Genomic DNA, 72089 nt, shown 5'->3' with positions numbered 1-72089 from the left:
TTTTTTTCCTTTAAAATTCTGAAGCATTATCAGTTAATGGGTCAGAGAGTTCTTTAACAGTTGCCTTTCCGTCAGAACCTGGGTATGAACTGTAGTCTTCTTTTGAACTTGAAAGCTTATTTTCAAGAGGTAGTGGTGTAAGTCTTTTCAAGGTTTGCTGTAAAGGCATGCCATAAAGGAGGGAGCTTCAATAAATGTTTTCTCATACTTCCAGGGACCTAGCCAGTAATAAAAGGGTTACCAGATTTGCTTTCTTCTGAGGCCTCTTTTGGATGGTGGCACATCATCACACGGCTTTGTCTTCCCATATAAATGTCTCTGTTTTTTTGTGTGTGTCTGCTCTCCTTTCCTTATAAAAACCCAGTTCTGTGTATCAAAATATCTACCTAAAAACCCTATGGCAAAAAGGTTCGGAAAGAAATTATACATTGCTCACAATTTTGACTCTGTACAAAGTAAAGTAAGTTCAGTTCAGTAGCTCAGTCATGTCCGACTCTCTGTGACCCCATGAATCACAGCATGCCAGGCCTCCCTGTCCATCACCAACTCCCGGAATTCACTCAAACTCATGTCCATCGAGTCGGTGATGCCATTGGCTTCAAAATATACATTTTGAGAGGACAAAATTATTCTACAATATTGATTTTCCTCTTTTGACTTGTGACTGTTGTATACTAATCTGTCTCTGAGTGTTCACCCCACTAATCAGATCTACCCAATTCAGAATGAAGATTGTTAAGAAAAATGGGTTGTTTGGGACTCATACAACTGTAAACAAGATTCAGAGTTTCTTGCCAACCTCGATGTCCTATACATAAAGACATTAGGGAAAGAAGAATATTTATTTTGTATAAGTATTAAACCAAACTGTGATGCACATATACAAACGACAAAAAGTTTGTAAAGTCAAAATACATATGTATACTAGCAAATATATATGTATACTAGCAAAGTATTGAAGTTTCAGCTTTAGCATCAGTCCCTCCAATGAACATCCAGGATTGATCTCCTTTAGAATGGACTGGTTGGATCTCCTTGCAGTATAAGGGACTCTCAAGAGTCTTCTCCAACACCACAGTTCAAAAGCATCGATTCTTCGGCGATCAGCCTTCTTCACAGTCCAACTCTCACATCCATACATGACCACGGGAAAAAACATTGCCTTGACTAGACGGACCTTGGTTGGCTAAGTAATGTCTCTGCTTTTTAATATACTATCAAGGTTGGAAAGGTTGGGGGCGGGAGGAGAAGGGGACGACGGAGAATGAGATGGCTGGATGGCATCACCGACTCTGTGGACATGAGTTTGAGTGTACTCCAGGAGTTGGTGATGGTCAGGGAGGCCTGGCGTGCTGTGATTCATGGGGTCGCGGAGAGTCGGACATGACTGAGCGACTGAACTGAACTGAACTGAACTGATACTAGCAAATCAGTTCATTACAATGTTTTCAAAGTTATAAGTATTCTTCAAATAGACCTGATGACATCTGTCACAGTAATTTGGTCCTTAATTAACTTGATAATCGGGATAGCCATAAGTGTTTGCTAATTTGATTTTATTATTATTATTGTAAATGTATTTATTTTAATTGAAGGCTGATTACTTTACAATATTGTATTTGTTTTGCCATACATTGACATGAATCCGCCCCGGTCCCCATCTTGACCGCCCTCCCACCTCCCTCCCCATCCCATCCCTCTGGTTCATCCCAGTGCACCAGCTAATTTGCTTTATACTGGAAAAGGGTAATCTTTTCATGTACACCTGAGAGAATGTGGTTTTGAAATGAGGCACTCTCTGATCCACATAACTGAGAAATAGGATGCTACTGCTAAAAATACCCAGTATTATTAGGGTAAGTTATTTCCAAAGATTGGCATTTAAATACTAGAGGTTTTCATTGCAGAACAATGCAAGACGTGTGGCTTATGCCTTTACTTACACCAAACTCCTCAAAGTTTTCAACACAGCGCTCTTAGAGGAAACGTAAGTGAGAGTTGTGATTAGGTGTTGAAACTATCTTGTTGTCAGATCCTCTGTTATTGAGGTAAAGTCACGGTCAGGTAATACTGTTTCCTTAAACCTGTACTGAAGCAAATATCAATCCGTATCCTGAAAAGAAGTACGCTAAAATGACTTTCATCATCCAACATCCTGGTTAAGAGGAGGGTTTCTTTCTGAAGGCTGCTTATCCTGTCTGGGTTCAGGCTAGATCTCAATGTCTGGTCTTGGGTCTCCCATCAGTGCCCAGTCCCAGCTGAAGGGAAAGCTGTCTCTTCTCTGTGTCCTTCTCTTTCCAAGGTTCTCATACATTGGCCAGTCATTTTTATGAGGGAGTCAGGTGCCCAAAGGACAGCTTGGCCTCTGTCTTCACATACTATCCAGAAGAGGGCTGGGTGTCGTAGACTGTTACCCCTACAGTTTGCCACAACCATTAGATCATGGAAGTAAGCATCGGACATGTTGGCTACTTTTTCGAACCGTGGTAAAGGCGTCAGTGAATGGCTCCATCAAGGGAACTGTGTCTCTGCAATACACAGACTTTTGCCTATCCCAAAGTTCTGCCTTTCACTACCTGGCCCTAGGGTAGGAGGCTTAGAATGCCCTAATTAATGGGAGCAACATATATTCTAGTACATGCCATTGAACGTGTGACTGTGATAGGAGTTGTATTTCCAACTTCATTAACAATCTTGAGCTAAGATCTGCAGATCTATGTCCGTCATGTCTCTATTAGAACACCTTTCTTGAATAAATATTTGGCCGACGATACAAGTTGGTAACTTGAGCAATCATGGTCCATTATGAATAGGCTCAGATAACGACTTTCAACTCACATTTTCCTTTTTTTTTATTTTATTTTTTAATTTTTATTGGAAGTTAATTATTTTACTCACAGTCTACTAAAGTTACGCTCAAAATTCTCCAAACCAGGCTTCAGCAATATGTGAACCGTGGACTCACAGATGTTCAAGCAGATTTTAGAAAAGGCAGAGGAACGAGATGTTAAATTGCAAACATCGGCTAGATCATGGAGAAAGCAAGAGAGTTCCATAAAAGCATCTATTTCTGATTCATTGACTATGCCAAAGCCATTGACTGTGTGGATCACAATAGACTGTGGAACATTCCGAAAGAGATGGGAATACCAGACCACCTGAACTGTCTCTTGAGAAACCTGTATGCAGGTAAGGAAGCAACAGGTAGAACTGGTCATGGAACAACAGACTGGTTCCAAATAGGAAAAAGAGTACATCAAGTTTGTATATTGTCACCCTGCTTATTTAACTTCTATGCAGAGTACATCATGAGGAATGCTGGGCTGGAAGAAGCACGAGCTGGAATCAAGATTGCCAAGAGAAATATCAATAATCTCAGATATGCAGATGACACCACCCTTATGGCAGAAAGTGAAGAGGAACTCAAAAGCCTCTTGATGAAAGTGAAAGAGGAGAGTGAAAAGGTTGGCTTGAAGCTCAACATTCAGAAAACGAAGGTCATGGCACCTGGTCCCATCACTTCATGGGAAATAAATGGAAAAACAGTGGAAGCAGTGTCAGACTTTATTTTTTACGGCTCAAAAATCATTGCAGATGCTGATTGCAGGCAGGAAATTAGAAGACGCTTACTCCTTGAAAGGAAAGTTATGACCAACGCAGATAGCATATTAAAAAGCAGAGACATTACTTTGCCAACCAAGGTCCGTGTAGTCAAGGCTATGGTTTTTCCCGTTGTCATGCATGGACGTGAAAGTTGGACTGTGAAGAAAGCTGATCGCCAAAGAATTAATGCTTTTGAAATGTGGAGCTGGAGAAGACTCTTGAGAGTCATTTGGACTGCAAGGAGATCCAACCAGTCCATTCTAAAGGAGATCAGTCCTGGGTGTTCACTGAAAGGACTGATGCTAAAGCTGAAACTGTAATACTTTGGCCACCTCATGCGATGAGCTGACTCACTGGGGAAGAGTCTGACACTGGGAGGGATTGGGGATGTGATGAGATGGGGACGACAGAGAATGAGATTGCTGGATGGCATCACCGACTGGATGGACATGAGTTTGAGTGAACTCCAGGGGTTGGTGATGGACAGGGAGGCCTGGCATGCTGTGATTCATGGGGTCGCGGAGAGTCGGACACGACTGAGCTACTGAACCGTACTGACCTGAACTGGATTATTTTACAATATTATATTGGTTGGTTTTGCCATACATTGACATGAGTCCACCCCTGGTGTACATGAGTTCCCCTTCCTGAAACCACCTCCCACCTCCCTCTGCCCCTTATGATCCTTCTGGTTCATCCCGGCACAGCAGACTCAAGCATTCTGTAGCATGCATTGACCCTGAACTGGCGATTCGTTTCACGTATGAAAATATACATATTTCAATGCCATTCTTCCAAATCATCCCACCTTCACCGTCTCCCACAGAGTCCCAAAGACTGTTTTATCCATCTGTGTCTCTTTTGCAGTCTCGTGTACAGGTTTATCATTTATATCTTTCTAAATTTCATATATATGCGTTACTATACTGCATTGGTGTTTTTCTTTCTGGTGTTTTCACTCTGTATAACAGGCTCTAGTTTCATCCACCTCACTAGAACTGATTCCAATGCATTCTTTTTAATGTCTCAGTAATACTCCATTGTGTATATCTACCAAAGCTTTCTTATCCTTTCATCTGCAGATAGACATCTAGGTTGCTTCCGTGTCCTGGCTATTATAAGCAGTGCTGCGATGAACATTGAAGTACATGTGTCTCTTTCAATTCTGGTTTCCTCGGTGTGTATGCCCAGGAGTGCGACTGCTGGATCATATGGCGGTTCTATTTCCAGTTTTTTAAGGAACCTTACACTGTTGGTGAGAATGCAAACTAGTTCAACTCACTTTTTCTAAATTCACATATTATTACTTTTATCATCACCTGATTAAAGTTTCTGTCACCTCGTAACTGAAATATTTTACTTCTCATCACGTTCTCAAGGACCCAAATATTGCAAATGGTGGAACCATTTATTTGTTCACTGCTTGAGGTACAGCTGACTTGTAATATTGCTTTAAGCAATTTTATTTTATAAAAATTATACAACCTTCTCTTACTTTTTTGTAATATATCAAAATGAATGACACTTATGTGTACATAAATCCCTGCATTTTTAGACTTCCTTCAGATTTAGGTCAACAGAGACCACCAAGTAGAATTATTTTATCTTCTTCATTCCTTTTTCATAAATTAATTTAAAAAAAATTAAGTGGACGATAAGCATAATCCAATATTGGGATGGGTTTTGTAACATACACATATTAGTGACCCATAATTATGCAAGGAGAAGTTCAGTTTTAGTTCAACCTTAAAGAAAGCCAGTGCCAAAGAATGTTCACACTATCACACAATTGCAATCATCTTACTACTACTACTACTAAATCACTTCAGTTTTGTCCGACTCTGTGCAACCCCATAGACGGCAGCCCACCAGGCTCCCCTGTCCCCGGGATTCTCCAGGCAAAAACACTGGAGTAGGTTGCCATTTCCTTTTCCAATGCATAAAAGTGAAAAGTGAAAGTAAAATTGCTCAGCCGTATCCAACTCTTAGCGACCCCATGGACTGCAGCCTACCAGGCTTCTTTGTCAATGGGATTTTCCAGGCAAGAGAACTAGGGTGATTGCCATTGCCTTCTTACACACTAGCAAAATAATGATCGAAATTCTCCAAAATAGGCTTCAACAGTTCATAAACCATGAACTTCCAGGTGTTCAGGTTTGATTTTTAAAAGGCAGAGGAACCAGAGATCAAATTGTCAATAACTTTTGGATCAACAACACAGGAAGAGAGTACCAGAAGAAAAAAGTCTACTTCTGCATCAATGACTACACCAAACCCATTGACTCTGAATCACAACAAACTATGGAAAATTCCTCAAGAGATGATAATACCAGACCACCTGACCTGCCTCCTGAAAAAATCTGTATGCAGGTCAAGATGCCACAGTTAGAACTGAAAATGGAACAACAGTCTGAATCCAATGGGAAAGGAGTACGTCAAGGCTGTATACTGACATGCTGATGATGTAAATTATATGCAGATTACATCATGCGAAATGCCTGGTTGCATAAACACATGCTGGAATCAAGATGGCCAGGTGAAATATCAATAATCTCTTATCTGGAGATGGCACCATGTATATGGCAGAAAGGGAAGACGAACTACATAGCCCTTTGATGAATCTGAAAGGGGAGAGTGAAATAGATGACATAAAACTCAAAACTCAGAAAACAGTGATGATGTCAACCGGTCTCATCACTTCATGGCAAATAGAAGGGGAAGCAATGGAAAGAATGAGAGACCTTTTTTTTTCTTTTTTCTGGCCAGGAGTAGGTTTTGGTGTGTGGGGATGTATTCAAAATCACAGCAGATTGGAAATGCACCCATAAAATTAAAATATGCTTTCTCTTTGGTAGAAAAATATAACCAAACTAGATAGCATATCAAACATCAGAGAGATTACTTTCCAAAATATTTCTGTCTAGTCAAAGTTATAATTTTACCGGTAGTCATGTATGGACGGGAGATTTGGACTATAAAGAAAGCTGAGCTATTTGGACTATAAAGAAAGCCAAAGAATTGATGCTTTTGAAGTGTGATGTTGGAGAAGAGGCTTGAGAGTCTTTTGGATGGCAAGGAGATCCAAGCAGTCCACCCTAAAGGAAATCAGTCCGGAATATTCAATGGAAGGAATGATGCTGAAGCTGAAACTCCAAAACTTTGGCCATGTGGTATGAAGAACTGACTTATTGGAAAAGACCCTGACGCTGGGAAAGGTTCAGAGTGGGAGGATAACAGTAGACAGAAGATGAGATGATTGGAGAGCATCACCGACTTAATGAACATGAGTTTGAGTAAACTCGATGAGTTGGTGATGGACGGGGAGGAGTGGCATGCTACAGTGCATACGGTCACAAAGATTTGTCAATGACTGAGCCACTGAACTGCGCTGAACTGAGCATGGTTCTACCCATCAGAACAAGAACCAGTTTCCCTTAGTCAGTCGTTCCCATCAGAAAGCTTCCACGACCTCTTGACCTTATCCATCAGAAGTCAGATCGAATGAAAACCATAATCTCAGAAAACTAACCAAACTGATCACATGGGACAGAACCTTGTCTAACTCACTCAATGAAACGATGTGCCATGCTTGTAGGGCCACCCAAGATGGACGGATCATGGTAATGGGTTCTGACAAATCGTCGTCCTTGGAGAAGGGAATGCAAAACCTCATCAGTATTCCTGCCTGAAGAAATCCATGGGCAGCATGTAAAGGCAAAATATAGCATACTGAAAGACAACCTCCAGGGTTGGTAGCTGCCCGATATCATATGGGAGATCAGTGCAGAAGAAACTCCAAAAAGAATGAAGTGATGGAGCCAAATGTGACTAGTGATGGAAGAACACCCCAATGCTCTAAAGAGCAAGATTGCATAGGAACTTTAAAGGTTAGGTCCATGAATCAAGGTATTTAAAAAGGAAGGGGTCAAAACGGCGATGCCAAGAGTGAACATTGACATTTTAGGCATCAGTGAACTAAAATGGAAGGGAATGGATGAATTTATCTCAGATGACCATTATGTCTACTACAGTGGGAAAGAATCTCTCAGAAGAATTGGAGTAGCCATCATAGTCAACAAGAGTCTGGACTGTAGTTTTTGGTGGCAATCTGAAAAACGACAGAATGATCTCTGTTTCTTTCCAAGGGAACCCATTCAATAACACAGTAATCCAAGTCTGTGCCCTGATGAGACATGCTGAAGTAGCTGAATTAGAACAATTCTATGAAGACCTACAAGACTTACTAGAACTAACAGACAAGAACGATGAACTTTCCATCATAGGGGAATGGAATGCAAAAGTAGGAAGTCAAGAGATACCCGGGGTAACAGGCAAATTTGGCCTTAGAGTACAAAATGAAGTCTTCCAAAGGCTAACAGAGGTTTGCCAAGAGAACACACTGCTCATAGCAAGCACCCTCTTCTGGGAACATGAGAGAATACTACAAATGTACGTCATCATATGGTTAATACTGAAATAAGATTGATTTCAAAAAATCTATTTGGAAGTCAGTAGAAGTTTGCAAACCATTCTCAAATTGAGATTTACTAATAGGTACTACAATTTAAGGATTGGGCGCAGGAGGAGAAGGGGACGACAGAGAATGAGATGGCTGGATGGCATCACTGCCTTGATTGACATGAGTTTGAGTGAACTCCGGGAGTTGGTGATGGACAGGGAGGCCTGGAAGCTGTGATTCATGGGGTCGCGGAGAGTTGGACACGACTGAGCGACTGAATTGAATTGACTGAAATCTCACATATAAAATCAAGGCACATACTCTCCTACATGAAATATGATATTCTTTCCATTTCATATTTCACCATTTAGGTGCAACTCTATCTAGCTGATATATGGAATTCTCTGTATCTGACTATTTAGATCTGCAAGCAGATTTACCTGCGTGCAATATGGAATTCTCTATATTTCAAATATAAAAACCTGTTGAGCAAGTTTTGACACAGAAATATGGATTTTTGTTCATTTCACATAAAAAATCAGGGTGCAGATTTTCTGACAAGGCACATAGGCTGTGTATCATACAGATATGAAAACTTGAGTGCAGCTTTTGTACATGATATGGAATTTTCTATTTATCAAATATGGAAATATCTCAGATACAATGACATGAAATATAAAATCTTTATAATTTCACTTATGAAATCTGGACACTGATTTTTCTCCACAATTTGCTACATGTTACATATGAAACGATGGGTGTGAACTTCCCTGTATGAAATAAGGAATTCTCTGTATGACACTTATCAAAATATGAGCACAGGTTTACTTTCTGAAATATGTGGTTCTTTACAGTTCACACTCTAAAATATGGCTGATGTTACTTTGAGGAAAATAGATAATGAGATGGAATTCTCTAAATATCTCTTGAAAATCCAGGCACAGATTTTCCTGCATAAAATATGGAGTTATGGTATGGTATATAGTGGATATATTGTATAGAGGAATTAAACACTGAATTCTTTAAAATACATTTATGAATATCTGTGGGCATATTTCCCTACATGATATGTGTAATTCTTTGTGTTACCATTGGAAATATGGGTATTCATATTTCTTGCATTGAATATTGAATTCTCTAAACTTCACACAATTAAATATTAGCAAACTTTTTCGAGGCATTCAATTTCAAGTGTGAAATATGGAATTCGATATGTTTCACATGTGAAAATCAAAGTATAGATTTTCCCAAAAGAAACATGGGATGAGGTCTATTTTACAGATGACAGAATATATATATACATATATATATTTCCTTGCCATATGAAATTCTGATATTTCAGAATAAAAAATCTGTATTATTATTTTCTGACATAAATATGTAATTTTCTATAATTCTCATATAGAAATCTGGAGATAGCCCTTCATAATGAAATATGAAAAGTCTCTATGTAGCCTATGGAAATGTGTGAACTGATTATCAGGCAAGAAATATGAATTTTTTCATGCATGACATATGGAATCATGGTCCAGGTATTACCGCAAAAACCATGGAAAACATTCTCTATATTTCCGATAGGAAAATGCCCTAAAATGTGGAATTCTCTATATCTCACATTTGAAATCTGACCACATACTATTTACATGAGATATAAATACACTCTACATCACATACAAAAATATCTGCTTAAATTTTCATAGATGAAGACTGAAATTTATGTACATCACATATGAAAAATCATTTCCACACGAAATCTAGGATTCTGTACATTTCAGACACCAAAATCGGTGCAGTCATAGTACTACATAAAATATGGAATTCTGTATATTTCACATCTGAAAAAATCATTGTGACAATTTTACTCAATTAAATATCAAACTCTGTGTATGTTACATGTGAAAATCTTGATGCTGATTTTAGTCCATAATACATTGAATTTCCTGGCATTTCACGTTATAAGCATCTGGATGCTATTTTTTGTACCCAAAATGTGGATTTCTCTGTATGTCATATAAGAAAATCTGGGTGGTGATATTCTTAAATGAAATATGGAATCTTTTATATTTCACATATGAAAACCTTGGCATTGGTTTTCTTCCTTTTTTAATCTTGTTTTATCATATTCTTTTTTAATTTTCTTAAATTTTAATTGGAGGCTAATTACTTTACATTATTTTATTGGTTTTGCCATACATTGACATGAATCTGCCCCGGGTCTAAATGTGTTCCCTATCTTGAATCCCCCTCCTACCTCCCTCCCCATGTCTTCCCATGTGTCACCCCAGTGCACCAGCCCAAGCATCCTGTATCATGATATTTTCTTACCCCAAATGTGGAGTTCTCCATATATCATATACGAAAATCTGGGTGGTGATTTTCTTAAATATGGAATTATCTATATTTAACATATGAAAACATTGGCATTGGTTTTCTTAAGATACAGAGAATCGTTATGGAATTGAAATCATCTCTATTTTGCAAATGAAAATCTGCCCACCACTCTTTCTTCAAGAGATATGGAATTCTTGGTATAGCTCAAACATATATCAAGAGAATCAATTTTCACCCTGAAATACAGAATTCTCTGTATTTCCTGTATAAAAATCTCAGTTAATCCTCCTTCATGGAAGTAGGGCTTCTCTATATTTCACATTTGAAGATCAGAAATGAGATTTTCCTGTAAGAAATATGGAAAGCTCTATATTTCATAAGAATCACTGGGTCTTCAGCTACTGAAACACCTGTCTCCCCTATTTGCACTTTGAAAATCTTGCTCATGAAAATAGCTTCCATTTAGGGCATGCTTGTGTTGATCAGGTCTTGTAGGTCTTCATAGAACCATTCAACTTCGGCTTCTTTAGAGTTACTGGTTGGGGCATAGGCCTGGATTACTGTAATATTGAATGGTTTGCCATGGAAAAGAGCAGAAATCATTCTGTCGTTTTTAAGATTGCATCCAAATACTGCATTTCGGACTCTTTTGTTGACTATGATGGCTACTCCATTTCTTCTAAGGGATTCCTGCCCACAGTAGTAGATATAATGGTCATCTGAGTTAAATTCACCCATTGCAGTCCATTTTCATTCACTGATTCCTAGAATGTCTATGTTCACTCTTGCCATCTCCTGTTTGACCACTTCTAATTTGCCTTGATTCATGGACCTAACATTCCATGTTCCTATGCGATATTTCTCTTTACAGCACCGGACCTTGCTTCTATCACCAGACACATCCACAACTGGGTATTGGTTTTGCTTTTGCTCCATCCCTTCATTCCATCTAGAGTTATATCTCCACGGATATACAGTAACAAGCTGGGCACCTACCGACCTGGGGAATTCCTCATTCAGTATCCTATCATTTTGCCCTTTGATGCTGTTCCTGGGGTCCCCAAGGCAAGTACACTGAAGTGGTTTGCAATTCCCTTCTCCAGGGGACCACATTCGGCTGTGGTCCATGTGATCAGATCGACTAGTTTCCTGTGATCATAATTTCAGTGTGTCTACCCTCTGATGTCCCCTCAAAATACCTACCGTTTTATTTGGATTTCTCTTACCTTGGCCATGGGATATCTCTTCACAACTGCTCCGATGATGCTGTGAAAGTGCTGCACTCAATATGCCAGCAAATTTGGAAAACTCAGCAGTGGCCACAGGACTGGAAAAGGTCAGTCTTCATTCCAATCCCAAAGAAAGTCAATAACAAAGAATGCTCAAACTACAGCACAATTTCACTCATCTCACACGCTAGTAAAGTCATGCTCAAAATCCTCGAAACCAGGCTTCAGAAATATGTGAACCATGAAATCCCAGATGTTCAATCAGGTTTTACAAAAGGCACAGGCACCAGATATTAAATTGCCAACATATGCTTGATCATGGAGAAAGCAAGAGAGTTCCAGAAAAACAGCTATTTCTGCTTCATTGACTATGCCAAAGCCTTTGACCCTGTGGATCACAATAAATTGTGGAAAATTCTGAAACAGATGGGAATATCAGGCCACCTGACCTACCTCTTGAGAAACCTGTATGCAGGTCAGGAAGCAACAGTCAGAACTGGACATGGAACAACAGACTGGTTCCAAATAGGAAAAGGAGTATGTCAAGGCTGTATATTGTCACCTTGCTTATTTAACTTACATGCAGAGTACATCATGAGGAACGCTGAACTGGAAGAAGCACAAGTTGGAATCAAGATTGCTGGAAGAAATATCAATAACTTCAGATATGCAGATGACACAACCCTTATGGCAGAAAGTGAAGAGGAACTCAAAAGCCTCTTCATGAAAGCGAATGAGGAGAGTGAAAAGGTTGGTTTGAAGCTCAACATTCAGAAAACAAAGATCTTGGCATCTGGTCCCATCACTTCATGGGAAATAGATGGAAAAACAATGGAAACAGTGTCAGATTTTATATTTTTGGGCTCTAAAATCACTTCAGATGCTGATTGTAACCAGGAAATTAAAAGACACTTACTCCTTGGAAGGAAAGTAATGACCAACCTAGATAGTATGTTAAAAAGCAGAGACATTGCTTTACCAACAAAACTCATCTAGTCAAGGCTATGGTTTTTCCCGTGGTCATGTATGGATGAGAGATTTGGACTGGGAAGAAAGCTGATCACCGAAGAATTGATGCTTTTGAACTGTGGTGTTGGAGACAACTCTTGAGAGTCCCTTGGACTGCAAGGAGATCCAACCAGTCCATTCTAAAGGAGATCAATCCTGGGTGTTCATTGGTAGGACTGATGCTAAAGCTGAAACTGCAATACTTTGGCCACCTCATGCGACGTGTTGAATCACTGGAAAAGACGCTGATGCTGGGAAAGTTTTCAGGCGGGAGGAGAAGGGGACGACAGAGAATGAGATGGCTGGATGGCTTCACCGACTCTGTGGACATAAGTTTAAGTGAACTCCGGGAGTTCGTGATGGACAGGGAGGTCTGGCGTGCTGTGATTCATGGGGTCACGGAGAATTGTACACAACTGAGCAACTGAAGTGAACTTAAATGTGTTGCTCAGAGATGGGCACAGGCTTATTGCAGCCAGAGTGCCCCTGAGGAAATGCCTCTAAATTCCATTTGATTGGCTCTTGAAGTGTTTGGAAGGTCAGCGTGTAGAAGCCAGGCCCATCCCACCAACATACTATGCATGGGTGATGACATAATGATCTTTCTGTGTGTCTCACCTTCCCTTCTGGTAGTGTCCACAAGTAGTCAGTTGGTGGGGAGTGATTGAAGCCTGTGGGCCCGCTGTGTCAGCCAGTTGCTGTGCTTCCAGGCCCACATCCTTCACAAACCTGGAACATGGTAAGGGCAACAAGGAAAGGAAGACCAGTGGAAGGCTGGAGTGTTTTTTGGAACATGAATTTTCTTACTTGTGAGACTGGTTTTCAGGCCACATGGCCCCTGCGACCTGCCGGCTCGGTGGGGCCATCAGGGATATTACAGAGAGTGGGGGTCAGGGTGCACCAGTCAAGGTGAGCACCCTCTTCAGGATGGAGGCTGTGAAGGAAGGAGAAACTTTGCAGGAAGGAGAAATGGTGGGGCTCCGGCAAGACCTCCAGCCACTGGTGGAAGACATCATGGAGGAGGTGAAGCTGGTGCCGGTTGGCGAGGAGCAGGAGCTGCTGTCCTTTCAAGAGCGTGAGGAGAACCCAGAGGAGCAGGACCAGGTACACCCAAGCCGTGGAGCCCCGAGGGATTGGCTCCCACTGCCCCCACTTCATGCAGTGGAGGCATTGGCTTTCCCGCAGGTAGAGCTGTGTTGTGGGAGTGAAAATTACCGCAGGGCCTACTTTCTGCTGAGGTGGAAGAACCATCAGAGGAAAAGTGTCGCTTCTGGAATCATCCAGGCATTCGTGGCTCCTGGGGCAAAGTCATATCCTTACTACCGCTTCTTAGGGTTGGTTGTTCAGGAGGATAGAAGGAGCAGGAGCAGGAGGAGGAATATGGGTGAAAGCACAGGCAAACCCATGGGGTGGAGGGACGTGTGGGCTGGAAGGAGTGGCGTGCTCCAAAGTCACAGTGCCAGAAAAGCCAGGGCATGTATCCACTTGTGTGTGTCTGAGCCATGACTCTGGGTGACTCCTCTTGGCCTGCCTCTGAAAGGAAGTGGTACCCTGGGGCTGGAACTCTGTGTGACCCGAGACAGTATGCCAGAACAGCATTCTCTAAGACTTATTACTGTAATTGTAGGTTATCTGGGAAAGCAGCAGAGACATTCAGAAATGGTAGGGACCTAACAGAAGCAGAAGAGATTAAGAAGAGATGGCAAGAATACACAGAAGGACTGTACCAACAAAAAAAAAACAAAAAACAGTTCATGACCCAGATAATCACGAAATTACTCACCTAGAGTCAGACATCCTGGAAAGTGAAGTCTAGTGGGCCTTAGGAAGCATCATTATGAGCAAAGATACTGGAGATAATGGAATTCCATTTGAACTATTTCAAATCCTGAAAAACGATGCTGTGAAAGTGATGCATGCAATATGCTGGCAAACTTTCAACACTCAGCAGTGGACACAGGGATGGAAAATATCAGATTTCACTCCAATCTCAAAGAAAAGCAATGGCAAAAAATGCTGAACTACAATACAATTGCACTCATCTCACACTCTACTAAAGTGTTCCTTAAAATTTTCCAAGCCATGAATCAGTAACAGGGAACCATGAATTTCCAGATATTCAAGGTGGATTTAGAAAAGGCAGAGGAACTAGAGATAAAATGGCCAACATCCACTCGGTTTTCGGAAAAACAAGAGAAATCCAGGAAATTATATGTTTCTGCTTTATTGACTATGCCAAAGCCTTTGAATTGTGGATCAAAATGAACTGTGTAAATTTTTTTTTTTTTAAATATGGGAATACGAGACCACCTGACTTGCATATGGAGAAACTTGTATGAAGGTCAGGAAGCAATATATAGAACTCTACATGGAACAACAGATTGGTTCCAAATAGGAAAAGGAGTACATCAAAGCTGTATATTTCACCCTGCTTATTTAACTTATATGCAAATTACATCATGAGAAACACTGGTCTGTAGGAAACACAAGCTGGAATCAAGATTGCCGGGAGAAATATCAATAACCTCAGATATGCAGATGACACCACCCTTATGGCAGAAAGTGAAGAATTAATAACCTCTTAATGAACGTGAAAGAAGAGAATAAAAAGTTGGCTTAAAGAACAACATTCAGATACTGGTCCCATCACTTCATGGCAAATAGATGGGGAAACAGTGGAAACAGAGGCTGACTTTAGTTTTCTGGGCTCCAAAATCACTGCAGAAGGTGATTGCAGCCATGAAATTAAAAGGCGCTTACTCTTTGGAAGGAAAGTTATGACCAACCTAGACACGATATTAAAAAGCAGAGAATGACTTTGCCAACAAAAGTCTGTCTAGTCAAGGCTATGGTTTTTGCAGTAGTCGTGCATGGATCTGAGAGTTGGACTATAAAGAAAGCCGAGTGCAGAATGATTCTTTTGAACTGTGTTGTTGGAGAAGTTTATTGAGAGTCCCTTGGAGTTTCAGGAAATCCAACCAGTCCATTCTAAAGGAGATCTGTCCTGGTTGTGCATTTTAAGGACTGATGTTAAAGCTGAAACTGCAGTACTTTGGCCTTCAGATGCGAAGAGCTGACTCATTTGAAAAGACCCTGATGCTGGGGAAGATTGAGAGCAGGAAGAGAAGGGGACGACAGAGCATTAGATGGTGGATTAGATGGTTGGAGGGGATCATCGACTCGGTGGACTGCAGGTGTTGGTGATTGACAGGGAGGCCAGGCATCCTGCCATTCATGGGGTCGCAAAGAGTCGGACACCACTAAGCAAATGAACTGAACTCAAGTGATAGTTGATTGGAGAAAGATACCTTTAAACTGGATGTCTTAATAAATTTCAGATTTTCTTGTACCTACAGCCATCATGGGAATGTAATTCAACATATCAATATAACCATTTAAAGATTTTGTAAAGCTTAAATTCCTGTGAATGAAGAACTATTATTTTTAAAATAAATAAGTAAAGGAGATTTAAAAGAGCACGCATATTGTCATTCATCCATTACACATGCTAACATGTAAAAGACGTTGTGTGACAAATACAATGAATATTTTAAAGAACAATACAATAGAATTAAATAAAAAAATTAAAACATTATAATATATAAAATGCACAAGTACATATCATGGGTCAACTAGACAGAGTTGATTGTTCATGGTTCTGTCCCAACTCTTTTAAGGTAATTTTTCTTTTGGGGAAAATTTTTCAATCTTTAGACATGCACATGTGCAGCAAAATATAATGTACAGTCACTTTTATTTTTTATTGCTGTCTTCTAAATAAGTGTGTTATGAATTTGGATGTAGTATTCCGATATTGGCATTACATTTGTCATTAAGGTGTACACATTTACAGTTCTACTTTTCACTTCCAAGATAATGTGAGATTCATTAAGAATAATGATGTTTCTAAAAAAGCTAATATGCTTTTAAAACTTAATTTTTTGGAGTATACTTGTTTTCCATTATTTTGTTAGTTTATCCCCTAAAGCAAAATTAGAGAACGCTGCAGTCCTTCACGTCATAAAGTCTAGTAAACGAGATAGTGACTAAACAGCAACCATACATCTATCTCCATGTTTTTTACTTCTTTCTAAATCTGGTCACCACTGGGCATTAAGACTTCCCTGTGCTGTGCATACAGATCAGAAGTATATGTGTGTCTGTTGTAATCTCCTGATTCCTGCTACCACCAGGCATTGCATCCTTGATAACCGTATATTTCTTCTCCATTGCTGTGTCCCTATCTATGCTTCTCATAGAGAATCATCTATTCCAGTTTTACCTATATCCCACATATTTGTGTTAATATGTGATATTTCTTTTCCTTTTTTGTCTTAGCTTTATTGTATCTGACACTGTCTCTGTCCTTCTGCATCTATGAAATTTACCTGATTTCATTCCATCTCAAGACTATGGTATGTATGTCCCAACTCATTTTATCCATTCCTCTCTAGATGAATGGATATTTCTGTTGCTTCCATATCGTGCTTTGCAAATAATGCTGCCATCAATATTGAGGTTGTGCATCTTTTGGAATTATGATTTTCCTCATGAAAATTATTGACAATTATTGGATTTCTTGAACATATGGTAGCTTCATTCTTATTTTTAAACGATCCCCTATATTCTTCTCCATCGTAATCTATCAATGTGCATTCCTAACAACAGTACAGGATTGCTCTGTTTACTTTGAACCCTCTCTTAGCACTTTTTGTGTGGATATTTTTTATTTTGATAATGGTTATTCAGACATATGTGAGTTGATACCACTATTGAAGAATTTATTTCCCTTTTTCTCACAGTTAGTGATGCTGAACATTTTTGCAAATATTATTGGACATCTGTATATCTTCTTATGAGAAGTGTCTTTTTCATCACCTATTCATTTGTTTCAGTTGGGTTGTCCATTTGGCTGTTATTGAGCCACATGAGCTGCTTCCATATTTTGGAGATTCTTCTGTTGTCATTATCTTCAGTTGCAAATGTTTTTCCCATAATGAGACTTAATTTCTGTCTTGCTTATTGGTTTCCTTTGCAACATATTTAAGTTTAATTAAGTCTCTTTATATATTTTTGGTTTTATTTTCATTTCCCAAGGAGGTAGTTAAAAAAAAAAAGTTGATGCTGCATTCCATGTCACAATGTATTCTACCTATGCTTTCCTCAAATATTATTGATTTACAGTTTCTGGCCTTATAAGTAGGTCTTTAATCCATCTTGAATTTGTCTTATTCTATGGTGCTAAGGAGTGACTAAATGTGATCCACTGGAGCAGGGAATGGCACACCACCCCATTATACTTGCTATGGCACCTCTATAAGCTGTATAAAAAGGCAAGAAGGTGTGATACCAAAAAAAGTGTCTCCCAGGATGGTAGATGCCTAATATGCTACTTGAGAGAAGCAGAGGTTAATAACTAACGTTTCCAGAAAGCAGTAAGTGGTTGCCCCCAAATGGAAATAAGCCTCACTCTTTATATGTCTGGAGATGAAAGTAAAATGGAATGCTGTGAAGAACAGTATTGCAGGGCAACCTAGAATGTTAGATCTATGAACAATTTAAATTGAATGAGGTATAACAGGAGATGGCAACAGCCAACTCGTTGAAAAAGACACTGGTTCTGGGAAAGATTGAAGGCAGCAGGAGAAGGGGGAAACAAAAATGAGATGATTGAATGGCATCACTTATCCAAGAGGTGGACAGGAAAGACTGGCAGACTGCAGTTCATGGCATCCTAAAATGTCAGACACGATTCGGCCACAGAAGCATAACCAGGTCGTGTTCTAACTGTATTCTAATACTTTTAGCTGTCCAGATTTTCCAGGTTAACTTGTCAAATGTACTATCTTCTTGCCATTGAATATTGTTGCCTCCTTTGTCAAAAATTAGGTGATCATTGGAAGAGATTATGTTAGGGTTTTCTATCTGTTCCACTGGCTTTAATCCCAATATTGTGCTAATTGCATGGCATTTTCAAAACTACATGTTTTTTGTATAGACTGAAGTGAGGAAACCTGTAGCTCAGTTTCTCTTTCCCAAGTTTGCATGGTTATTCAAATCTTTGTGTTTCCATCAAGTTGTAAAGATTTTTTTTTTTTTTTGGTTCTATTCTGTGAAAAATTTCATTGGTAATTTAATAGGGATGATACTGAATTTGCAAACTCCTTTTCATAGTGTAGCCATTTTCACATATTGATTTTTAAAGCCCCCAAAATAGTATATCTCTTATTTCATTTCTGTCACCTTTCTTTAAAAAAAAATACCTATTTTAATTGAAGACTGATTACTTGACAATATTGTAGTGGTTTTTGCCATACATTGACATGAATCAACCATGGGTGTACATGTGTTCCCCATCCTGAACTCCCTCCCTCTTCCCTCTCCATCCCATCCCTCAGGGTCATTCCAGTACACCAGCCCTGAGCACCCTGTCTCATGCATCAAACCTGGACTTGTGATCAATTTCACGTATGGTAATATACATATTTCAATGCTATTCTCTCAAATCATCCCACCCTTGCCTGCTCCCACAGAGTCCAAAAGTCTGTTTTTTACATCTGTGTCTATTTTGCAGTCTCAAATACAGGCTCATTGTTACCATTTTTCTAAATTCTGTTTGTGTTAATATTCTCTATCGCTGTTTTCCTCTCCGACTTAATTCACTCTGTATAATAGGCTCTAGTTTCATTCACCTCATAGAACTGATTCAAATGCATTGTTTTTAATAGCTAAGTAATATTCCATTTTTTTTTTCCAGTGAGTCAACTCGTCGCATAAGGTGGCAAAGTATTGCAGTTTCAGCTTTAACATCAGTCCTTCCAATGTACACCCAGGATTGATCTTCTTTAGAATGGACTGGTTGAATCTCCTTTCAGTACAAGGGACTCTCAAGAGTCTTCTCCAACACCACAGTTCAAAAGCATCATTTCTTCGGCAATCAGTTTTCTTCACAGTCCAACTCTCACATCCATACATGACCACAGGAAAAACCATAGCCTTGACTAGATGGACCTTGAGTGAATTCCGGGAGTTGGTGATGGTCAGGGAGTGCTGGCGTGCTGTGATTCATGGGGTTGCGGAGAGTCGGACACAACTGAGTGACTGAACTGAACTGAACTGAGTATTCCATTGTGTATATGTACCAGAGCTTTCTTATCCATTTGTCTGCAGATGGCTATCTCAGTTGCTTCCATGTCCTGGTGGTTGTAAGCAGTGCTGCAATGAACAGTGGGGTTCAAATCTCTTTCTTAATTCTGGTTTCCTCGGTGTGTATCCCCAGCAGTGGGATTGATCTGCCATATGGCAGTCCTATTTTCCAGTTTTTTTAAAGAATCTCCACCCTGTTCTCCACAGTGGCTGTACAAGTTTGCATTCCCACCAACAATGTAAGAGGGTTCCCTTTTCTCTGCACCCTCTCCAAAGGGCTTATCATCTTTTATTTGTCTCACCCATACCTTATTATTTCTGTCACAAAAGTCCTTTTTCAGTTTAGGCAGGATTATGCCCAATATTTCATTTTTCCTGTTACAATGGAGAATCAGATTATTTCCGTAATTTTTGTTTTTGGTTTTCTCTTGTTGTTTATAGGAATGCAGGAGATATCTTCCTGTTTATTTTTTTAATCCAACAACTTTCCTAAAGTCACTGTTGTTAATTTTCTGGTGCCATCTTAGGATTCTGTGGCATAATAAATTGTGTCGAAAAACAGTGACATTTTTACCTCTTATTTTTCTGTTTGCTGGTAAATTTTTTTTTTTTCTTCTTCTTCTTCACTGATTGCTGTAGCTAACAGACCCAAGATTATTTTGAATAACAGTGGTGAGAGCGGCAAACTTTAACTTTCTCATGATCTTAGGCAAAATATTTTCAGTTTTCACCTATGTGAAGCATTTTAGTGGTTGGTTTATCCATACGTGGCCTTTATTAAGATGAAGATGATCCTCTCTGTTCCCACTTCCTGCACAGGGTTTTTCTTAAATAAGTGTTTAATTTTGTCCAAGGTGCTTTCTGCATCTGTGTCTTAGATGTGTTCAACACCTCTTCTTGGAAACATTTATTATCATTCATTGTTCTTTTCTCATCTGGCCACTTGATGCAAAGTGCTGTCTCAGTAACGAGTGCTCTGATACTGGGAATCAGTTCAGTTCAGTTCAGTTCAGTCGCTCAGTCGTGGCCTACACTCTGCGACCCCATGAATCACAGCACTCCAGGCCTCCCTGTCCATCATGAACTCCCGGAGTTCACTCAAACGCATGTCCACAGAGTCGGTGATGCCATCCAGCCATCTCATTCTCATTCGTCCCCTTCTCCTCCCACCCCCAACCTTTCCCAACATCAGAGTCTTTTCCAGTGAGTCAACTTGTTGCATGAGGTGACCAAAGTATTGCAATTTCAGCTTCAGCATCAGTACTTCCAATGAACACCCAGGATTGATCTCCTTTACAATGGACTGGTTGGATCTCCTTGCAGTTCAAGGGACTCTCAAGAATCTTCTCCAGCACCATAGTTCAAAAATATCAATTCTTCGGCGATCAGCTTTCTTCACAGTCCAAATCTCACATCCATACATGAACATGGGATAAACCATAGCATTGACTAGACGGACCTTTGTTGGCAAAGTAATGTCGGTGCTTTGTAATATACTATCTAAGTTGGTCATAACTTTCCTTCCAAGGAGTAAGCGTCTTTTAATTTCATGGCTGCAATCAGCATCTGCAGTTTCCATCTATTTCCCATGAAGTGATGAAATTGAAGGTAAAAAGAGAAGTGGGTAGCAGATGATGAGAGAATTAGATAACATCACAAACCCTATGGACATGAATCTGAACAAATTCTGGGAGATAGGGAAGGTCAGCTTGATGGGACACAGTCCATGGGGTGGCAAAGGGATGGGCATGAATAACTGACTGAACAACAATAGCAAAACATTCTTTCCTGTTATTGACAGTAGTAGATATCCGTGACTACTTCATTTTCTATCTTGCCATACCCTATCTATATCTCAGTTGCACTACTTCCACCACCATGCAAAGATTCAGGCATGTCTGTTGCTATTGCTGTCCCCCAAATGGACCAAAATATATGTGATTTCTCAACTACACATGATCCAGTAGTCTTCTAACCATTCTCCAGCATCCATTTATGTTCCTCAGAAACTCTCTACCTTGCTATAGACAGAGAAAATTGTCTCTAACTAGCGAAACCATGCGATAGAAAGCAAGTTCTTGAGAACAAATACCCTTTCAGGATTCTATATTCTAACTTTGTCTCAGTCTTCACATTGTTCTTTTAAGTCTCATTTCTTCAGTCACACTGAAGTTTCAGTCTGTGTTCTCTTCTTCTCAGTCTCACTGTTTGTGCAGACCCTGTTCTTCTGTTTTCCTTGATTTTCCATTTTTATTGATGTCTATGAGATGTTATTTTAAATTCCTCTGGAAACTTTTTTTCACTTTACAGATCATTTTGTGATTTTAATTTTAGATTAACCTAATTGATGTGCTTTGATAGACTGTCCTCTCCCAAAGGAATAAATTATGACAACTCACAGCTATTTCAGCTTGTGATTTACTCACCTGTATTCAGGAATAAAGGACTGTATTTGAATAATACAACCTGAATGGATGTGCAACTTAGTCACTGAGTCATGCCCAACTCTGCAACCTCATGGACTGCAGCCCAACAGGATCATCAATCCCTGGGCTTTTCCAGCAAAGATACTGGAGTGGGTTGCATTTCCTTCTCCAGCACAACATGAACAATGGAAATAAGAGATGAAAATTTTAACGTATAAAATGTAATAAATTCTGAACTTGAAGAGTTAATTCCCTAAAATGAATAAAATAACTTGATAGCAAGTTAAAATCACCAATTTTTGTTGTCTATCCCACAATCAGGTATAGAAAAAATCATCAGCTTCTCTGAAAAGCATAATTTTCAATTATTAATGTGGCTAATTAATATTTAAAAAAGGCAAAAAGAAATCTCAGAGATATATATCATAGATGGAAAATAGAGGCAAATAATGGCATTTTTCTTCAAGAGAAAGTGAGGCTAGATTATTAATCTTTCTCTCATTCTTTTTCTTGGTGAATGTTATTTGGCATTCCTAGTGATAAATTTTCATCAAGATCCCTTAAATCAGGGTCCATACTTGCTTTTCAAGTGAATTACTGGTGAGGATTTTTGGAAGAAATGGAATGAGGGAAGCAAGACACAGCAGAGTGAAAATAAATCTAATATCAAGTGGAGGCAAAATTGCACTGTGTGTAGAATTTCTACATCAAATGTGTCAGTTCAGTTCAGGTCAGTACAGTTGCTCAGTCATGTCCGACTCTTTGTGACCCCATGAATCACAACTCGACAGGCCTCCCGGTCCATTACCAACTCATGTGTAATTGTGTGTATTTTACATATGAGCATACTAGTGAAGATTTTCATCTTCATTATGAAATTCTTGATACATCAAATATGAAAATCTGAATGAATATTTTCTGATAACACATGAAACTTTGCATATTTGGAATAAGAAAGGCTGGTGATTTTTTTTATCTGACATATGAAATGTGAATTTCACATGTAGCATTATAGGTTCATTGTTGAGACCTGAAAAACATTTTTGTGTTTGTTTGTTTGTTTTTAATAGGAGAAAATGTGGATACATTTTCAAACATGTAATTAGAAAGTCTGAATGCTTATAAACAAGACTGCACAAAGATATTCATATGTATGTTATGGACCTTTGATATTTTGTATATGAAAATATCACTTCATATTTTCAAGCTTGAAGTGTGACTTTCCTATATTTTTAATTTGGTAATCTGAGTGTTGAGGGCATGTTATTCTAATAAATTACGGAATAAACACTATTTCACATTTGAAAAACTGCACACAAAATTTAATTATAGAAATTTGGAATTTTCTGTGCTTGATATGTGAACAACTGAGCTGCAATTTTAATACAGAATATTGAATTCTATACATTTTAAATGTGAAAAACTGGGTATCAGACATACTAATGAGACATAGAATACTGTATATTTCACATATGAAATTTTGAACACATTTTATCTTACATGAAATATGCAAGCTCTTCAACATGACACATGAAAAGCTGCACTCTGATTTTCCTACATGAAATATAGAAATCTCTGTGTTCAGTATGAGAAAACCTGGACACATATTACCTTATAAAAAATAAAGACTTCTCTATGTTTTGCATGAGAAAATCTGGGGACAGATTCTCTACTGAAACATGACATTTTATAAATTCAATATATTAAATTCTGGGCATAGTACTTTTGTTGAACAAGAAACATAACATCCTTGTGTGTAACTAACATGTGAGAATCTGGACATACCTTATCCTTCATGAAAAATGGAGTACTCTTTCACATTTAAAAACTGTGTTAGATTTTCTTTTCCTCCATGACCTATAACATTCTTGGTATTTCACACATGAAAATTTAGGCAAAAAATAAAAATTTAGGCAAAAATTAAAAATTTAGATGAAATTTGGAAATGTTTATATTTCATAGGCAAAACTCTAAAATCAGTCATCCCAAATGCAACTCTGTGTATTTTACATATAGCATGACATTTTTTCTATATGTTTACATACAAAATTTTATGTTGATATTCACATAAGAAAAACAACTAACTGGTTCTCCTGTATGATGAATGTTGTTTAAAAAGGTTCTATCATGAAATGTAGAATTTTTTACAGTCAACATAAGAAAATTTTGGTGCTGATTTTCCAACATGAAAAGTAGAATCCTTATATTTCACATTTGGAAACCTGGGAGTGACTAGTGGTCCCTGGATCATGGAATTTTCTATGTTCATGTATGTCATCTAAATTTAATAATTTCTATATGAAATATGATATTCTCTCTGCTACATAGATGAAAATCCTGGTGCAGAATGTTATGAAAAATGGCTTTCTCTGAATATTACATATGGCAATGCAATCACAGATTTTCTTAAGTGAAATTGGGAAGCATCTGCACTTCACGTTGAAAATGGAGTCTTATAATTTCCATAATGAATTAAAGAAGAGTCTGTATTTCACATCTGAACATCTGCTCGCAGATAGACCAACATGTTATGTGGAATTTTGTATATTTCATAAGCCAACATCTTGGCACTAAGTTTCTAATGAGAAATATGGATTTTTCATTATTGCACATGTGAAAATCTGACTATCTGGAATACACTACATTTCTTTTATTTATGTATTTATTATTATAATTTTTTTTTTACTTTTTATTATTGTATTAGTTTTGCCATATATTGCCTTGAATCTGCCCCTGGTGTGCCTGTGTTCCCCATCTTGAACCTTCCTCCCTCATCCCTTCCCGTCCCATCCCTCTGGTTGATCCCAGTGCACCAGCCCTGAGCATTCTGTATTATGCATCAAACCTGGATTTGAGATTCGTTTCACATATGATAATATATATGTTTTAATGTCATTCCCCCAAATCATCCCACCATTGCCCTCTCCCACAGAGTCCAAAAGACTGTTCTATATATCTGTGTCTCTTTTGCTGTCTCGTGTACAGGGTTATCATTATCATTTTTCTGGATTCCATGTATATGCATTAGTATACTGTAATGATGTTTTACATTCTGGTTTACTTCGCTCTGTATAATAGGCTCCAGTTTCATGCACCTCATTAGAACTCATTCAAATGCATTCTTTTTAATGGCTGAGTAATATTTCCTAGTGTATATGTACCACAGCTTCCTTATCCATTCGTCTGCAGATGGACATCCAGGTTGCCTCCACATTCTGGCTTTAATAAACAGTGCTGCGATCAACATTGGAGTGCATGAGTCTCTTTCAATTCATGTTTCCTCGGTGTATATGCCCAGCAGTGGGATTGCTGCGTCGTATGGGAGTTCTATTTCCAGTTTTTAAGGAATCTCCACACTGTTCTCCATAGTGGTTGTACTTGTTTGCATTCCCACCAACAGTGTAAGAGGGTTCCCTTTTCTCCACACCCTCTACAGCATTTTTTACTTGTAGAATTTTGGACAGCGACCATTCTGACTGGCATGAAATGGTGCATCATTGTGGTTTTGTATTGCATTTCTCTGAGTGATGTTGAGCAGTTTTTCATGTGCTTGTTAGACATCTGTAGATCTTCTTTGTAGAAATCTCTGTTTAGTTCTCTGGCCCATGCTTTGATTGGGCCATTTATTTTTCTGAAATTGAGTTCAGGAGCTGCTTCTATATGTTTCAGATTAATTCTTTGTCAGTTGCTTCATTTGCTATTATTTTCTTCCATTCTGAAGGCTGTCTTTTCACCTTGCTTATAGTTTTCTTTGGTGTGCAGAAGCTTTTAATTTTAATTAGGTCCCGTTTGTTTATTTTTGATTTTATTTCCAATATTCTGGGAGGTGGATCATGGAGGATCCTGCTGTGATTTATGTCGGAGAGGGTTTTGCCTATGTTCTCCTCTAGGAGTGTTACAGTTTCTGGTCTTACATTTATGTCTTTAATTCATTTTGAGTTTATTTTTGTCTATGGTGTTAGGGAGTGTTCTAGTTTCGTTCTTTTACAAGTGGATGACCAGTATTCCAAGTGTCACTTGTTAAGGAGATTGTCTTTTCTCCTTTGAATATTCTTGCCTCCTTTATCAAAGATAGGTGTCACAGGTGCATAGATTTATCTCTGGGCTTTCTATTTTGTTCCATTGATCTATATTTCTGTCTTTACACCAGTACCAAACTGTCTTGATGACTGTGGCTTTCTAGTAGAGCCTGAAGTCCAGCTTGTTGATTCCCCCAGTTTCAGTCATCTTTCTCAAGATTGCTTTGGCTATTAGAGGTTTTTTGTTTTTCCATACTAATTGTGAAATTATTTTTTCTAGCTCTGTGAAAAATACTGCTGGTAGTTTGATAAGGATTGCATTGAAACTATAAATTACTTTGGGTAATATATTCATTTTCACAATATTTATTCCTCCAATCCATGAACAGGAAATATTTCTCCATCTATTAGTGTCCTGTCTGATTTCTTTCACCAGTGTTTTATAGTTTTCTATATATAGTTTATTTTTGGTTTGTTTCTTTAGGTAGATACATTCCTAAGTGTTTTATTCTTTCCATTACAATGGTGAAAGGAATTATCTCCTTAACTTCTCTATTTTCTCATTATTAGTGTATAGGAATGCAAGAGATTTCTGTGTGTTGATTTTATATCCTCAACTTTACTATATTCATTGATTACTTCTAGTGATTTTCTGGTAAAGTCTTTAGGGTTTTCTGTGTAGAGGATCATGTCATCTGCAGACAGTGACAGTTTTATTTCTTTTCCAATTTGTATTCCTTTTATGTCTTTTTCTGCGCTGATTGCTGTGATCAAAACTTCCAAAAGTATGTGGAATAGCAGTGGTGAGAGTGGGCACCCTTGTCGTATTCCTGACTTTAGGGGGAACACTTTCAATTTTTCACCATTGAGGATAATGTTTGCTGTGGGTTTGTCATATGTAGCTTTTATTATGTTGAGGAATGTTCCTTCTATTCCCACCTTCTGGAGGGTTTTTATCATAAATGGATGTTGAATTTTGTCAAAGGCTTTCTCTGCATCTATTGAGATAATCATATGGTTTTTATTTTTCATTTTTTTAATGTGGGTATTACATTGATTTATTTGCGAATATTGAAGAAAACTTAATTCCAAATATGCAAATTTTCATTTGTTGTCAGAAGACTTTCACTCAGATTTTCATACCTGATATATTGAGAATTCCACATATGAAGATGAAAATCTGCACTAGGACGTTCATATGTAAAATATACACAATTACACATTTGATGTAGAAAATTCTGCACCCAGTGAGATTTCGCCACTACTTGAGATTGCATTTAGTTTCACTCTGCTGTATCTTGCTTCCCTCATTTCATTTTTCCTGAAAGCAATCACCAATAATTCACTAGAAAAACAAGTATGGACCCTGATTGAAGGGATCCTGATGAAAAACTATGACTGGGAATGCGAAATAACATTTACCAAGAAAAAGAAAGTGAGAAAGATTCATATTCTAGTCTCAATTTCTCTTGAAGAGAAATGGCATTATATGCCTCTCTTTACTAACCATGACATAGATCTCTGAGATTTCTTTTTTGCTTTTTTTTTTTAATATTCCTTAGTCATATTAATAATCAAAAAATATGCTTTTCAGATATGCTAATGCTTTTTTTAAACCTGATTGTGGGATAGACAGCAAAAGTTGGTGATTTTAACTTGCAATCAAGATACTCTTTTTCTTTGGTGTGAATTCTCTCTGTAAATTCAGAATTTATTAAGATTTATAAGCTGAAAAAATATATTTCTTAATAGTTCCAGTATTCTTGTTGCCCTGGAGAAGGAAACGGCGATCCACTCCAATATATTTGCCTGGAATGTCCATGGGCAATCAAGTTTGTTGGGCTGCAGTCCTTGAGTTTGCAGAGTTGGGTATAACTCAATGACTATGATGCACACCCATTCAGGTTGTATTACTCAAATACAATCCTTTAATCCTGAATAGAGGCGAGTAGAATCACAAGCTAAAATAGATGTGGGTTGTCATAATTTATTCCTTTTGGAGAGGACAGTCTATCAAAGCTCATCAAAAAGGTCAATCTAAAATTAAAATCTCAAAATGATTTGTAAAGTTAAAAATAGCTTCCTGAGGAATTTAAAATATGATCTCATAGACATTAATTAAAAAGGAAAATCAAGGAAAACTGTCTGCACAGTGAGACTGAGAAGAACAGAACACAATGAAACTTCAGTGTGATTTAAGAAATGAGACTTAAGCGAAAAAAGTGAAGATTGAGACAAAGTTGGAATACAGAATCCGGAAAGGGTATTTATTCTCAAGAACTTGCTTTCTATCGCATGGCTTCGCTAATGAGTGACCATTTTCTCTGTCTATAGCAAGGTAGAGAGTTTCTGAGGAACATAAATGGATGCTGGAGAATGGTTAGGAGACCATTGGATCATGTGTAGTTGAGAAATCACATATACTTTGGTCCATTTGGGGGACAGCAATAGCAACAGACATGCCTGAATCTTTGCATGGTACGTGGTGAAAGTAGTGCAACTGAGATATAGATAGGGTATGGCGAGATAGAAAATGAAGTAGTCACGGATATCTACTACTGTCAATAACAGGAAAGAATGTTTTGCTATTGTTGTTCAGTCAGTTATTCATGCCCATCCCTTTGCCACTTCATGGACTGTGTCCCATCAGGCTGACCTTCCTTATCTCCCAGAATTTGTTCAGACTCATGTCCATAGGGTTTGTGATGCTATCTAACCCTCTCATCATCTGTTACCCACTTCTCTTTTTATCTTCAATTATTCCCAGTATCAAAGCATTCTCTAATAAGACAACACTTTGCATCAGGTGGCCAGAGAAGAAAAGAACAATGAAAGATAGTAAACGTTTCCAAGTAGAGGTCTTGAACACATCTAAGATACAATGCAGAAAACACCTTTGACAAAATTAAAGACTCATTTATGATCAAAGCTGTACAAGAAGTGGGAACAGAGAGGATCATCTTCAACATAATAAAGGCCATGTATGAACAAACCCAGCACTACGATGTTTTTCAGAGGTGGAATCTGAAAGCATGTTGCCTAAGGTTGTGAAAAGACAAAGTTTGCCATTCTCACCACTGTTATTCAACATAATCTTGGGACTCCTAGCTACAGAAATCAGTGAAGGGAAAAAAAAACAAAATACCAGCAAACTGATAAACAAGATGTAAAAATGTCACTGTTTGCTGAAAAAAGTTACATTTCAGAGACTCCTAAGATTTCACCAGAAAATTAATACGGAAGTGGTTGGGTAAAGAAATAAACAGGAAAAAATCACCTGCATTCCTATAAATAACAAGAGAAAACAAAAAGCAAAAATTAAGGAAACAATATTATTCACCATTGTAACAAGAAAAACAAAATCCTTGAGAATGAACCTGCCTAACCAGAGAAAAGACTTGTGGCCAGAAAAGAGTAAGGTATGGATGAGACAAATCATAGGTGACACAAATGGAATGAGAGATATACTATTATTTGGACTATAAAAATCAATATGTGAAACTAGCTGCACTATAAAAACGGGTTTACAGATTCAATGTCATCCCTATTAAATTACCAATGACATTTTTCACAGAAATAGAACAACAACAACAAAAAGTCTTTACAACTTGATGGGAATACAAAGACTTTGAATAACCATGCAAACTGAAGAAAGAAAAACTGATCTGCAGGACTCAGGTTTCCTCACTTCAGTCTATACAAAAACCTATAGGTTTCCACCTGGCATGCGATTGGCACAATATTGGTATTAAAGCCAATGGAACAGATTTTAAACACTAAGATAATCTCTTTCCCAAATGATCACCTAATCTATGACAAAGAAGGCAGCAATATGCAATGGCAAGAAGATAATATATTTAACAAGTTAAGCTGGAAAAATCTGGACAGTTAAAGTAAAAGATTACAGTAGAACAGTACCTGGTTATTTTCTGTGACCGAGTTGTGTCTGACTTTTTGGGATGCCATGAACTGCAACGTGCCAGTCCTTCCTGTCCCTCACCACCTCTGGGAGTTTTCCCGAGTTCATATGCATTGCATAGGTGATTCCATCCAATCATTTCATCCTTCTCTTCCCCTTCTCCTATTGCCTTCGATCTTCCCCGGAATCAGGTTTTTAGCAATGAGTTGACTATTGCCGTCTCCTATTATACCACATTCAATTTAAATTGTTCATGGATCTAACATTCCAGGTTGCCCTGAAATACTGTTCTTTATAGCTTCCCATTTTACTTTCATCTCCAGACACATAAACAATGAGGTTTATTTCCACTTTGGGGCAACCACTTATTGCTTTCTGGAAACATTAGTTATTACCCTCTGCTCCTCCCAAGCAGTATATTTGGCACCTACCATCCTGGGTGATCATGTTTTGGAGTCAGACCGTGCTGCCTTTTTATATAGTTCGTGGAAGTCCCGTTGCAAGTATAAGGGGAGTGTTTAGCCACTCACTCCTCCAGTGGATCAACTTAAGTCTCTCCTTTCAGTGCAGTTCAGTACAGTCACACCTTCAGTTCAGTTCAGTTCAGTTGCTCAGTCATGTCCGACTCTCTGCGACCCCATGAATCGTAGCACGCCAGGCCTCCCTTTCCATCACCAACTCCCAGAGTTTACTCAAACTCATGTCCATTGAGTTAGTGATGCCATCCAGCATCTCATTCTCTGTCGTCCCCTTCTCCTCCTGCCCCCCCTACCTTTCCCAGCATCAGAGTCTTTTCCAGTGAGTCCTTAGCACCATAGAAAAAGACAAATTCAAGATGGATTAAAGACGTACATATAAGGCCAGAAACTGTAAATCAATAATATTTGAGGAAATAATAGGTAGAATACATTGTGACATGAAATGCAGCAGCAACTTTTTTTTTTTTTGGCCTACCTACTTTGAAATGAAAATAAAACCAGAATTAAATAAAAAGACCTAATTATACTTAAACATTTTGCACAGCCAACCCATAATCAAGACAAAAATGAAGTCTCATTATGGGAAAAACATTTGCAACTGAAGATAATGACAACAGAAGAATCTCCAAAATATGGAAGCATCTAATGTGGCTCAATAATAGCAAAACAAACAACCGAATTGGAACAAATGAATAGATGATAAAATAGACATTTCTCCTAAGAAGACATACAGATGCCCAACGATAATGGATAAGATGCTCACCATCACTAATTGTAAGAGCTAATGAAATAAAGTCTTCAGTGAGGGTATCAACTTAAATTTGTCTGAATACTCATATAAAAAAAATCCACACAAAACTAATTCTGGAGAGGGTGTGGAGTAGACAAAACAACCCTGTTCTGTTGCTAGGAAGGCACAATGATCGATTAAAATGGAGAATAGAACAGGGTTCATTTAGAAATAAGAATGAAGCTACCATATGTTCAAGAAATCACAATAATTGCCAATAATTTTCATGAGGAAAATAATAATTCCAAAAGTTGCACAACCTCAATATTGATGGCAGCAATATTTGCAATAGCGGCACATGGAAGCAACAGAAATATCCATTCATCTAGACAGGAATGGATAAAATGAGTTGGTACATACATACCATAGTCTTAGGATGGAATGAAATCAGGTAAACTGCATAGATGTAGAAGGACAGAGACAGTGTCAGATACAATAAAGCTAAGACAAAAGAGGAAAAGAAATATCACATATTAACACAAATATATGGGATCTAGGTAAAACTGGAATAGATGATTCTCTATGAGAAGAATAGATAGGGACACAGCAATGGAGAAGAAATATACGGTTATCAAGAATGTAATGCCTGATGATGGTAGCAACTGGGAGATTACAACAGAAGCATATATACTTTTGATGTATATGTACAGCACAGGGAAGTCTACTTAAGGCACTGTGGTGACCAGATTTAGAAAGAAGTCAAAAACATGGAGATAGATGTGTGGTTGCTGTTTAGTCAGTATCTCGTTTACTAGTGTTCATGACCTGAAGGACTGCAGCATTCTCTAATTTTGCATTAGGGGAGAAACTAACCAAACAATGTAAAGCAAGTATACTCCAAAAAGATTTAAGTTTTAAAAGTATAATAACGTTTATTAAACATCATTATTCTTAATGAATCTCACATTATCTTGGAAGTCAAAAGTAGAACTGAAAATGTGTCCACCTTAATGAGAAATGCAATGCAAATCTCAGAAAACTATATCTAAATTCATAAGACACTTATTAAGAAAACAGCAATAAAAATTAAAGTGACTGTACATTATATTTTGCTGCACATATGCATGTCTAAAGATTGAAAACTTTTCCCCAAAAGAAAAATTACCATAAAAGAGGTGGGACAGAACCGTCAACAATCAACTCTGTCTAGTACTTGTGCATTTTATATATTCTAGTGTTTTTAATTTGTTGTATTTAATTCTATTGCATTGCTTCTTTGAGATGTTCATTGTATTTGTCACACAATGTCTTTTACCTATCTGTTATGGATGAATGGCAATCTGTGTGCTCTTTTAAATCCCCTTTATTATTTATTTCAAAAACAATAGTTCTTCATTCACAGGAATTTAGGCTTCACAAAAATATTTAACCGGTTATATTGATAAGTTGAATTACATTCCCATGATGGCTGTAGATACAAGAAAATCTGATATTTATTAAGGCATCCAGTTCTCAATGCAACTATCAGTTCAGTCGTTCAGTCGTGTCCAGCTCTTTGTGACCCTGTGAAACACATCACCCCAGGCCTTCCTGTGAATCACCAACTCCCGGAGTTTACCCAAACTCATGTCGATTAAGTCAGTGATGCCATCCAGTCATCTTATCCTCTGTCATCCCCTTCTCCTCCTTCCCTCAATCCCTCCCAGTATCAGGTTTTTTCCCAATGAGTCAGCTCTTCGCATGAAGTGGCAAAATATTGGCGTTTCAGCTTCAACATTAGTCCTTCCAATGAATACCCAGGACTGATCTCTTTAGGATAGACTGGTTGCATTTCCCTGCAGTCGAAGGGACTCTCAAGACCCTTCTCCAAAACCACGGTTCAAAAGCATCAATTCTTCAGCACTCAGCCTTTTTCACAGTCCAGATCTCACATCCATTCATGACCACGGGAAAAACCATAGCCTTAACTAGACGGACCTCTTTTGGCAATGTAATGTCTCTGCTTTTTAATATGCTACCTAGGTTGGTCATAACTTTCCCTCCAAGGAGTAAACGTCTTTTAATTTCATGTCCGCAATCATCATCTTCAGTGATTTTGGAGCCGCCCAAAGTAAAGCCTGATGCTGTTTCCACTCTTTCTCCATTTATTTCCATGAAGTGATGGGACCAGATGCCACGATCTTAGTTTTCTGAAAGTTGAGCTGTAAGCCAACTTTTTCGCTCTCCTCTTTCATTTTCAACAAGAGGCTTTTCAGTTCCTCTTCACTCTCTGCCATAAGGGTGGTGTCATCAACATATATCCGGTTATTGATATTTCTCCCAGCAGTTTGAATCTAGCTTGTGCTTCTTCCTGCCCAGAGTTTCTCACGATGTATTCTGCATATAAGTTAAATAAGCAGGGTGACAATATACAACCTTGATGTATTCCTTTTTCTATTTGGAACCACTCTGTTGTTCCATGTCCAGCTCTAACTGTTGCTTCCTGAACTATATATAGGTTTCTGAAAAACAGGTCAGGTGGTCTAGTATTCCCATTTCTTTCAGAATTTTCCACAGTTTATTGTAATCAACACACTCAAAGGCTTTGGCATAGTCAATAAAGCAAAAATAGATGTTTTTCTGGAACTCTCTTGCTCTTCCAATGATCCAGCAGATGTTAGCAATTTGATCTCTCATTCCTTTGTCTTTTCAAGCTGGTTTTAGAAAAGGCTGAGGAACCCAGATCAAATTACAACATCTGAACTATATACGGATCACAAGTCTTGTCAGAAGTTCTGCACCCTGGTTTTATATGAGAAATGAACAAAAATCCTTATTTCATGTTTAAACGTCATCATTGTAATATGTGAAATATAGAGAATTCCATATTGCTTGCAGGTACATCTGGTAGCAGATCTAAATAGTGATATACAGAGAATTCCATATATCAGCTTGAAATAGTTACACCTAAATGGTGAAATAAAAAATATAAAGACTACCATATTTCATGTCAGAAAGCAAGTGCCTTGGTTTTATATGTGAAATTTAGAGGATTCCAAAATGCATATTAGACTATCTACACCCATATTTTCATGAATTAATTGCTGAGATTCCATATTTCGTGTGCGAAAGTTTTTGCCCAGGTTTTTGCAACAAGAAATAGGGATCATTCCGTATTTCATGCAGGAAAATGGCATCAAAATTTTTACATGTGAAATATACAGATTTCCACTGGCCATGTGGGGAATCCAAAATCTAAAAATTCACATGTTACTATAGAGATGTACACATTTCCCTGTAGAAATTTTTGCACCCAGATTTTCATGACACATAGAGTTTATTTCGTATTTCATTTTGGGAAAATTTCACATGGACTTTCATCAATGCAATACAGAGAATTATAAATGTAAATAGGGAAATCAGTTATCAGTCAGACGAGAAATAAGTTGATTCTATATTTTTGTGCTCGTCCAAGATCTTAATTTTTGAATCATCAGTTCAGTTCATTTGCTTAGTTGTGTCTGACTCTTTTCGACCCCATGGACAACAGCACACCAGGCCTCCCTGTCCATCACCAACTCTCAGAGTTTAACCAGACTTATGTCCATTTAAACCATGATGCCATCTAGCCATCTCATTCTCTGTCGTCCCCTTCTCCTGCCTTCAATCTTTCCCACCATCAGGTTCTTTGCAAATGAGTCAGCTCTTCTGAATCATGGACAATTCCGTATTTTATTTGCGAAAAATCTGACACAGCTTTTCAAATGTGAATAATAGAGGCTTTGTAATTCATATGAGCAAATCTGACCTCAGATTTTCAAATGTGAAGTATACCAGATTCTGTATTTCTTGTTAGAAGATTGTTTCGGTGAAATATAGAGAATTTTATTGCTCAAACATGAAAATCACACTGTCTTATATGAAATAGAAGATTCCATATTTTTTTGTAGCAAAACGATGCCATTTTTCAAATATGAAATGCAGAGCAATCTGTATTTCATAACAAAAGCGGCACACAGATTTTCAAATGAGAAATCTGCAAATTGCATCAAGATTTCCTATTTCATGCAGAAAATTTTGTGTCCATACTTTCATATAATATACAGAAAATTCACTAGTTTTAATTGAAAAATCTGTCCCCAGATTTTCATTTGTGAATTTTAGAGGCTTTGATAGTTCATGTCCTAAAACCTGCACATAGTGGTTCTTATGTGAAACTGAGAATTTTATCTTTCATGTAGGACTATCTAGTGTAATTTCAACATATGAAACAGAAAATATGGTAATGCATCCATAATCACATGTTATTTCACATATGAAAATGTATCCATAGATTTCCATATTTGAAATATCAAATGTTCCATGTCATTTTTCATGTCCATATTCCATGTCAAAATATTTTAATTCAGATTTTGGTGCATGATATATTCAAACTGTCATAGTTTAGGAGGTAAGTTCTGTACCAAGACATTCATTAAAGAAGTAGAGAAAGCAGGAACATCTAATTTTTCTATGGACATACAGAGAATTCCATGTTTCAAGGTCGAAAATCTCATCCCAATTGATATATGTGAAATACAGTTGTTGGTGATATTCTCTCACTCAGTCATGTCCAACTGTTTGCAAGACTGTGGACAGCAGCACTCCAGATATCCCTATTCTTACTGTCTCCAATACTTTGCTAAGACTCATGTTCATGGAGTCAAGTGATGCTGTCCAACGATCACACCCTCTGTCGTTCCCTTCTCCTCCTGTCCTCCATCTACCCATATCAGAGCCGATAATAATTTTTTTTTTTCAGTGACAAGGGAGAACCTCAATCTTTTCCCACGTATTATTTCTTCACACCAGGGTAGCCAAAATATTGTAATTTCAGCTTCAACCTCAGTCTTTCCAATGGATATTTAGGGTTAGTTTCCTTTAGCATTGGTGGGGTTGATCTCCTTACTGGACAAGGATCTTTCAAGAGCCATCTTTCACATCCAGTTGCAAAGTCTCACTTCTTCGGCAATCAGCCTTCCTTATAGTGAAACTAGCACATCCATACATGTCTACTGGTAAAAGCATAGCTCTGACTATATGGACATTTATTGCCAAAGAGATGTCTCTCCTTTTCATTACATTGTGTCTATGTCTAGGCTTATCATAGCTTTCCTTCCCAGGAGCAGGGGTCTTTTATTTTCGTGGATATAGTCACTGTCCCCAGATATTTTGGAACCGAAGAAAACTGTCTGTCATTCTTTTCATTTTCATCCTTTCTATTTGCCAAAACATTGCTAATCTTTGTCCCACCTCATTTCATACACCCAGGCCAAACATGCCCATTACACCAGGTATCTTCTGATTCTCTGTTTTCACATTCCAGAACCCTATAATGAAATGGACATCTTTTCTCGGGGTTAATTTTAGAAAGAGATTGTAAGTCTTCCTAAAACCATTCAAGTTCCCTAGTGGCATAGATGGTAAAGAATTGAAAAGCAGAGACTGCCATTTTTCATGTAGGAAAATCTGCACCCAGATGTTCTTGTTCAAGAAAAAGAACTCCTCCTTCCTTGCAGGAAAAATAACTATCCTGATTTTTAGCTGTGAAGTGTAGAAAATTCTATATGTAATGCAGGAAAAAATATCTTCACCAAATATTCATATGTAAATTGTAGAGAATTGATATTTCAAATAGGAATATAGGCATTGCTTTGCCTATGTGAAATAAGTAATTCCATATTTCTAGTAGGAAATCTGGCAACTGTACAGGTGATATGAAACAAAATTATTTCATACTTCATGGAAGAAAGCACCATGCCTAGACTTTCAAATATGGAAATTATAGAAATCCATATTTCATGTTGGAAAATCAGAGTGAGATTTTCGTTTGTGAAATACAGACAATTGGAATTTGGGCCCATATTTTGCTAAATGGAATATAGGTAATTCATTTTTTAATGGAGTCCAACTGCGATTGGGTTTTTATGTGTGAAATATAGAGAATTACATATTTAAAGGAAGAAAATCTGTGCCCAGATTGGCATATGTGAAAGAATCAAAATTCCTTGTTTTGTATACTAAAATCAATGGCTAGCATTTAATAAGTGAAATACACAAAATTCCAGATGTCATGTAGCAAATTTAGCATCCAGTTATGTATAGGCTTGCTGTGGTTCATGGGGTCGCTTAGAGTCGGACACGACTGAGCGACTGAACTGAACTGAACTGAATGTATAGGTGAAATAGATTTAATTCCCATTTTCATGTAGAAAAATATGCATACAGATTTTCATATGAAATAAAGAGATTATCATTGTTTTCCTTTTCTCTTCTTTTTTTATTTTAACTGCAAAGACTTTTATTTTTACTCAAAATGATACAGAAAATCACTGAGGGGTACTAACAGTGGAATAAAATGAATTGACAGGATAGAGTGACAGAACTGAGGCTTTCAAATTCTGATGGTTGGGTAGATGCTTGAGAGTTCCTTGGACTGCAAGGAGATCAAACCAGCCAATCCTAAAGGATATCAGTCCTAAAATTTCATTATAAGGACTGATGCTGTAACTTAAGCTCCGATACTTTGACCACCTGAAGCAAAGAGCCAGCTCATTGGAAAAGACCCTGATGCTGGGAAAGATTGAAGGCAGGAGGAGAAGGGGATGACAGAGGATGAGATGGGTGGATGATATCACCGATAGGATGGACATGATTTTGAACAAGGTTTGGGAGTTGGTGATGGACAGGGAAGCCTGGTGTGCTGCACTCAATGGAATCACAAAGAGTCAGACATGACTTAATGACGGAACAACAATAAATAAAGAAGGTTAGCAGTAATGATGACTTGAAACCTTCACTATAAGTGAAGAAGATGAGAAGTGTTCAAATGCTAGATTTGCCAAAGACTGAAATGTGACCTGTGAAGGAAGAAAGTCAATGATGACTGTGCCTTTTTTTTTTTTTTTTTTTTTTAACAATTGGAACTGAGTTCCCATTTTTTTGAGAAAAATACTAAAGCAGGTTTAGGAGTAAGGCAAGATATGCTAAATTGGAGACAATTATTGGTCAATTATGTAGAAATATCAAGGAGATAAGAAGTTTCTTTTTTAGAAGAAAGATCTTTTAAACGTTTCTTTTAGATTATTATAAGAGAGTTTCCCAGTTTCTGTCATTTGAATAAGTCTTTGGTGGGATCTAGAATGCTGACCTTCTTCTAGATATGCTCAGTATACTTAAAACCCAGCCTGAAAAAGCCTACATTGTCAATTGAGGCCCTGATTCCACATCTCTTGGGGTGTTATTTTGTTCCCTCTTGTTCAAAAAAGTGAATTGCCTTCTGCATTAAACTGAATTGTATGCAGTACTTGTACCAGTCTGAAATGGACCACATTAAGAAAGAAAAGACTGAATATGATGAATATCCAAACTCTATTCTCAATAAAAAGTCCCTATTCGCCTAGCAGCACAGGGTCTTAGCCTTGTAGTTCCAATAGTGCTGTTTTCCCAGTGGTCCTATTTGACACACTTAGCTCTCTGGGTTTCTTGCTGGACTTACTGATTTGTGATGTGAATTAGAAAATCTGATAGAACAGGAGTCCCTCTGGGTGTATGCAATAGCCTGTAGGTACTTGATCAGTCCCTACTTAGAATGTCTGAGCCGATTTTCGGGTAAAGGGATTAACTAGAGATTGAGTAAGGTATTCACAGAGGTTAAAGTTTAGCTAGAAGGGCTCTCAATACCACGTTTGTCAACTACTGGGATGAAATAAGAGCTATACTTCAAGTTTGACATTTAAATGATTATTTCAAATGAGGGAAATCCTCCCTAAAATCTCCAAGCCAACTTTATTTGTCCTTCCTAAAATGTCTATTACCTGACTAGTTATTGAGACACAATTGAAGATATACAATGTTAGCTATGCACGTTGTTAAGTACTGTGTTCTGGTGACATTCAGCACTGTTCAGTAATTAACTTAATAAAGAGGTGTAAAATTATATTAGTTATCCAGATGCTAATTTGCAGTAACATGTGCTGCCTGATTTGGGAGGGTTCTTGTCTGAACTACAAACAGTAAGATTTGTTACTTAATTAGGAGATCATTATGTGTGTGTGTGAGAGAGAGAGAGAGTGATTCCCACCATTAGAACCATCAGTCTTGTTTAATGTGCTCTAAACTTTGGGAACATTCTTGGTACTGTCATTCCTATGGTTTTAGTTACTATACAGGTGACAGGATGAAATCTACATTTCTGTGCGATGGCTTAGTTAGTGCACAGCTGTAGGAAATGCAGAGAGGGAAAGATTCACAGCTGTAATATGCAGCTTATAAAAGGAGATAGAAATTCACTCTCCCACTGCAAATTGCATCCGCCATTCCTTTCAAGGTTTGGTAAACAAATGTGTTATCCCTTACCAAATGGACTCACAAACAACTGAAAATGAAACTGTGCACCCTTTTGGCTAAGATCAAGTGAGATCTCCATTTTCATTGTGGAAATTGAGGATTGAGAAATTCACATATGCAATATAGAGAATTCCATATTTCATACGTGGAATTTACATGCATATATTAATATTTGAAACACTAAGTTCTGTGCTTCACGTAGAAACATTTTGCACTTACGCCAATATGCGACCTACAGAGAATTCCCTATTTAGAGATGGAATTCTCTCTGTATAAAGAGAATTACAGATGAAGAAGCTCTAATTAAGGGATATCAAAGTCAGCATCCCACTAAGGGACATGACTCATCAGTGCCAGGGGCATTGAAGTCAGCTCATTTACTGTAGAGGGGCCCTTTCAAAGTAGTTCTGTTTTCTTCCTGCCTCCAAGTGAGAACACATGCCAACTAACCCTATCACCTTAGCCCTTTGGGGCTGGGAGCAGCAGGAGGATAATCCTAAACCATCCACTATAAAGCACTGATACTTAAAATTTTGCGAAGACTTGAGTGATGTTGGAAACTGGCAAATTCTGCAGGTTCAGTTCAGTTCAGGCACTCAGTCGTGTCTTACTATTCATGAGCCCATGGCCTTCAGTATGCCATACCTCCCTGTATTTCACCAACTACAGGAGTGTGCTCAAACTGATCTCCATTGAGTCGATAATGCCATCAAGCCATCTCATCCTCTGTCATCCCATTTTCCTCTTGCCTTCAATCTTTCTCAACACCAGGGTCTTCTCCAGTGAGTCAGTTCTTCACATAAATTGGCCAAATTACTGGAGTTTCAGCTTCAACATCGGTCCTTACAAACAACACTTAGGACTGCTCTCTTTGAGGATGTACTGTTTAAAACTCCTTGAAGTCCAAGGGATTCTCAAGAGTCTTCTTCAACCCCACAGTTGGAGAGCATCAGTGCTTCAGTGCTCAGTATTTTTTTTCAATTTTATAGTCCAAATCTCACATTCATGCATGTCTAGTGGAGAAACCATAGCCTTCATAAGATGGACCTTTGTTGATAAAGTAATGTCTCTGCTTTTTACTATGCTGTCTACATTGGTCATAAGTTTCCTTCTGAGGAGGATGTGTCTCTTAATTTCATGGCTGCAGTCACCATCTGCCGTGATTTTGGAGATCAAACAAATAAAGGAAGCCACTTTTTCGATTCTTTCCCCATTTATTTGTCATGAAGCGATGAGACCAGACGCCATGATCTTAGTTTTCTGAGTGATGAATTTTAAGCCTGCATTTTCACTCTCCTCTTTCACTTTCATCAAGAGGCTCTTTAGTTCTTTTTCACTTTCAGCGATAAGGGTGGTATGATCTTCATATCTGAGGTGATTGATATTTCTCTTGCAATCTTGTCTCCAGCTTGTGCTTCATCCAGCCCAGTGTTTCTCATGATGTATTTTGCATATAAGTTAAATGAGCAGGGTGACAATATACAGTCTGACGTACTCCTTTTCCTATTTGGAAACAGTCTGTTTTTCCACGTCTAGATTTCACTGATGCTTCCTGACCTGCATGAAGATTTTTCAGGACGTAAGTCAGCTGGTCTGGTATTCCCATCTCTTTCAGTATTTTCCTCAGTTTATTGTGATCCACACAGTCAAAGTTTTTGGCATAGTCAATAAAGCAGAAATAGATGTTTTTCTGGAACTCTCTTGCTTTTGAGATGATCCAGAGAATGTTGGCAATCAGATCTCTAGTTCCTCTGCCTTCTCTAAAGCCAGCTTAAACATCTGGAAGTCCATGATTCACGTATTGCTGATGTCCGGCTGGAGAATTTTCAGCAATACTCTACTCATGTGGGAGTTGAGTGTAACTGAGTGGTAGCTTCAGCTTCGTTGGCATTGCCTTTCTTGGGCAATTCTACTCAGGAGGCAACATCACCTTATGCTACAGAGCCATCAGGCTCCCAAACCTTACATAAAAAATAATGTGCCTGATCCTGTGGCTGAAAGAATACTGCTGCATTTGAGAAAGACAGAAAGCTCTTTGTAGGGGTTCTGCATACCCCATCACTTTGCTTTGTAATCTGGGCCATTCTGTTTCATGGCTGCTTTGCATCTCCTTGAATGGCCCTGAGTGCTCTCTTCCTGCCACTCTGATATCCTTGGGCTTGATTGCCTGGCTTCAATCTGCCAGCCAGGCCAGTTCTGACAGTTTTCATGCAGTGTTGGAACAGTGAGTGCACACAGAGACACAGATACACCCAATGCTAAAAGGAAATTTTCACAGATGCAGAACCATACCTTTGCTTGTCCAGGATAATGGACTTGGGTAAGCACCTCTCATTTTCTCTGGTAGTTTTCTTCCATTTACTTGTTAATCAAGTTAGTGTCCTCTTCTATCTATGTTGTTTATTCTGGAAGGTTACAAAGTGTTGGGATATGCTTATGAGGAGGACTGACATTCAAAGTGTTGTGTGGGCTCTTTTGTTGTGTGTCCATTCATGGTGGACAACTGAATGAGTGGTGCTAGTCTGTATTCCTCCATCACATTGACTGGTTCACAGTGCCAGTCACATTGGCATGATTCCATTCCATGCACTTTCATTCCAACAGCCACACCAGAAATAGCATGGAGCTTTGGACAGTACTGACTTTGAGCACCCCATTTCAGCAAGCTCTCTCAAAATCATTATTTGTCAATGCCATGCTCTTATGGCAGGCCCAGTACCCACTCAGGCCCAAGACCTTCTGAGAGAGTTGCACCTGTGCTTCCTAATTGTGTAATAGTCTGTTTGGAGAGGTTTTCACTTCCCCCTCCCCCTATGGTTGTCTCCCTGTAGCAGGGAAAGTCCAAATCGAGGCCTCCAAAATACCAAAGAGAATGTGACAGGACTGTGTCTGAAGCAATATCATGAAGAATGTACATATGGATCCAAAGCACCTCTGCTGAAACAAGTCACTGAAAGTGAAGTCCAAAAGATCAGGTGGCTTCCTTTTTTGGCAACACCACAGTTTACTTCTACACACACATGCACAGAACCCCCACACAGACCACACCCTGGAGAGCCTGCCTGCCCTGGGCCCACAACTCATGGCTCTATTGTTCAGAAAGTGGTATTCCTCTCCCAAATGTTCCAAGAGGGCATGATTCCAGGCCAGGCTTCCCTAACTTGCTAAATGCCAAGGTTCTCTTTCTCTTGCCCTCATAAGGCTGTGATAGAGAGTCTCATGGTGCACATTACACTGAGGATTACCACAAAAAAATCAGAGATTGTCCTCCAGTGAGAGTTTCAGAACCATCCCTCAAGTGCAGAGAGACATTTTGTCTCTCTGCCATCCACAGCCAAGGATGAGATTCCAGATAAAGAAAGGAATTTATGTCAGAATTTTTGGCTCAAGAAGCGGGACATCTTTGTGATGACAGCTATTCCGTTCTCCCTAAGACTGAAAAGCTGAAGGCTCTGAACTGCTCTCAGGAACATCACTGTCCTAGGATGCCTTGATGCAAACAGCCCACCACCATTCAGTTCAAGTTATTTTTGTCCCTCATTCACCCTACACTTTATGACCCCATCAACTGAAGCATGCCAGGCTTACCTGTTCATCTAAAATTCCCAGAACTTGCTCAAATACATCTCCATCAAGTGGTGGTAAATATCTCTCTTGCTGTTATTTGGAAAATGAGGATGCCTTCCAAACTTCTCAATTTCTGTCTTCCAATTCTCCTTCTGTTGTCAGTCTTTCCCAGTACTAGAGTGTTTTACAGTGTCTTTCTTCACATCAAGTGGCCAAAATACTGAAGATTCAGCTTCAGCATTTCTCCGAATACTCATGACCAAGTTCTTTTAGGATTCACTCTTTCCTTCTACAGGCATCGCTAATCTCAATCGTTTTTTCCAATACGATCGATCACAATATCAGTTCTTCGGTAGTCAGGTTTAAGGTCCAAATCTAACATCGATACGTGACTACTGGAAAAACCATAGCTTTGAATAGATGGACGTGATGTCTCTGCTTTTTAAAATGCTGTCTATATTTGTCTAGCTTTTATGGACACAGTCACCATCTACAGTGATTTTGAAATCCAAGAAAGCAAAGCCTGTCATGGTTTCCACAGTTTCCCCGTCTCTTTGCCATGAAGAGTTGGGACCAGATGCCATGAACTTCAGTCATTGAATGTTCAGGTTGAAACCAAAATTTTAACTCTCCAATTTCACTTTCATTAAGAGATTTCTTAGTTTCTCTTCACTTTCTGCCCTTATGGTGGTGTCATCCTGTATTTGTGTTTGTTTCTATATCTCCTGAAAAATGGGATCCCAGCTTGTGCTTCATCCAGCTTGGCATTTCACATGACACAGTCTACATAAGTAAATATGGTGACAATATATAGCCTGGAGTTGCTATTTTGCCCAACTTGGAACCAGCCCATTGTTCCCCATCCATGATAACTGTTGTTTCATTATCTTCAAAGAAATTTCTCAGGAGACATGTCAGGTAGTATGGTATTCCCATCTCTTGAAGAATTTTCCACACTTCTTGTATTCCACAAGCCGAAGGTTTTGACATAGTCAATAAAGCAGTGGATGTGTTTCTTGAACTTGTTTGCTTTTTTGAGCATACATCGGGTTTCGGCAACTTAATCTCTGGTTCCTCTGCCTTTTATAAATGCAGCTTGAACCTCTGGAAATTCTTCCTTTGCATACTATTGAAAACTTCCTGGGGAATTCCGTGCATTACTTTTTGCTTTATGTGAGATGAATGCAATTGTGTGTTAGTTCAAAGAGTCTGACATTGTCTTTCTTTGGCAATGCGAAGAAAAGTGATCATTTTCAGTCTTGTGGCAACTGCTGAGTTCTCCAAACTTGCCTTCATATTGAGTGCAGGACTTTCACAGCATATTTTAGGATTTGAAATATCTCAACTGGATAGCCATCACCTCCAACATGTTTGTTCTCACTAATGTTCCCTTAAGCCTTCTTGACTATGCATTCTAGGATATCTGGGTCTAGTTGAGTGATGATACCATCGTGCTTTTCAGGGTTGACCATTTTCTTTGTGTTTTTTCCACCTCTTCTAATATTTCTGCTTCTCTTTGTTCCCTAATATGTGTGTCCTTTATCGTGCCCTTCATTGCATAAAATGTTCCCCTGGTATATTTAATTTTCTTGAGGAGATCTCTAGTCTTTCTTATTCTATTGTTTTCCTCTATTTCTTGGCATAGATCAATGAGGGCGATTTTCTTATAAGCCATATCTATGCTTCAAAACTCTGCATTCATATGGGTGTAAATTTCCTGTTCTTTTTTCCCTTCCACTTATCTCTCTCTTTCTCTCTTTGTTTCCTTTACCTCAGCTGTTTTTAAGGCTTCTTCAGGTAATAATTTTGCCTTCTGCATTTCTTTCTGTTGGATATTCTTCATTGCTTCATTTTGTACCATATCACAAACTTCTGTACACAGTTCTCTTTCAGATCTAATTCCTGGAATCAATTTGACATTTGCGATTTCACTCAAAAGATATTTTATTTAGGTTATACCTGAATGATCAAGGGGTTTTCCCTACTTTCTTCAATGTAAGTACAAATTTTTTCAATATGTGTGGTTGATCTGAGCCACAGTCAGCTCCCAGTATTGTTTTGGCTGACTGTATAGAGACTTGAGCAATACATGAGCTGTGAACTTCCAGATGTTCAAGCTGCTTTGAGAAAAGGGAGAGGAACCAGAGATTACATTGCCAACATCCGCTCAATCAACAAAAAAGCACGAGAGTTCCAGAAAACACATCTATTTCTGCTTTATTGACTATGCCAAAGCCTTTGTCTGTTTGGATCACAATAAATTGTGGAAAATTTTGAAAGAGATGGGGATACCAGGTCACCTGACCTACCTCTTGAGAAACCTGTATGCAGATCAGGAATCAACAGTTAAAACCGGACATGAAACAACAGGCTAATTCCAAATACGGAAAGGAGTATTTCAAGGCTGTATATTGTTGCCTGCTTATTTAACTTCTATGCAGAGTACATCATGAGAAACGCTGGGCTGGAAGAAGCTGGAATCAAGAATGCCGGGAATAATTTCAATACCCTGAGGTATGTAGATGACACCACCCAAATCGCAGAGGGTGAAGAGGAATTGAAAAGTCTCTTGATGAAAGTGAAAGAGGAGAGTAACAAAGTTGGCTTAGAGGTCAACTTTCAGAAAACTAAGATCATGGCATCTGGTCCCATCACTTCATGTAAATAGATGGGGAAACAGTGGAAACAGTGTCAGGCTTTTTTTTTTTTTTTTTTTGGGGGGGGTGCTCCAAAGTCTCTGAAGATGGTGATTGTGGACATGTAAGTAAAAGTCGTTTACTCCTCAGAAGGAAAGTAATGACTAACCTAGATATTGTATTAAAAAGGAAAGACATCACTTTGCCAACAAAGGTCCATCTAGTCAAGTCTATTGTTTTTCCAGTGGTCATGAATGGATGTGAGAGTTAGATGGTGAAGAATGCTGAGTGCCAAAAACTTGATGCTTTTGAACTGTGGTTTTGGAGAGACTCTTGAGAGTCCCTTGGACTGCAAGGAAATCCAACCAGTCCTAAAGGACTGATTCTAAAGTAGATCAGTGTTAGGGGACCTTTGAAAGGACTGAGGCTAAAGCTGAAAATCTAATACTTTGGTCACCTCATGCGAAGAGTTTACTCAATAGACAAAACCCTGATGCTGGGAGGGATTGGGGGCAGGAGGAGAAGGGGATGATAGAGGATGAGAGGGTTGGATGGCCTCACCCACTCAATGGACATGAATTTGAGTAACTCTAGGAGTTGGAGATTGACAGGGAGGCCTGTTGTGCAGCGATTCATGGGGTCACAAAGACTTGGACATGACTCAGCGACTGAACTGAACTGATCTGAACTGAAAGAGACTCTCTAGCCTCAGCTCCATAGTATATTATCAGTTTGATTTTGGTATTATCATCTGATGATGTGCATGTCTGGAGTCACATCTCATGTTGTTGGAAGAGGGTGTATTCAGTGACAGTAACTTGTCTTGGCAAAACTGTGAGAGATTTTGCCCTGGTTTATTTTGTACCCGAAGACCAAACATGTCTGTTCCTTTAGGTAGTTCTCAATTTCCTACTTTTACATTCTAGTCCCATATGATGAAAATAGCATCTTATTCTTTGTGTGTACGTCCTAGAATGTCCTACTGGTAATCCCAGACCCACTCAACCTCAGCTTCACCCTGGCCTGCAACTCAATTTCCACTTTAGCATTACTGGTCATGACGCAGACTTGGATTACAGTGCAACTGAATGGTTAGCCTTGAAAACAAGCAGAGATGTTTCATTTTTATATTGCAGTCAAGTACTGAAATTCACACTGTTTTTATTGATGAGGGCATCTTCTTCCATTTCTTCTCTATGGATTCTTACCCACTTTAGAAGATAAAATGGTCATCTGAATTAAATTTGTCCATTCCATTCAGTTTTAATTCACTGATTGCTGAAACTTTGATCGTCACACCTTTCATCTCCTGTTTGACCAGGTAAATTTTACCTTCATCATGGTCCTCACATTCTAGGTTCCTATGAAATATCATTCTTTACAGCATCAAACTTTACTTTTACACCACCCACATCCACACCTTGGTGTTGTTTCTCCTTTGGCTCCATCTCTTCATTTTCTCTGGAGTTCCTCACTGAGTTCCAGAAGTATACAGGACACTTACCAACCTGGCGAGTTCATCTTTCAATGACCTATCTTTTTGGCTTTTCATATCGTTCATGGGATTTTCAAAGCAGGGATACTTAAGTGGTTTTCCATTCCCTTCTCCAGTTGACCACATTTTGCCAGAATTCTCCACTATGGCCAATCTATCATGTGTGGCCCTACACGGCAGGTCTCATAGCTTCATTGATGTAGACAAGGCTGTGATCCATTTGAACAGTTTGCATAGTTTTCTGTGATTGTGCTTTTCATTCTCTCTGTCCTGTGATGGATAAAGATAAGAGGCTTATGTATTTCCTGATGGGAGAAACTGACTGTGAGTGAATCTCGATCCAGCTCTGATATATGGGGCCATATTCAGTGAATCTTTAATCCAATATACTCTTGATGGGTATGGCTGTGTTCAGGCTTTGTTGTCTGAACTGAGCCCAATCTATCATATGGGAAGCGAAAGTCATTGGGACCTCCTTCAAAAGCATTTGAGCAAGCACTCTTGTATTCAGGGCCCGAGACACCTCTGCATCCCACTTTCTGCCGGAGACTCATTGACACTCACAAGCAAGTCTGGCTCAGTCTCTTTTGGGGACACTGCTCCTTATTCTTGACTCCTCATGCACAAAAGGTTTTGAGTGTGCCCTCCAACAGTCTGTTTCACTCCTGTGGAAGTTGTATAATCAAATCCCACTGGCCTCCAGAGTCAAATTTCCTAGGGTTCTCAGTTCCTTTGCCAGATCCCAGGGTTAAGAAAACTGTAGGAGTCCTAGAGTTTCCTTAAATGTATGAAACTTTCTTTGGAATCATTTCCTGCAACTTGTGGATTGTGTGCTAGGCGGCTTTATGTTAGGCTATAAGGTGACCTTCGGTGAGAGAGCTTATGTTACAAACTGCATGACCCAGGTCTGTAGCAGCTGGAGCCTCTCTTCCCTGTCAGGCCATTGCTGACCCATGCCTCTGCAGGAGACACTCAATCACTTAAATGCAGTTCTGACTCTGTCTCTGTGCGGTCTCTGGGTATAGGTGCACAAAATGTTCTATTGAGCACTTGAGGCATCGCTGGTATTTATTAATTCTAAATGCAAATTCACCACTGCTACTGTTTTCCTGGGGCTTTCCCTTTGCCCTTGGACATCTGTTGTTGTTGTTGCTCTTTTTGGTGGGACCCAACATTCTCGTGTCAATGGTCCTTCAGAAACAAGCTGTAATTTTGGAGTTTGCACAGGAAAAGTTGGGTTCACACCCTTCTACTTTCCCATCTTCACTCCCTTACAGGCACACACTGCCAAAGGGGGAAATGCCTCCATCCCACATCTGAACTTTTTTCACCATTCTGAGCTGTCAGATAGGCTTGAAGTGCCTGGACAGAGCCAAGGTCACCCTGTATTTTCTAGGATGCGTGTGGTTTCACAATGAAGGATCCTACCTTTTCATGTCATTTGTCTCACATGACGCTATTGTTGGTCACTCGTAAAGAGAGAGCTGATTGGCTGATCCGAGGCAGCTCTATCCCAGGGTCTTCCCCTAATTTGGAAAAATTCTCCAATGCAACAGGTTTTCTTTCCATTCCTCCTCCTTTCAGTTTCTACTCTTTCCTGAAGGACCTTCACCTCTTCACACTCTTATTTCCAGTTATAACCATGTCCACCGTTTCCACAGGCCAGCCTACTTCCCACAGATTGAGGGGTCCACAGGCTACGTTTTAAAAGCTCCACACCACTGGAGTTATACTGGATGGATCTTTAACCATTCCACATCCTCTTGCTGGTACAAACACACATCACCACAGCAGAAACTGTGAGCTTCTTCATGTCTCTTAATGTAAACCCAGATTTGCGAATTCACAGTCCTGAGTTGTCACTGGTCATCCTTTCCTCATTCCATATCTCAGAGATGCATGGACCAGTCTCTCCCAGTCTGTGGATGCCTGGTGCCTCCTTCTGCTTGCTCCATATCTCGTGGTCTGTAACTTTCACCTCTCTGTCAGTTGTGATTAGATGGACATCCACAGAGAAAAACACACAAACATTGGAAACAAGCCTACGTGGCTACACACATAAATGTGCAAGGCACACGGAAACATAGGCAAGTAGGGAACATGGGTGTTTCTGCAGCTGAAGAACCAGTGCCTTATGTGAAATATAGAGATTTCCATATTTCTTATAGGAAAATATCCATTCTGAACTCAAATATGAAGTGTAGAGAAGTCCAAATTCCATGACGGAGACTTCCCCCCAGGTTTTGATACAGTAAATACAAGTCATTTCCCACTTCATGGAAACCATTCTTTGTTTTGGTATATGTTTTCAGAAAAAAACAAACTCTTTACTTCATGAAGAAACAGTGGTGCCCATATTTTCACTTGTGCAATAGAGATAGTTCCAATTACATACTGGTTTTCCAAGATTTTAAAAGCAGTGATATGATTTTAATATGTGAAATATCCAGAACTTTTCACTTCATGTTAGACAACCACCACGAGAATTCATGTATGATGTGTAGACTAGTCCACCTTTCACATTAAAAAAAAAAAAAAACTGATTCCAGATTTTCTTAAAATGAAGAAAAAAAAGTGCAATATATCATGGAGTAAAACAAGCATCTGCATATTTGCACGCAAAAAATGTAGGTAATTCTCCATTTGAGTTCAATTCAGTCCAGTCTCTCAGTCGTGTTCAACTTTTTCTACCCCATGAACTGCTGCTTGTCATGCTTCCCTGTCCATCACCAACTCCCAGAGATTACTCAAACTCATGTCTGTCGTGTCGGTGATGTCATCTAACCATCTCATTCTCTGTCGTCCTCTTCTCTTATTGCCTTCAATGTTTCCCAGCATCAGGGTCTTTTCCAATGAGTCAGTTCTTTGCATCAGGGGTCGGAAATATTCGAGTATGTGTGTCAGCATCTGTGCTTCCAATGTATATTCAGGACTGATTTCCTTTAGCCTCCTTGACGTCCAAGAGACTTTCAAGGTTCTTCACCAATGCCACATTTTAAAGGCATCAGTTCTTCCATGCTCAGCTGTCTTTACAGTCTAAATTTCACATCCGTAAATTACTGCAGGAAAAACCATCGCTTTGACTAGGTAGACCTTCGCTGGTAAAGCAATCTCTCTGCTTTTCATTATACTGTCTAGGTAGTTCATAGTTATTAATCCAAGTATCAAGTGCCTTTTAATTTTACGGCTGCAGTCACAATCTACAATTATTTTGGAGCCCCCAAAAATAAAGTCTATCAGTATTTCCATTGTTTCTCCATCCATATTTTAAACACGGATGGTACCATATGTCATGATATTAGTTTTCTGAATGTTGAGTTTTAACTCAAAATTTTTACTCTCCTCTGTAATTGTCATCAAGAGGTTCTTTATAGCTACATCATCTTCCACCATAAGAGTGATTTCATCAAGTATTTGAGGCTGTTGATATTTCTTGAAGCAATCTTTATTCATGCTTGTGCTTCTTAAAGCCTGGCATTTAGCATGTTGTACACAACATATGAACTATGGGCTGAAGTTTGTGACATTTTACAGGAGACAGGAACCAAGACCATCCCCAAGAAAATGAAAAGCAAAAAAGAAAAACGGCTGTCTGAGAAGACCTTACAAAGATCTGTGAAAAAAAAGTGAAGCTAAAAGCAAAGGAGAAAAGGAAAGATTTATCCATTTGAATGCACAGTTGCAAAGAATAGCAAGGAGAGTTAAGAAAGCCTTCCTGAGTGATCAACCCAAAGAAATAGATGGGAACAATAGAATGGGAAAGACTAGAGCCCTTTCAAGAAAATTTGAGATACCAAGGGAATATTTCATGCAAAGAATGGCTCAATAAAGAACAGAAATGGTATGGACCTAATGAAGCAGAAGATATTAATAAGAGGTGCAACAAATACTCAGAAGAAGTATACAAAAAGGATTTTTTACCACCTATATAATCACAATACTGTGATCACTTATCATCCCCTAGGGCCAGACATTCTGGAATGGCAAGCCAAGTGGACCTTAGGAAATATCACTGTAAACAAAGCCCGTGGAAGTGACAGAATTTCAGTTGAGGTATTTCAAATCCTAAAAGATGATGCTGTGAAAGTGTTGCACTCAATATGTCAGCAAATGTGGAAAACTCAGCAGAGACCACAGGACTGGAAAAGGTCAGCTTTCATTACAATCCCAAATAAAGTCAATGCCAAAGATTGCTCAAACCTACTGCACAATTGCAGTCATCTCACACGCTTGCTAGTAAATAGTGCTGAATATTTTCCACGCCAGGATTCAAAAATGGGTGAACCGTGAACTTCCAGAAGTTCAAGGTGGTTTTAGAAAAGGTAGAGGAACCAGATATCAAACAGCCAACATCTGCTGGATCACCGAAAAAGGAAGAGAGTTCCAGAAAAACATCTATTTCTGCTTTATTCACCATGCAAAAACCTTTGGCTGTGTGGATCTCAAAGAACTATGGACAATTCTGAAAGAGATCGAAACACCAGACCACCAGACTTGCCTCTTGAGAAACTTGTATGCAAGTCAGTAATGAATAGTTATTACTGGATATTGAACAACATCCTGGTTCCAAATAGGAAAATGAGCATATCAAGGCTGTACTCTCACCCTGCTTATTTAACTTATTTGTAGAGTACATCATGAGAAGCGCTGGGCTGAAAGAAGCACAACTGGAATCAAGATTGCTGGGAGAAATATCAATAACCTCAAATATCAATAACCTCAGATATACAGGTGACACCACTCATATGGCAGAAAGTAAAGAAAAATTAAAGAGTTTCTTGAGCAACGTAAAGAGAGTGAACATATTGGCTTAAAGTTCAACTTTTAAAAACTCAGATTATGGCCTCCAGTCCCATAACTTCTGGCAAACAAATGGGGAATGAGTGGAAACAGTGGCTGCCAATATTTTTTTTTTTTTGGGGGGGGCTCCAAAATCACTGTAGATGTTGACTGTAGCCATGAAACTAAAATTCTTACTCCTTGGAAGGAAAGTTAGGACCATCCTAGACAGCATATTAAAAAGCAGAGACCTGATTTTGCCAAAAAAGCTCTGTTTAGTCAAGCTATGATTTTTTGCAGTAGTCATGTACGGATGTCTTATTTGGACTATAAAGAGTGCGAGGAATTGATGCTTTTGAATTATGGTGTTGGAGGAGACTCTTGAGTGTCCACTGGACTGCTAGGATATGCAAGCAGCCAATCCTAAAGGAGATGAGTCCTGGATGTTCGTTGGAATGACTGATGTTGAAGTTGAAACTCCAATACTTTGGCCAGCCGATGCGAACAACTGACTCAAAGAAAAAGATCCTCACGCTGTGAAAGATTGAGGGTAGGAAGAGAAAGGAATGACAGAGGAAGAGATGGCTGGATAACATTACTGACTCAATGGACATAAGTTTGGGTACACTCAAGGAGTTGGTAATGGACAAGCACGTCTGGTGTTCTGCGGTTCATGGGGTCACAAAGAGTCGGACACGACTGAGCGACTGAAGTGAACATTACATATAATTTAAATAAGTAGGGTGACAATATGCAGCCTTGTCATAATCCTTTCCTTATTTGAAAGCAGTCCATTGCTTTACATCCAGTTGTAACAGTTTCTTCTTGAGTTGCATACAGATTTCCTGGGGGGAAGGTCAATTGATCTGGTATTCCAATCACATTAAGAGGTTTCCATAGTGTCTTTTGATCCACACAGTCAAAACCTTTGATATAAACATGAAGTAGAAGTAGATTTTTGTTAGTTTCTTTGTTCCTGTAGCTCTCTTGTTATCTTGATGATCCCACAGATGTTGGATATTTAATTTCTGGTTCCTCTGCCTTTACGAAATCCAGTTGGAACATCTGGAATTTCATGGTTCATGTACTGTTGAAGCCTGGCTTGTCGAATTTTGAACACTACTTTCTTTCTGTTTGAGATGAGGGCAACTGTATGTTTGTATGCACAGTCTTTGGCAGTATCTTTCTATGGGATCGGAATGAACTTTTCAAGGCCTGTGTCCATTGCTGAATTTTCCAAATTTGCTGGCATATTGAGTGAAGAACTTACACAACTGTTAAATAACTCAACTAGAATTCCATCAATTCCACTAGCTTTGTTCATATGGATGTTCATAAGGACTGCTTGAATTCACATTCTATGATGTCTGGCTCTAGGTGAGTGATCAAAACATCTTGGTTATCTGGGTAATGAACATCCTTTTTTGTATAGTTCTTCTGTGTATTTTTGCCACCTCTTCTTAATATCTTCTGCTTCCATTACGTCCATGAAAATTCTGTACATTATTTTGAACATCTTTGCATGAAATATTCCTTTGGTATCTCTAATTTTCTTGAAGGGATCTTTGGTCTTGCCCATGCTATTATTTTCCTCTATTTCTTCACTTTGATCACTGAGGAAGCCTTTCTTTTCTTTCCTTCCTGTACTTTGGAACTCTGCCTTAAAACGGGTGTATCTTTCCTTTTCTCCTTTGCTTTCAGTTTCTATTCTTCTCATCTATTTGTCAGTCATCTTTAGAAAGCCATTATTCCTTTTTGTATTTCTTTTTCTTGAGGACGGCTTGGTCACTATCTCTTATACAGAGCCACAAACTTCTGTCTGTATTTCCTCAGTCACACGTTCTATCAGATCTAATCCCTTGAAACTCTTTGTCACCTTCATGTTTAATCCTAAAGGATTTGATTTAGATAATATCTGAATAGTCTAGTAGTTTTCCCTCCTTTTTTAATTTAAGTCTGAATTTGGCAATAAAGACTTCATGATCTGAGCCTCAGTTAGCTCTCAGTCCTGCTTTGGTTGACTATGCATAGCTTCTCCATCTTCGGCTAGAAGAAAAGAATTAACCTGATTTCCTATTGCATATCTGATGATTCCATGTGTAGTCTTCTCTTGTGTTGTCCACCAGGGTGCTTGCTATAAGCTGTGTGCTCTCTTGGCAGAGCTCTGTTAACCTTTGACTGCGTTCCTTTGGTACTCGAATGCCAAGTTTGTCTGTTACTCAGATATCTCTTGACTTTCTACATTTGCATTCCATTCCTCTATGATGAAAAGGACACATTTTGGGGGGTGTTAGTTCTAGACCGTCTTGTAAGTCTTCATAAAACTGTTCCACTTAAGCTACTTCAGCATAACTGGTCAGCACACAGACTTGGATTAATACACTATTGAAAGATTTGTCTTGGAAATGAGTAAAGATATTTCTGCTGGTTAGACATCTTATGATCTGTCACCTTCATCTCTTCATCAGCTGTGGAAATACACATCCACATAGAAAAAAAACAGAAAAACACAGCTCACAAACTCACGTGTGTAGACACACACAAATGTTCAAGGCACAGGGAAACAGGAAAACTGGGAACATAGGTGTTTCTGTAGCTGAAGAACCGGTGCATCATATGAAATATAGATATTTCCAGTTTTTTTATAGGAAAATATCAATTCTGATCACAAATACGAAATATAGAGAAGTCTAACATCCAAGATGGAAAATTAGCACCTAACTTTTAATACAGTAAATACAGGACATCACACATTTCATGGAAGAAACTCTTTCTTTTGCTATATGTTTGAGAAATGCAAAGATTCTCCACTTTATGAAATAACAGTGGTGTCCACATTTTCATTTGTGCAATAGAGAAAATTGAAATTTCATACTGGTTCTCCTTATCTTCAGAAAGTCAGCGACAAGCTTTTCATATGTGAAATATACATATTTCCTAATTTAATGGTAGAGATCACTAACTGGATTTTCATACATGAGGTGAAGAAAATTCCACATTTCACCTAAGAAAAAACGCTTCCATGTTTCCATGAATGAAATTTAAAAAATGCCAAATATCCTGTAGTAAAACCAGCATCACTATATTCACATGTAAAAATGTAGATGATTCTACATTTGATTTTAGTTCAGTTCAGTCTCTGGATCATGTTCAACACTTTGCGACACCATGGACTGCAGCAACACATACTTCCCTGTCCATCATCAACTCCCGGAGCATACACAAACTCACGTCCATGGAGTCAGTGATTCCTGCCAACCATCTCATACTCTGTTGTCCTCTTCTGCTTCAGTCGTCAATGTTTCCAACCATCAAAGTCTTTTCAAATGAGTCAGTTATTCTCATCAGGTGGCCAAATTATTGGAGCTTGACCTTTAAAATCAGTCCTTCCAATGAATATTCAGGATTGATTTCTTTTAGCCTCCTTAAGGCCAAGAGACACTTAGTTTTCAGCAAAACTATTTGAAAAGCATCAAGAATTCTGCACTCATCTATCTTTAGAGTCCAAATTTACATTGATACATGACTGCTGGCAAAACCATAGCTTTGACTATGTGGGACTTGACAAAGCAATGTGTCTGCTTTCTAAGATGCTGTCTAGTTTGATCATAGCTTTCTTTCCAGGAGTACATCTTTTAATTTCGTTGTGCAGTCAACATCAGCAGTAATTTTAGAGCCCCCAAAATAGAGTCTTTTGCTCTTTCCATTGTTATTCCCTTTGCTGAGCATTGATTGGATTGGATGTCATGATGTTAGTTCTCTGAAAGTTGAGTTTTTAAGCCAAATTTTTCACTCCTCTCTTTCATTTTCATCAAAAGGCTCTTTAGTTACTCTTCACTTTCTGCCATAAGGGTGATGGCATCTTCTTCACAGAGTTTATTTGTATTTCTCCCAGCAGTATTAATTCAAGCTTGTGCATCATCCAGCTTGGCATTTCACAAGTTTTACACTGCATAGAGGTTAATTAAGCAGGGTGACAATATGCAGCCTTAGCACAATCTTTTCCTGATTTGAAAGCAGCCTGTTATCCCGTATCCTGTTTCTTCTTGACATGGATATAGGTTTCTCAAGAAGCAGGTCAGATGATCTGGTTTTCCCACCACTTTATTATTAAGATTTTCACACTTTGTTGTCATCCCCACAGTCACAGGCTTCGGCGTAAAGAATGAAGCAGAAGTAGAGGTTTCGGTTTCGGTTTTGCTTTTCCTTTTTGGAGATCTCTTGCTTTTTTAATGATCCTATGGATGTTGGCAATTTGACCTTTCATTCCCCACCCTTGTCTAAATCCAGCTTGAACATGTGGAAGTTCATTGTTCATGTACACTTGAATCTGGATTGGAGAATATTGAGCATTACTTTTCTACCGCTTGGCATGAGGGCAAATGCGTGGTAGTGTGAACATTCCTTGGGATTTGGCCTTTCTCTGGGATTGGACTGAAAACTGAACTTTTCCAGTCCTGTCAATTGCTGAGTTTTTTAAATTTGCTGTCATATGGAGTGTAGCACTTTCATAGAATCATTTTTAGCCTGTGAAATAACTCTACTAACATTCCATCAGCTCCACTAGTTTTCTCTATATGATGCTTCATAAGGATTACTTTACTTCACATTCCAAGATGTCTGGGTCTAGGTGAATGATCACACCATCGAGGTTATCTGGGTATTGAAGATCCTTTTCCTATAGTTCTTCTGTATATTCTTGACACCTCTTTTTGATATATTCTACTTCTGTTAGGTCCGCACCATTTATGTTCTTTATTTTGACCATATTGGCATGAAATGTTCCCTTGGTATCTCTAATTATCTTGAAGATATGTCGCCTTTTCCATGCCATTTTTTCCCCTCTGTTTCTTTGGACTGTTCACTGAGGTAGACTTTCTTATCTCTCCTTCCTCTTCTTTGAAACTCTACACAAACGGATATATCTTTCCTTTTCTCCTTTGTTTTAGATTCTCTTCATTTCTCAGCAATTTGTAAGGTATATTCACACACACATTTTGCCTTTTTGCATTTCTTTTTCTTGAGGATGGTATTGATCACTGCCTTTTGCACAATTTCACAAACCTCAGTCTGTAGTTAGGAACTCTATCAGATCTAATCCCTTGGATCTATTTGTCACTTTCACTGTGCAATCATAAGGTATATCATTTAGGTCTTACATCAACAGTCTAGTGGTTTCCCTACTTTTTTAAATTTAAATCTGAATTTGGCAATAAAAGTTCATGATCTAAGTCACAGTAGATCTCAGTCTTATTTTTGCTGACTGTATATAGTTTCTCCATCTTTGGCTGAAAATAAAAGAATCAATCTGGCTTCATTTTGACCATCTGATAATGTCCATGTATAGAATCTTGCCTTGTGTTGCTGGAAGTGAGTGCTTTCAATGAGCAGTGTGTTCCCTTGGCAAAGCTCTATTTCTTTTTACTGGCTTCGTTTTGTCGTCCAAAGCCAAATTTGTCTGTTACACCAGCTATCTCTGGACTTCATACTTTTGCATTCCATTCCCCTATGATGAAAAGGACATCTTTTATGGGTGTAAGTTCTAGAAGTTCTTGTAGGTCTTCACAAAGCTGCACTACATCAGCTTCTTCAGCATTACTATTTCTTGTACAGGCATGGATTACTCTGATGTTGACTGGTTTGTTTTGGAAACGAACAGAGATCATTCTGTCGTCTTTGAGATTGCCTCCAAGACTACATTTTGAACTCTTTATTAACTATGACAGCTACTCCATTTTCTGTAAGGGCTTCTTGCCCACAATAGTAGACATAATGGTCATCTGAGTTAAATTCACCCTTTCCAGTCCATTTTAATTCATTGATGCCTAAAATGTCGATTTTCACTCCTGCCATCACCTGTTTGACCCCTTCTGAACGACCTTAATTCACGGACCTAACCTTCCAGGCTTCTATGCAATATTACTCTTTATAGCATCAGAATTCTTTCTATCTCCAGTCACATGTGCAACTGGGTTCTGTTCTTACTCTGGCTCCATGCCTTCATTCTTTCTGTCATTTCCTCTGCACTGATCTGCTGTAGCATCTTTGTCAACTATCAATCTTTTGAGTTCCTCTTTCTGCATGCTATATTTTGCCATTATATGCTGCTCATGGGTTTCTCAAGGCAGGAATACTGAAGAGGTTTTCCATTCCATTCTCCAAGGACCACATTCTGTCAGAACCCATCACTATGACCCGGCCATCTTGTGTGGCCCTACATGCCTCGCTCATAGTTTCATTGAGTTAGACAAGGCTATGGACTAGGTGATCAGTTTGGTTAGTTTTCTGTGATTATGATTTTCATTCTGTCTTCCCGCTGATGGAGAAAGATAAGAGGCTTATGGAAGCTTCCTGATGGGAGAGACTAACTGAGGGTAAAACTGGTTCTTATTCAGATGGACAGGTCCATGTTCAGTTGAGTTCAGTTTTATGGCTCAGTCCTGTTCAAATCTTTGCATCCCCATAAACTGCAGCATGTCAGGCCTCCTTATCCATCACCAACTCACTGAGTTTACTCAGACTAATGTCCATTGATTTGGTATGCCATTCAACTATATTCTGCTGTCCCTCCTCCTCCCACCTTGTACCTTTCCCAGCAGCAGGGTTTTTTCCAATTAGCCCATTCTTCACATCAGGTGGCCGAACTATTGGAGTTTCACCGTTAGCCCCAGTCCTTGCAAGGAATATTCAGGACTGATATCCTTTAGGATGGTCTGGTTGGATTTCACCTAGGCATCCAAGAGACTCTCAAGAGTATTCTCCAATACCACAGTTCAAAATCACTAATTTTCCTGCTCAGATTTCTTTATAGTCCACCTCTCACATGCATACATAACTACTGGATAAAGAACAGCTTTGACTAGATGCATATTTCATGTAAAATTTCTACACTACATTTTCATATCTGAAATAAGCATAGTTCATGGCTTATTAGACAATGTGTTCCTTGTTTTTCACATTTGAAAGAGCAAAAATTGCACCTTTCCATGTCCAAGATTCCTCAACAGTTTTTCATACGTCAATTATAGAGAATTCATTACTGCCAATCGGAGATTCTGCTTACAATTTTAAATATGGGAGATATAGAGTATTCCCTACTTCAGTTAGAAACATCTGCACCTAGATGTTGAAATATGAAATATACAGAATTCCATGCCTTGAGGAAGTACTTTAGTTTGTTTATTTTTAACTTAGGGATAATTATTTCACAGAATTTTGTTCAAAAGCATCAATTCCTCGGCGATCAGTCTTCCTCACAGTCCAACTCTCACATCCACACATGACCATTGGAAAAACCATAGCCCTAACTAAACGGACCTTTGTTGGCAAAGTAATGTCTCTGCTTTCTAATATGCTATCTAGGTTGGTGATAACTTTCCTTCCAAGGAGTGTCTTTTAATTTCATGGCTCAATAAGCATCTACAGTGATTTTGGAGCCCAAATTATTAAAGTCTGACACTCTTTCCCCTGTTTCTCCATCTATTTATCATGGAGAAGTGAAGAGACCAGATGCCATGATCTTAATGTTCTGAATTTTGCGCTTTAAGCCAACATTTTCACTCTCCTCTTTCAATTTCATCAAGAGGTTTTTTAATTCCTCTTCACTTTCTGCCATAAGGGTGGTGTCATCTGCATATTTGAGGTTTTCATATTTCTCCCAGCAGTCTTGATTCCCGCTTGTGCTTCTTCCAGCCCAGTGTTTCTCATGGTGTATTCTGCATATAAGTTACGGTGACAATATGCAGTCTTGACATACTCCTTTTCCTATTTTGAACCGGTCTGTTGTTCCACATCCATCACTAACTGCTCTTTCCTCACCTTCATATAATTCTCTCAAGAGACAGGTCAGGTTGTCTGCTATTCCAACCTCTTCCAAAATTTTTCACAGTTTATTGTGATCCACACAGTCAAAGGCTTTGCATAGTCAATAAGGCAGAAAGAGAGGTTTTGTCTGGAACTCTCTTGCTTTTTCCATGATCCATCGGAATTTGGCAATTTGATCTCTCTTTCCTCTGACTTTTCTGAAACCAATTTGAACATCTGGAAGTTCACGTTTACTCCTTCTATTTGCAGAGTAGTGATGGGACCAGATGCCCTTATCTATGTTTTTACGAATGCTGAATTGTCAGCTTGGTTTTACACGCTTCTCATTCACCCTCATCAAAAGACCCTTTATTTCCTCTTCACTTTCTATTTGTTTCAGTATTGCCATCTATATATCTGAGGCTGTTGATGTTTCACCCAAACCTTGATGCCAGCTTGTGATTTACTCTTTTGGTATTTAGATAGTATACTCTACTTAAGATTCTCATAAACAGAGTGACAATTTAGAGATTTGTCACTCTCTTTTCCCAGTTTTGAACATTCAATTGTTCCATGTCTGTTCCCAATTCTTGCGGCTTGACTCATTTAAGGATGCTTTCAACTTTCACTTCCTCAATCATTTTCCAGTTACCCCACCCCTTGTTGTTTTTGGTGTTCTCCATCTAGACACCTAAGTTCCTCATTGTGGGACATTTATCATTGCCCCAGTCAGAGCTCTGCCTGTTTAACTTGTTGTTGTTGCGCACCTCAGCATGCTTCATTTATTTCCTCATTTCTACCTCCACCTAATTAGTTATTTCTCGGTCTCAGTTATTCTACTGTTGGTTCCTTCCAGGGTGTTGTTAATCTCAGTTATTGCAAGGATTATTGCTCTTTGACTCTTCTTTATTTCTTCCAGAACCATGGTAAACATGTTTATTTCTTCTCATTCCAGTCCTCCAGTGTATTTACTGGCAACTCTACATATCTTTCAAGATTTTGATCATCTTTACTCTCTTTATTCTGAACTCTTTTTCAGGAGAAGTTCCTAACTCCTCTTCTTTTCTTTGTCTTTGTGGGTTTTTATCATTTATCTTCAGCAGCTGCATATTTCTCTCCCTTTTCATTTTGCTTTGATTACTGTGATTTGGGTTCCCTTTCTGCAGGCCGGAGGGTTATAGCTCCAATGTGTTGTGGATCCTGTCCTTTGTGGGTGGGATTGGACCAGTGACTTCTCAAGGTTTAATGATTCGGATCATTTGTGCCTGTGCACTGGCACGCGGATCTGTGTCTCTTCTCTCTGAAATTCAATAAATTGTCCGTGGACAGTGCTTTGGGGTGTTTGTGGGTTTGGTATGGCTTAGTGCACCCCCTTTTATAATATTCACCATTTTGTTTCTGTTTGCTGGAGAATAGGTGTGGTTTCTCTTGTACTGAAGTTACTGACTCAAGTGTGGAGATTGCTTTCGATGTAGACACGGAAACTCTGGGGTGTGTGCTTGTCCTTTAAAGTTCCTTGAGGTAAGGAGTTCGATGTTGCTCTAAAGTTCTGGAATCGACATCCTGGCCTCTGGATTTCTTTTCCCAGGTTGCAGTAACATCAAAAGTCCACATCCACACAATACAGAAGATAAAACCCAGGTTAATGGTGACACAACTCTCCTCATCCAGAAAGTATCAACAGGATGAACAGAATTTCAGACAGCAGAGAAAAGAGAGGAGAGTGGAAGAGGTGCCTAGGAGGAGATAGGGGAGTGTTAAAATGGAAAACAGCAATCAATTCAGGAAACGAATCCATAAATGAAACCAGATCGTAAAGATTTGGTTACTAAAGTCACAACATTGATATAAATTTTGGGAAAATAAAAGTTAAGAAACAAGAAAAATAGTGTAAAAAAAGAAAATGGAGTCTAAATTTATTCTCTCATATATAAAAAATGTGTTTAAAAATAGATTTATATGTGTTTTGTTTGAAAAATAATAATAGTTAATTGAATTAAAAGTTTAGGGTATAATAAAGGACTGAAATAGTTTAAAGTTAAAGAAATCATATGGAAATAGATCACAGAGTTTCAAAGTAGTTATGTGATTTTTGGTGCCAATAGAGTGTCAGACAGTCTCTTGCTGAAGCTTGTATTGTCAAAGGTGACTGTTGTTCCTCAGTTGAACAGTCTGGGCATATATTGCTGACTTATTCCATTGAACCTGTCACTTCTGGGTTGGTTTTTGTTTCTTTGTTTATATTTCCTTCTTTTATTTGAAAACCTCTCCATATCTGGTTTTCACAATGAAACGAGGGTACAGTAGCCTCATATTCGAGCTCACTTGTTCAGTGCTTTGAGGGGTGAGAGATGGGACACAGAAAACAAATACCTTTGGGATATTGGGGGTGCTTGAGGTGGATTGATTACATTGGGTTTTTGAATGACAAATGTGACTTGTACTTTCTAGGTCCACACTGCTCAGATTCCTGGTTGATACATGAGGGCACAGTCCCAAGTGGGCCCTGTGTTACATGCACTTCCCAGCCAATCAGGCAGTCAGGTGCTTGGCAAGGGCCATGACAACGATTGGCTATGTGCTTTGTGCTCTTCCCAAGTCCAAAATCTCGGGTGACTGGTTGGAGGCAAGGCACAGTCCCAGGTCGGCCATGCATCTTATGCAGCTCTCTGGTCTCAGTCACTCAGTTTGCTGCCTGTGCCAGCGGGCAGTGTCTCAAGTGTGCCATGTGCCTCCTCAGGCTAACTGACCCAGGCTGTCATGTTCCTGGCCTATGTGAACTGTCCATGAAGTGAGGAATTCATCATTAGCAACTGTCAGCCAGCTTAAAGCTTGGAAGGAGATGTCTCTGGGGCCAAGATATTAGTAGCCTATTTCCTTCTGCCTCTGTAAGTCGTACACGTTCCTCTCTCAATCCGTGGAGGAAAGGGTCTTAAATGGACACTGGCTTCGTCTCCTTTGGTATTTTCTAGTACACAATCTTCTGTTCTGTGAGTATGCCATGGTTCAATGTGGCCTTAGAGCCTTCTCACAGGAAAGGTCCTTTTTAAAATTTCTGTCTCCAGTGTCCCCATGGTTTAGGTTTGCATGTTATCTTAGCTTCGTCACATTGTCCTCAGGGCACTAAAGCCTGCTTTTGACCATAATGTGTTTGATACATCCCAGACCTGCCTTCAATGCCCCATGTATGACAGTGGACGGGAGCATCTGAATCATTCCTTGGCTAGTAATCGGATTTATTGGCATAATCTGTGTTTTTGTTCTTCCTCTGTCTAGTTCTATTTCTTCCCCGACTGACACCTATGAGAGAGGGTTTCCTACTTTGTGCAAATTTCTCCTCCTTTAAGACTCCTTCTCCAAGGCGAGTCTCAATCCCTAAAAACATTTCCTCCCTTTCATCACTTATTTTTTCTTACCTACTTGTTAAGAGACTGGTTTTCCTTTATCAGTTTCTAGGGCCCGTCAACATCGGTCACAAATTGGTTTGTGGAAGGTGTTCCACGTGCAATCTATCCTTTGATGGATTTGTGTGGGAGAAAGTGGACTCAGGCTCCTATTCCTCTAACATAATGAGACCCCCACCGCAACCCTGGAAGATCCATTTTATTAACTGAAATCTTGTTGTTGTTCAGTCACAAAGCCATGTCAGACTCTTTGTGACCACTTGGACTGCAGCACACAAGTCCTCTCTGCCCCTCACCATCTCTGAGTCTGCCTGAGATCATGTCCATGAATGGGTGAAATGATACAGTCTTCTCCTCCTCTCTAACTCATTTGTCCTCCTTATTTCATTATTTCCTACGAATTAGGGTCTTTTCTCGTGAGTCAGTTCTTTGCTCAGGTGGTCAAAGCTTTGGAGACTCAGCTTCCACGTCAGTGATTCTAATGCATCTTCAGAGTTGATTTCCTTTATGTTTGACTAGCTTGATCTCCTTGCAATCCAATGGACACTCCCAAGTCATTCCAAGCAGAGCACTTTGGTGTTCTCACATCCATACATGTCTACTGGAAAGACCATTATTGTTACTCAATGTGATTCCTTTGGTCAAGTCAACTCTTCACTTTTTAACACACTTACTAAATTTGTGAGCACTTTGCTTCCAGGAAGCAATTGTCTTCAAATTTTATTGCTGCCATCACCATCACAGTGAATATAGAGCCACAAAAGAGGAAATCTGTCACTGATTCTGCTTTTCCCACCTTTATTTCCCATGAAGCAGTGGGACCAGATGCCATGATCTTACTTTGTGTAATACTGAGAATTCAAGTGTACTGTTTATCCTACGTTTTCCTATCAACATTGAGAATTATTTTATTCTTTTACCATTTTTTTCCCCTCAGTGTTTTGGATAAGAAATTATTTTCTAAGAGTATTCTAAGATGGTTGCTACTCATTATATATAATACTTCTGGTTTTAAGTTTCCTGTTAGAGCATTTGTGTCATGCTTCTGTGACAACTCTGTTAAATGTTGACAAAATGCACAGCCTATATTACATTTCTCTATTAACATAATATATTGAGACTGTTCATGTTATCTAGTTAGGTTTTCTCTAATATGGCAACTACAAAAATGCAAAGGAGGACAAGAAATAAGGATATAATGTGGAGGGCTGCATGAAGCTGAACCCCTGTGGCATGAAGGGAGATAAATTTTGATCATCAATGATTTCTATTGAAATATTTGGTACCAGAAGTTTAAAGGGATGAAAGAAAAATGTATGCACTGAATTATGGAGAAGGGATTTTAATGTACACATCGTATAATTTGAATGTTCAGCAGTTCATTTGAGTTCAGATGCTCAGTCATCACCGACTCTTTGCGACCCAATGAATCACAGCATGTCAGGCCTCCCTGTCGATCACCAAGTTGCGGAGTTCATTCAAACACATGTCCATCGAGTCGGTGATGCAATCCAGCCATCTCATTCTCTGTCGTCCCCTTTTCCTCCCACCCCCAATCCTTCCCAACATCAGAGTCTTTTCCAGTGAGTCAACTCTTCGCATGTGGTGACCAAAGAATTAGAGTTTCAGCTTTAGCATTAGTCCTTCCAAAGCAAACCCAGGATCAGTCTCCTTTAGAATGAACTGGTTGGATCTCCTCGCAGTCCAAGGGACTCTCAAGTGTCTTCTCCACCACCACAGTTCAAAAGCATCAATTCTTTCTTCACAGTACAACTCTCACATCCATACATGACCATTGGAAAAACTATAGCCTTGACTCGAAGGACTTTGTTTGGTAAAGTAATGTCTCTGCTCTTTAATATGTTATCTAGCCACTCCAGTACTCTTGCCTAGAAAATCCCATGGACGGAGGAGCCTGGTAGGCTGCAGTCCGTGGGGTCGCTATGAGTCAGACATGACTGAGCGACTTCACTTTCACTTTTCACTTTCACACACTGGAGAAGGAAATGGCAACCCACTCCAGTGTTCTTGCCTGGAGAATCCCAGGGACGGGGGAGCCTGGTGGGCTGCCGTCTATGGGGTCACACAGAGTTGGACACGACTGAAGTGACTTAGCAGCAGCAGCAGGTTGGTTGTAACTTTCCTCCCAAGGATTAAGCGTCTTTTAATTTCATGGCTACAATCAGAATCCACAATGATTTTGGATTTGACACTGTTTCATCTGTAACACGTTTTATTTCCCATGAAGTGATTGGACCAGATGCCATGGTCTTTGTTTTCTGAATGTTGAGCTTCAAACCAACCTTTTCACTCTCCTCTTTTGCTTTTATTAAGAGGCTTTTTAGTGCCTCTTTACTTTCTGCCATAAGGGTCATGTAATCTGCATACCTGAGGTTATTGATATTTCTCCCAGTAATCTTGATTCCAGCCTGTGCTTCTTCCAGCCCAGAGTTCCTCATGATGTAAACTGCATATAAGTTAAATAAGCAAGGTGACAATATATAACCTTGACGTACTCCTATTCCTATTTGGAACCTATTCTGTATCTCTAAATAAATGAGAGTTGTGGTTTTATGTGCTCAAGGTGTCCTCTTATGTATGAACCCCATCTCTTACACAAAGAATAGTGGAAGATAAGCTCGATTAAGGGGTAGTCTTTCAGCAATAGGATCTATATTATTCAGCCAGAAAGTTATTATGTAGTGTTGGGGTTCCCAAACAGTTCATTTAAGATCTTGGAAGCAAGCAAAGATTTTGACCACCCAAATAAAGTTGTCTAAAATTATATTTTGACATATACACATATATACACATACGTGCATGTTTGTATGTATGGGTGTGTGTATAGAAAAATGTACAATGGCTTTTAATTCCTGTTAGGCAAAGCAGCAATGGAAAAAAATTCAAACCCAAAAGCAGAATGATTCAAAAGACTACTCGGTTTTGAATATACGTAAGTGGAAATACTTCCAAATATGTTTCTTTTGCTGCTTCTAAAATATGAGGGCTCCTTTATATCACTCCCCACTTTCGTTTTAATAAATATCTACCAATTTTCAAATGTTTCTCCAGGTTTAATGAAAAAATAAACACTTATGGAAATATATATATACATATATATATATATCTATCATAGATATACAAATATCTATATAAAATAGACAGATATTTTTGCTTAACAGAAAATATTGATACCAAGTTTAGATGTCAGAATTATTTCCAAATCCATGCTCCATTTCACCATGAAAGAACCAAAGTTGTTGTTGACTCAAGCACTCCAAGAACTGGGGATCCTGATTAAAAATCCAACCTGGAACTGGGATTCTCAGTCACATATGATCACGCTCTAAATCCAACACTTTATTTCCTTTCTTGTTCTAATCAGTCCCTTCTTAAGATTGAAAAGTATGAAAACCGAGAGAGAGAAATAGGAGATTCTAGACTTCCTCGTGTTCCAAGAGTCATATTAATCAGAGAAAATAGAAAAGAAACAAAGGAAAATAATCAAGCAATATAGAATAATATTATTTTAGCCATTAAGTAAAGTCAAAGATCTTTAGTTCATCCTGAAGGGCCATAGATAACATTCTGAGCAATATCCTGTGAACAGTTTTAGAGATACTAAAAATCACTGCAGATGCTGATTGCAGCCATGAAATTAAAAGACACTTACTCTTTGGAAGGAAAGTTATGACCAACCTAGATAGTATATTAAAAAGCAGAGACATTAGTTTGCCAACAAAGATCTGTTTAGTCAAGGCTATGGTTTTTCCCGTGGTAATGTACAGATGTGAGAGTTGGACTGTGAAGAAAGCTGATCGCCAAAAAATTGATGCTTTTGAACTGTGGTGTTGGAGAAGACTCTTGAGAGTCCCTTGTACTGCAAGGATATCCAACCAGTCCATTCTAAAGGAGATCAATCCTGGTTGTTCATTTGAAGGACTGATGCTAAAGCTGAAACTGCAATATTTTGGCCACCTCCTGCGACGAGCTGACTCACTGGAAAAGACTCTGATGCTGGGAAAGGTTGGGGGCGGGAGGAGAAGGGGACGACAGAGAATGAGATGGCTGGATGGCATCACCAGCTCTGTGGACATGAGTTTGAGTGAATTCCGGGAGTTGGTGATGGACAGGGAGGCCTGGAGTGCTGTGATTCATGGGGTCGTGAAGAGTCGGAATCGACTGAGTGACTGAACTGAACTGAACTGAAAGCCCCAATCAGGCTGAAATGTAAGTACCTACACCACAGAGCAGTTGGAACCAGATGGGCAATGATGTTGACTCCCAATATCCTCAGTAATAGGCCACTAGTAGAATGTCCCCAAACTATATCACACACCCCATGCCCAACCTCACTGTGTCATTAAAATCATTCCCCTGAAAATATTCGGGGAGTGTGGGTCTTTGAAGGATCAGCTGCTAGGTTCTACAATAAACTATTGCACAGAAGTGAGTAATCAAAGTTTAGTTGGGTTCAGTTCAGTTCAGTTCAGTTCAGTCGCTCAGTGGAATCCGACTCTTTGCGACCCCATGTATCACAACATGCCAGTCCTCCCTGTCCATCAGTAATTCCCGGAGTTCCTCAGACCCGCCTCCATTGAGTCTGTGATACCATCCAGCCATCTCATTCTCTGTCGTCCCCTTCTCCTCCTACCCTCAATCCCTCCCAGCATCAGAGTCTTTTCAGTGAGTCAACTCGTCGCATGAGGTGACCAAAGAACTGAAGCTTCAGATTGAGCATCAGTCCTTCCAATGAACATCCAGGACTGATCTCCTTTAGAATGGACTGGTTGGATCTCCTTGCAGTCCAAGGGACTCTCAAGAGTCTTCTCCAGCACCACAGTTCAAAAGCATTTGTTCTTCAGCGATCAGTTTTCTTCACAGTCAAACTCTCGAATCCATATGTAGCCACTGGAAAAGCCATACCCTTGACTAGATGGACTTTTTTTGGCAAAGTAATGTCTCTGTTCTTTAATATGCTATCTAGGTTGCTCATAACTTTTCTCCCAAGTAAGCATTTTTAAATTTCAAAGCTACAATCAGCATCCACAGTGATAAAGTCTGACACTGTTTCCCCATCTATTTTCCATGAAGTGATGGGACCAGATCCCATGATCTTAGTTTTCTGAATGTTGGTTTCCAGCCAACTTATTCACTGTCCTCTTTCACTTTCATCAAGAGGCTTTTTAGTTACTCTTCCCTTTCTACAGTAGGAATGATGTCATCTGCATATATGAGGTTATTGATATTTCTCATGGTAATCTTGATTCCAACCTGTGCTTCTTCCAGCCCAGCATTCCTCATGATGTACTCTGCATAGGAGTTAAATAAGCAGGGTGACAATATACAACCTTGAAGTACTCCTTTTCCTATTTGGAAGCTGCCTGTTGTTCCATGTCCAGTTTTAACTGTTTTTTTCCTGACCTGAATACAGGTTTCTCAAGAGGCAGGACATTTGGTATTTCCATTTGGTATTTCTGGTATTTCCATCTCTTTCCGAATTTTCCAGATTTTATTGTGATCCACACAGTCAAAGGCTTTGGCATAGTCAATGAAGCAGAAATAGATGTTTCTCTGCAACTCTCTTGTTTTTTTCCATGATCCAGAGGATGTTGGCAATTTGACCTCTGGTTCCTCTGCCTTTTCTAAAACCAGCTTGAACATCTGGAAGTTCACGGTTCACAAATTGCTGAAGCTTGGTTTGGAGAATTTTGAGCATGACTTTACTAGCCTATGAGATGAGTGCAGTTGTGCGGTCATTTAAGCATTCTTTGGCATTGCCTTTTTTGGGATTGGGATGAAGACTGACCTTTTCCAGCCATGTGGCCACTGCTGAGTTTTCCAAATTTGCTGGTGTATTGAGTGCAGCACTTTCACAACATCATCTTTCAGGGTTTGAAGTAGCTCATCTGGAATTCTGTCACCTCCACTAGCCTTGTTCATATTGATGTTTTCTAAGGCCCACTTGACTTCATATTCACTTGACTTCACATTCCAAGATGTCTGGCTTGAAGTCATTGATCACACCATCATTATTATCTTGGTTGTGAAGATCTGTTTTGTACAGTTCTTCAGTGTATTCTTTCCACCTCTTCTTAATATCTGCTGCTTCTCTTAGGTCCCTACAATTTCTGTCCTTTATCGGGACCATCTTTGCATGAAATGTTCCCTTGGTATCTCTAATATTCTTGAAAAGATCTCTTTTCTTTCCCATTCTGTTGTTTTCATCGATTTTTGCATTGATTGCTGAGGAAGGCTTTCTTATTTCTCCTTGTTATTCTTTGGAACTCTTCATTCAGATGCTTATACCTTTTTATTTCTCCTTTGCTTTTCGCTTCTTTTCTTTTCACAGCTATTTGTAAGGCCTCCCCAGACAGCCATTTTGCTTTTTAGCATTTCTTTTCAATGGGGAGGTCTTGGTCCCTGTTTCCTGTACAATGTCATGAACCTCCGTCCATAGTTCATCAGGCACTCTATCTATCAGATCTAGTCCTTTAAATCTATTTCTCTTTTCCACAGTATAATCATAAGGGATTTGATTTAAGTCATATCTGAATAGTTTAGTGTTTTTTCCCTACTTTCTTCAATTTAAGTCTGAATTTGACAATAAAGAGTTTATTATCTGAGCCACAGTCCGCTCTGGTCTTGTATTTGCTAACTTTATAGTATTTCTCCACTTTAGCTGCAAAGAATACAGTCAATCTGATTTTGGTGTTGACCATCTGGTGAATTCCATGTGTCGAGTATTCTTTTCTGTTGCTGAAAGAACTTGCTTGCTATGACCAGTGTGTTCTCATGCAAAACTCTATTAGCCTTTGTCCTGTTTCATTCTGTGCTCCCAGGCTAGATTTCCCTGTTACGCCAGGTGTTTCTTAATTCCTACTTTTGCATTCCAGTCCCCTAAAATGAAAAGAACATATTTTTTAAGTGTTAGTTCTAAAAGGTCTTGTAGGTCTTCACAGAACCGTTCAACTTCGGCTTTTTAAGTGTTACTGGTTGGGGCATAGGCTTGAATTACTGTAATATTGAATTGTTTGCGTTGGAAATGAACAGAGATCATTCTGTTCGTTTGGAGATTGCATCCAAGTACAGCATTTTGGAATCTTATGTTGACCATGATGACTACTCCATTTCTTCTAAGGGATTCCTGCCCACAGTAGTAGATATAACTTTCATCTGAGTTAATTTTACACATTCCAGTCCATTTTAGTTTACTGATTCCTAGAATGTCTACGTTCAATCTTGCCATCTCTTGTTTGACCACTTCTAATTGGTCTTGATTCATGGACCTATCGTTCCAGGTTCCTATGCAATATTGTTCTTTGCATCATCAGACCTTGCATATATCACCAGTCACATCCACAACTGGGCATTGCTTTTGCTTTTGCTCCATCCCTTCATTTTTTCTGAAGTTATTTCACCACTGATCGCCAGTAGCATACTGGGAACCTACCGACCTGGGGAGCTCCTCATGCAGTATACTATTATTATGCCTTTTCATAATGTTCTTGGGGTTCTCGATGTAAGTATACTGAAGTGACTTGCCATTCCCTTCTCCAGTGGACCACATTCTGTCAGACCTCTCCACCATGATTCGCCCATCGTGGGTGACCCTACACACCATGGCTTAGATTCATTCAGTTAGAGATCAGTTAGAGAAAGCGGTGGTCCATGTGATCAGATCGACTAGCTTTCTATGATCACGATTTCTGTGTGTTTGCCTTCTGATGCCCTCTCGCAATTCCTACTATCATATTTGGGTTACTCTTACCTTGGTTGTGGGGTATCTCTTCACGGCTGCTCCGGAAAAGCACAGCCACTGCACCTTACCGTGGATGGGGGGTATCTCCTCACGGCTGCCCCACCTGATCTTGAATGTGGAGTTGATCCTCACGGCCCTCCTGTGCCGCACAGCCAGCGCCACTTGGATGTGGGATAGCTCCTTTCGGCTGCTGCCCCTGGCCTTGGGCGTGGGGTAGCTCCTCTTGGCCGCTGCCAAGAATCATTTTTATTTCAGAAATCAAATGGATTTACTGATTTGATTTATACATATAAAAATTCTTTAGGAATGAGATTTTGCAGGCTCATGGTTTTTGTTGCTATTTGTGTAAGGAGCCTGTATTTTAAGTTGATGCTGAAGTATAAACACTGGTTGAACATTGCCTATCAATTTCTAGGAGACCAGTGACGTTGTTATGTCACAGCTACCCTTTACTTTCTAGGAGACCAGTGACTTTGTGATGTCACAGCTACTCTTCCATTGCTAGGAGATCAGTGCCTTTTGGAACCACTCTGATGATCTAGAGAGTTTCCCCCTTAGGCCAGCCAAGCAGCATTTGAATTTGCTGTGTGTAATATCAGAAAAATGAAAAAAGTATCTGAAGAAAGATTTTTCTGAGATGGCACATATTTCTTCAGAAACTCAAGATGTGCCTCCTAACGATGAATCCACTGGTTCAGAAACCTCCATTAGACCTTTGTATGATTATACACTTGCTGGGGATTTGGTTTTGCGATCTCTTATTGAAGAATATGCTTTTCAAGTTTATCTGAGGAAGTTCTGATGAAAAGGCCATGTTACACATTTTCTGTCTCTGAAACAGGTGAGCTGAATGATTTTCTTCCACTCACTTTTCCACAAAAATTGTGGAATATAGTGGAAAGTGATCAATTTCAATCTATTTGGTGG

Source organism: Moschus berezovskii, chromosome Y (genome assembly GCF_049115385.1).
Source record: "Moschus berezovskii isolate FMDL1 chromosome Y, NW_MosBer_1.0, whole genome shotgun sequence".
NCBI classification, from domain to species: domain Eukaryota; kingdom Metazoa; phylum Chordata; class Mammalia; order Artiodactyla; family Moschidae; genus Moschus; species Moschus berezovskii.
Note: the sequence above shows the minus strand (reverse complement) of the source record.